At 46.8% G+C, this 72,089-nt stretch overlaps 1 protein-coding gene across 1 annotated transcript; it reads right to left on the bottom strand.

The window, feature by feature from the left end:
- Positions 1–18,713: 18,713 nt before the first annotated feature.
- On the bottom strand, positions 18,714–42,942 carry LOC8023694 (glucoside xylosyltransferase 1-like). Its single transcript, XM_029981333.3, has 6 exons — positions 42,770–42,942; positions 40,725–40,872; positions 25,871–26,002; positions 22,655–22,847; positions 19,603–19,919; positions 18,714–18,899 (listed from the first exon to the last, which is right to left on the bottom strand). The coding sequence occupies exons 1-6, from the start codon at positions 42,940–42,942 to the stop codon at positions 18,714–18,716; spliced, it is 1,149 nt and encodes a 382-aa protein (XP_029837193.3).
- Between the last annotated feature and the right edge of the window lie 29,147 nt (positions 42,943–72,089).

The following is a 72,089-nucleotide window of genomic DNA, read 5'->3' as shown; positions in this document are numbered from 1 at the left end:
CTGACAACTTCCTTCCGCCATCTTGTGGCTCTGACTCATAGGAACTCTACGTGATTTCTTAGGTATAAACAATACAAAGAAGTAACGCCATTTTGTGTTATCGCGAAATCCGCTGGTTCTAGCGGACAGAAAGCTCCCCCATTGGCCAAACTCTCATTAAAAACGGCTCTGAGGAGCAGTACACTGCAGCGCCACAGCAAAGTGTCGATATGCGCGACCTCACGGGCTCCCATTGCAGAATCACTCCAGTCCCAACACTGCCCCCCATTTCTAGGAAATTGTATTTAAGAAATCTGCCCGCTCGTTGACTCACTGTTTGCCACATGAGAGTGCTGTGGAATATACCACTCCTGTACACTGAACAAGGAGAGTTTGGTGTCTTTTTTTTGGCAAATTTGTCTTAGACGGACTGCGTTGTTTGCCTCTTTTTTCTATTTTTTTTGTTACATCAAATACTCACTTTATTTGATGCAAAAAAAAAAAATAACGAAACATTTACGCCACGCCCTTTTACTTGCGTTGACCCCTTCCGTTTTGTTATCTGCAAAATAACTGTACTATTTGTCAATGTGACGAGAGAAGATTCTCAATGTATTTTTTCGTTTTCTTTATAGCCTGACCCTGCTCCATGCATTCAAAGACATAAGTACAAACGTGGGTTGATTGTCAGCGCTGTGCTTGTCTTTCTGTGTCATCTCCTTTTGTCCTAGTTTATTATGCGCTGTAGCTACTAATAAGAATTCTAACCAGCTCGCCCAAGCTTCCACTTTAACAAAAAATAGTCGTTCTGGGAGTGCAGGAGAACCTGTAAATTTTATCCATTTCTCCGCTAAATTTAGAGGGGAAGCTTATGGTGCGTGGCTCATGCGAAGTAAATTTTCCCGCTAAATTTTGCAGGGAAACAAACCTGGTGTATACGTTACGCGACGTCGGGTAACGTGACCTCAATTTTTCCGCTAAATTTAGAAATAAATAAACCAACAGACCGACGGACAAAATTTTGAGATTGGGTTTTTTTTTGTTAAAAAAGAGTTTTATGCTTTGAAATAACGACAATCATGTGCATGACCCCTTTAACAGATGAGGGGCGCTTTTGGGCTCTAAGTTATGTGCGAGGGCGGTGCAAAATGATTCAAGCTTTTAATGAGTTTGTGCTCATGCATATTCAAAAAAAAAGTTGAAAGAAAGTTCGGATATACCGTCATTATGCAAGCTTATGTCGCAAGACATTCGGAATCGTTTTACATTGACGGAGGATAATAAAATAGTTTCCTGCTAGATTACGCTGAACTTTTAAAGAAGGGTATATCGTTTCGGTATTTCAGGATATGACATTTTTGCTCCAAAATAACAAAGCATACGCGCGGGTTTTCGTATTTTCTACCGAAGAAATCGAAGTGTACAGATAATTTAAATAAGTACTGTGCAGTTTAGTGTTTGCGCATCATGAGGGATTCTTCAATAAACTAGGTAAAGACTAAAATTATGTCCAAAGTATGTCTACGACGAATATGAGCTGTTCACCAGGTTACGAAACTGCCCTCGTAAAAAAAAAACAAAATTTAAAATCGACCGTCCATTTTTTCTTAAAGAATTTTTATCGGCGTTTGGTGTCAGGAGAACGGAGACCTGACACCGCCAGAAAAAAATTCTGTAAATTTTTTTTTTGCGTTGGTTATTTTTGTATGTTTGAACGTTGTACGGACTCAGCCCAAGGACGACACCAACTTACGAAACTAATTTTCCACTCAACCGCACCCTCGGTCTCATCGCAGTATGTCTCCTTTGGCTCAAAGCGCTCCTGCTGTAGACATCTAAGCAAGGAAAAAGAAAAAGAAAAAGAACATCAAAATATAAGTTGACGAGCGAAGAGTTTAAGTTCCGTCGCGTATATCTTTATCGCTGAGGGCGTCATCACCTCTAAATCTTGAGACACCGCTCAAGGGTTGCGTTTGACGGTCTCGTTATCCTGGTTTATATCCCTGTACCTTTTTAGGTAGCGCTGTAAAAGTTCGGGCTGTGGGTATCGGACAGGGGCCGTGGAGGTGGGCGTTGAATTGTCGTCAACGGTTCCGCTAAGAATAATAAAAAAAAGTGTCACATAAAAAAGGTCGAATGTATCTGCATGTCGCAAGTTGTCTGATGCATGGTCGCTTTTTGTAAAGGGTTCCTCTGGTCGCGGCGGATACATAAATTTTTGAGCGATAACAATCCCTTTTGCGTTTTGAGGGTCACCCTTTGCGGTTTCACGTCGAGGCTTGTGAAATCTCAAGCCGTGTTTCTAACCATAACAATAGAATTTCCATGGATGAATATTTTGATTCAGCCTCTCCCCCTCCCCCTCTTCCCCTCCCCTTCCCCGAATTGATCGCGCCGACTTTCAAAACAATGGCAACATCGACCTACATTTCAAGCTAAGTTCTCCCAAAACTCTCTTTTGTCTGTTTTTTCGCAGATGACTGATCCACAAAGAGGGCTGTAAAAGGAGGCCGGACAAACATTTTCATGAGAGAATGAAGACTGCACCTGTCTGTCTGTCTATAGTACAAAAAGCGACAGACACAGAGACAGACACAAACAACAAAACGAAAGGGACAGCAAAACGTCGGGTCAAACAAATATCAAAATGACGTGTCGTCTTGATATTTGTTTATCTCATAAATAAAGTACTTTTCGCAATATTTTAATAGTTCTGTTTTTGCGCTGAGCTCTAAACTAAGGGAAGGGTGTTCACTCCAAACATGAAAAATGTTTTCCGGGACATCGTTTTTTTGTTTTTGTTTTTCGCTGGGCCTTTTTATATATATATATATCTGTATCTGTATCCTTCGGCTCTTTTTCTGGAGTCGAATCCAGTGATATTTCAGACAAGACAAAACGCAGAGTAATCACATATGCTTCGGTTGCGGAGCAGATTGACTTGCACAATTATGTCCTTTTTCAAGTTAAAGTATTGTGGGAGGCGATCGTCGCTCTCGGAGGAGTCGCGGTTGTGCTTGCGGGCAGTACTGTATGGAACGACGTTCCCAAAAACAACGTTTATAATTTTTTTTTTTTAAGGAGGAACGGAGGAACGTTGTTATTCCATCTTGCAATGGTGGAACTGGCACGTTACGTATCGGAGGGAACGGCAAAAGAAACGGTGCTCATTCTTTTTATACAGTTGCTATTTTACCCAAATTTAGTAGGAATTTAGGCCTTTAATTATCGACCATTTCAAGCCGAATTCAAGATATGTGAAAGTGCCCGAGAGATAGAGGAAAACAAAAGGCTGCAGCAAATGTGAACGTAATAAGACGGCACGTAGTCCGATGTGAATAGTTTCCTTCGCTTTCTTTTATCGACGGAATCTCCAGCACAATATTATATAAAAAATACTCAAATAAATGTCACGTAACGACACGTTCAACCGTAAAAAAATAGAAAACAAAAAAACGTAACGGGAAGCGTTTTTTTAATTTTTTTATTTTTTTAATTCCTGGGATTTTTAACTGGAGCTCGTTCCAACGTTGTGAGGAACGAAAAGGGAGCTTGTGTTCTTGTTTAGATGGAACCTGTACGCAACGCTGCTTCAGTAGTACCGATCTTGGTCAACGCTGAGCAGTGTGCACCGGTGGCTACGTTCTCTCCCGGATGCGCGCGCGAGTGCTCTTCGCAGTCGTCGTCTCCTTCTTGAGGACAGCTTTGAAATATCACCCGCTTTATTAAAAACAATAAAATGTAAGCTTGCTTCGATTATTCCCATAAATCCTGGGAGCACAAAAGGGTCGTGCCTGTGTTATGCGTGCGTTACGATTTTCTATGTTTGGTTGGGTGAGGCTTTAGGTTGCTTCGGATGAGCTGCACACGTACACAACACACTCCCGTGATCTCCGGGTTCTTCAAAACAATAAAAACACGTCTTTTTTTGTTTTGTTTTCATGGTTAGAGCGTGTTACGAGTATGTTTTAATGAGAAACCTTTCATGGCTTCTGATTCTTTTGTAGGTGCGTGTAGACGTCTTATGGCGAATTCAGGTCATTTCTTGACGAAATATTTTTCCATGTGTTCAGCAAGGACGTGCTCATGGTCAAAAGCTCACCAGTGGCAGCGATTCGGGAGTCGCTTTTCAGGAGCAAGGCGGCCATTTGCGTGCACAATTTTTTTTTCCCGAGCTCCCAGAACCCGAGCAGCTTGTCTGCCAGACTGCGTCCGGTGTCGTCATATTCGAATCGGAAAAGGGAACCAAACGAAACAATGCTCGCCGACAGCGGCAGAGAGCGAGCTCGAGTCCCAAACAAAGCCATCGAGACAGTCTTCATTTTGTGCTCCAAGAAAAGATAGCGAAAACAACGAAGATCAAGTTAAATTTTGTTTTAAAGAAAGCTAACATTTTTGAAAGATTTGTTCAGTTTGGGGGGGGGGGGGGGGGGGGGGGGCTACAGTCAATGAGAAGACTGAGGATTCCAAAAAGGAGAGGTAATTACAAGAACAGTATGCGAAAAACGACGCCGGCAGGCCTTCTTGGAATCCTTGAATAATAACAACAGCTCTTCGGGGAAAACAAATTAATTTATCTATTAAAATGCTAAATTTCAGGCTTGGACGACTTCGTACATTCTTCGGAATTAAGAACAGCGCGAAAAGACGAGGACGAGACGAAGAAGTAACACGGACGCAGCACTGACGTGGAGAGGGTCACGCGTGTTGATGATGGTGATGTATCACGTGGGCTGAATTCTTCATTTAGTTTCTTCTTTTTGTTCTCGACAACGCAAGTATATATTGCAATTTTGCGATCAATAAAGTCAGTGGCAAGTCAGCGCTGCGTCTGTGTTACTTCTCCGTCTGGTCCTCGTCTTTTCAGGCTGTTTTTATTCCGAAATATATTAAAATTTGAGGCTTGTGCAGGCAGCACCACCCACGATGTATTGATCTTCCTTTCCTTTTAGTTCTGCGAAAAACCCAAGGAAAACATGGGACCTCGTGAATGAGTTGATGGGTAGGAAAAGAAAAACTAACACTGACGATACAATTAGAAAGAATTTTCCAGCATTAGATAACTACACGGAATTAGCCGAATCTTTCAACAACAGTTTCATTAGTACCGTACAAGCCCTAAGGCAAAAGATAGCGGTGCATGTAAATGATGAACCGGCTGACCAAATTGACTGTGTAAATTCAGAACATCGACCAGAAATAAATGAGTACGATCTGATGAACATTATTAATTCAATGTCAATAACGAAAGTGCCTGGGATAGACCAAATTCGCATTAGGGATTTGCGCTACAATTTTTCAAGTGTAAAACTGGTCCTCCTCGCTATAATTAACGGATGCCTGACAACAGGAAAAATACCGGAAGGACTAAAATTGTCAGTAGTGAGACCGCTATACAAAAAGGGTAGTAAGAAAGAATTAGGAAACTATAGGCCGATATCGATATTACCAACAATTGCTCACATTCTCGAAAAATGGGTACAAATATGTATGAATGACTTCTGTGAGAGATTTTCGTTATTGAACGACGGGCAATACGGTTTCAGGCAACAAAGGAGCACTATTTCATTACTTGAAGTTTTCTCGGACTGTGTTAATGAAACGCTTGAAAATAATAAAGTAGCCCTTGCCTTGTTTTTGGACTTATCCAAGGCATTTGACACAATTGATCACGCACTCCTCCTATCAAAACTCAATAAGCATGGTTTCAGGGGCCCGTTTCAGAAATTCTTCACTGACTACTTTACAAACAGGTTTCAGATGGTTAAAACTGGAAGCAGCACTAGTACAAAACTCAGAGTCGATTGCGGCGTGCCACAGGGTAGCACACTAGGTCCGTTATTGTTTAATATATATGTGAATGATCTAGGGTTATTACAACTACGATCTAGAATGTTTCAGTACGCGGATGATACCATTCAATTCCTACCGCATGACAACTATAACCAGGCGGTTCCGCTGCTTCAAAGCGATATAGATGTATTAGTTAACTGGTTCTCAAGTAATCTCATTTCTGTGAACGTCAATAAAACTAAATTAGTTTGTTTTCGTAATCCCCATAAACAAATTACTCTAGTACCAAACATATATCTTCACCTTCATGATCATGCTCAACACATTTGTACGTGTAGACCATTACCTTATGACTCCTCGGTTAAATATTTGGGGTTAATATTTGACCAACATCTTCTTTGGAACCAACAAATCGAATATATTATTAAGAGAATGCGGGTGGTATCGGCGTACCTTTACAAGCTAAAAAGTGTATGTTCTGTAAACTTGCTGAGAACTATTTTCAGATCGCTAGGAGAATCTGTTATACGGTATGGGATTACGATATATGGGAATTGTTCAGAGTACAAAAAAGAGGGAATTGATAGAATCATAAAATATAGTGTAAACAATATTTCTTACGGGTCAGTGTTCGATAAACTAGACATTGAAGAAAAAATGCGCGCGTTAGAAGTATTGTCATTTAATCAGTTTCATAAATATGTGATAATAACAAGTAATTATTATAGTAGAACATTTAAACAAGAGGTAAAAAAAAGAAACTTGCGGCGTACAGATAGGTTCAAGGTTCCTAACATACAAACAAACTATGGAAAAAAGTTAAAACGACACTATGTCCCTTCGATGTTCAACTGTTTGCCAGAATCTTTACTGAACTTGTCATCCTTTCGTGCGGCAAAACGAAATGTAAGAGAATGGTGCCTCACGCTCGCGCAATAATAATTAAATAATTACTTAGCGCGTATTCGTTGCCCAAATGCCTACATTGCTGTTGTTTGTTTGTTTTGTTTCTCCAGTGTTCAATGTGTCACGGTATTTTGTTGGCTGCCTGGTCCCACATACAAGCATCTTTGCTTTCGTGGGACAGCACGCTTACACCTGTATTTTTTCAAAGCTAATAAAGATATTATTATTATTATTATTATTATTATTATATTAATTTTGCAATTTGAGATCCTGTAAGCTGTGCGGGACTGTAGTACGGTTATTATTTTGAACACTAGTGTAAAGTTTACGCACGTCTCAGAGAGCCGATATTTATTTCGTTGACGCATTGTACCGGCTTATTGTACCGGAAAAATAGAGGAAGAAGTTAACAAAGCTCACGCGTGACGGGGGCAGACGAAAACGCCAGATGCCGGCGAATTGTGTTCGGGTGGAGAAGGGCCCGTTTTGCGCCGCTGGCGCCTTTTTGGCCGCCGGTGTCACCGGCGAGGGCTCTCCGGCGATTGACTATACTCGGAATTCGTCATCAGTATACCCTTAGATTTTTAGAGAGCCCCTCAGGGAAATCGAAGTCAATCGCAAAGTGAAGAGGTTTATCGCGCCGTTTACTCTATCAATCAAATTTTACCGGCAGTTCTGACGTCCTGCGCAAGCTGCGCTACCACTCGCTACGCTGTGATTCAGCCAATCATTGGGAGTTTTTGTCAAAAAAAAATGCTATTCCTTCCTTGGTTAAAGCTATTCGCAACGAAGATACAGCTATACTGCGCGCCGCTAGCACCTGACTGAAGAAACCTGGATCTCGTAGCGGCTGGCGAAGAGCGTCGCGGGACGGTAGAAACGATCTACGAAAACTCTCCGATGTCGCGAGCCCACGTGGGGACCTATACATATCTCGTGGGGAGCTAAACTTCCCAGATAAGAGCTTCCTACAGGTAGCGACATTCTTTGAAGCGCCGACCGCGTGACGGTGCAGGTTTTGGGAAGCGAATGGCGGCGCCCAGCAGAGGTTTGAACTGGATGCCGCCATTTTGTTCCAGCGGAATGTGCTTTGCCATTTGTAGTGGTTGTCTTTACTTGTAAAAGAAGTATTAAGGGGCTTTATCGAGAACCAGCTGCGAGCGCACCGACGGCCGCCTACGGAGTATAGACTCCGTTTGACTTTAAGCCCGACAACAGCCGAAGCTATACGTTTGATGAAGCCGATCAATCAATCACCGACTAAACCAATCGGGCACAATCGAAGCATCGCGATCACGCGCATTTTTTTTTTTTTGTGATTGATTTAACAAGTGATAGCAAACACAACCTAGAGAAACGACTATACACTTCGTGCAGAGCCTGATTGACTCTATCAGATCGGAGCGTTTGCTGCGATACGATTAAAGTACTATAAGTACGCAGGGCTAAGTATGACTCGCCAGCCACAGCCACCAACGGGCAAAGTACGATGAAGTAAGAATGACTCGCCGCAACTATCGAGAACTCAGTAAAGCTAAAGTCCCTTGATACTTCTTTTACAAGTAACGACGATTAATACAAAAGACAAAGCACATTCCGCTGAAACAAAATGGCGGCATCCAGTTCAAACCTCTGCTGTGCGCCGCCATTCGCTTCCTAAAACCTTCACCGTCACGCAAGAGGCGTTTCAAAGAATGTCGCGACTTGTAGGAAGCTCTCATCTAGAGACTTTACAACAACTGTCGTCTGCGGACTATGAGTAACTCGCCTCAGGTATCTAGGACTAAGTATGACTCGCCGCCGACGGTTTCTCTAGAGGTGGTCGCATTTTCGCTTTGCACCGTGACGGCGTTTTGTATTAGATGATTTGTTTATATTTTGCGGTGTTTTTTGAACCACGCTTTTCCGCCACAAACGGAGATATGTCTATCCCACGGGGTGTCGTTTCCCTCGAACCTGGCCCTTAAACCCGGGGGCGGGGGGCGTCCGAGAACGCGAACCCACGTGGCACTCGCATCAAGAAAGTGCTCCAGCCAAACGACTGGCACGTAAGTATATAAACCAGACCGAGGACCGTGACCGTGTCTCGAGCTCGAGCAACGCCGTCGGAAACCTGGAATCATGTGTTCCGGTAGTTCGAGCCACTAGCTGGAGTAAATTTGAGGGCAATTATGTTTATGCGCCGGCATGCACTCCGCATCACTATAATCCTCGCGAAGCCGCTTTCGGGTTCCCGGAACGCCGAGAGTGAAAAACCTCCGGTACGCTTGCGATCGCGAGCGTAGCAAAACATGTCCTCTATTTACCTTTGTTTTCTTTTTACGTATTTAGTGTTAGGGTTTTCTGCTAAGATACCATTTTCCTCGTTAGGCACGCTTTGAAGATTCTCCCCGAGACAGTTTTGAATCGGTATCATCTTCTTCGGCTCATAAGCGAACCGGAGCTATAGTCGGTTAAAAGACAAAAAGGTAGAAGCTCCTTCCACAAGCGTGACGCGCCTGCTTCAAACGCCTCCGCAGTCGAGAAAGCAGTTCTCTGAAAACGCTCCTTCTGCTCCAATAAATAGATATTGGCCACAGACTTTGTAGCGCGCGGCCCCTTGCACAACCTAGCCCAGGTAAATATGTATTTTAATCTCCTAAATTCCTCGCTCCGGAAGGTTGAAGTAAAAAGAAGGTTTCAATTGCAACGAAAATTGTTTGTTACGAAAATGATAAAAAAACTTCCTGCCTATTACAGACTTGGGATGGAGCAGTAGCACAATTATATGAAATAAGAAGCGAAAAGAAGGCATCCTTTGCTCGGCAAAATTATATATGAATTGTAATTTCTGAAGTAATGCATGTATGGTTGTTGGTTTTAGCTTAATAACCCTCCTACACAAATTAGGTACATTCCATACGTTTGCTGCGTTTGTTAAACAGGAAAAGCGGAGGAAATAAAGAGAACGCCCTGTGTTTCGTGTTTTGACAACTCCAAAGCTGGCCTTTGTTTTCTGTTGTGAATTCCAACGTGAAAACAGCAGAACGCGATTACTCCGGTTCTTCTTTGTCAAGAAAGTCTGGTGAGGCCTCGCCGTCTACGCCAAGGCTCCTCTGCAGGAAACATGGGAGCGGCGATCTCCTCAACCGAGCGCGTACGTTCAGGTGCGACACGCATCGCCCGCCAAGCCCGGCCAGCTTGGCCTCACTGTAGAGGAGTCCTGCATCGAAGTCAGTAAACTGCTTGGCGTTGGTGTACGAACCCGGGACCGTGGTGTACGGACCCGACTGACCCGAATCCCCCCTCCCCCCCCCCCCCCCCCCAAAAAAAAAAATTTCGTGGGGGAAGGGGGGGGGGGGGGGGGAAGAAGGAAGCTGCTGGACAGCTTCCTTCTTCGGTGACGGTGAACAAAGAGGGGCTCCCGCCGCCCCGCTGCACCCAGAAGCATACTAACATGCTCCCCCCGTGCAAGACTGATCAAAACTTTCCATGCTCATGTCCTGCGGTGCTGAAGAAATCAGGCAAAAGGGTGGCTGCATAAACGACTGGCTCCGGGAGTATCCCAAGAAAGTAGAGGATACCGCATCCAACAGTCAGCACCCGAAAGACACTCAGAGTCAGGAATGTTGCGGCTGCTCTTCCGACTTTTCCGCCACTACGACGCTGGGAAATCATCGTGACGGCGTCGGGAAAGGCTATAGAAACCTTACGAATAGTGACGAGTACGCAAATCGTAGGTTCATCCTTTCTTTTGCTCACAAAGACCTTATGGCCCCGGCGGCTCGACTAATGCCCTTTTATTTATAAATCCCCCCTGACTTCTTTCTTTGAATGCTTTGAAGCAGTGCGCCCCCCCCCCCCCCCTTTCCAAACAAAAAAAATATTCCAGGCTCCGGACCTAGTCAGTACTAAGGGCAGGGAACTCTCACTGTCAGTGATCTGTTTCGAAGTATAAGTGGGACGTCTGTGGCAGTTCGCACGACTGAGGCCACTCTAGGAATAACAATAACTTGTGGCAGCACAGTGGAGAGCGAAATCCCAGTGCCAGTGCTCTTTTTCAAAGCATAATAGGAACGCCGAAAGCTCCCTTGAAACCGACAGCCATTATGACTCTTGGGTCCCACTTCGGCACGTTGGCTAACACGTCGTGTTGGATGACGAGTAGGCTTTCCTGTGCGCCGGGGTGCGGTCTGAAGGAATTCGGCATAGATTTCCTGAATTTCAGAGGTGCTATTGTACTTGCTTAAAGTATATTTTAAAAACAGCACCGATTGCTTGACATGAAGGAAAGACTGTTACAAAATTGATGAAGGGTGGAAAAGAGGATTCAGATCTAGATAATGCCGTTGCTGGTAACTGGGCCTAGTGTCAGTCCGACTCGAGCTTGATATCGTCAGTCTTGCAGGAACTTTGTGATGAACTGAAACGGTGTTCCATAAAACCCTCAGTTTTGAGCGCCCCGGACTGCTGCAGTGTATATGTATATTGCTAAGTTTCGTCGACAGCATTATAATTATTTTTTTTTATGGGTGCGTTGGTCTGCCGGTGAGTCAGGTGCCAGGGTACGTGCACGGGCACGGGACCACCTGTTCACGCCACGTCGAGGCATGTACGGGTGGGCCAAATGGGATAACATTTTGTTTAATGAACTCTTGCATACAGTCGCCGCGAAGCGGCGTGAACGGGGTAGGCCGGGTAGTTTAACAGCCGCACGAGTGATACACGCGCGACGAAATGTTCCTACAGCGTGCAATTTGCGTGTCAATGAAACTTTACAACACCTTGAGATAGTGTCGATCAAACGATCAGTCGACGAAACGAGTGTCGATAAAACGAGTATAGATTAAACGAGTGTCGATAAAACGTTGATGTCGGTGAAGCGACAGGGACCCCATTTTCTTATGTTTCTGTGGAAGCTCTAACAATGAGCACTGCGACGTTGCCTCCAAGAATAAGTTAGATATATGTTTTCTACACAAGTCTGGCTTTGCAGGATAGACACGAAAGACGATTGCGAAATCTGAAGAGCTTGTTCGCGGCTTCGGCCTGGTATAATGCAGCGATATAAGCATACGTTAGAAACGTAATTAGGCGGTTCGAGCCATTGCTACATTCGAACATTGACGATTTTATTGTTATAAAGACCGACGATTATTCCGCTTACACTGAGACCAAGATCAGGACAGCTGGGTATTCCATATATTTTTGAATTTCTTATTAAAATATTTCGCGTATAAAAAAGCCGCGATTCACGAATTTAAGGGAAATTCAGTCACGAATTTTCCTGGCAATCAATTGTTATCGAAATATTTTACAGGTGTTATTAAACCATTGCTGCAATCGAATAGTGTGGACAAAACTTTCTAAAGTAAATTGGGAAATTTGGTGCGCATGTGCCGGTAATACCTTAGGGGTTTCATGTCTGTTTGTGAACTACAAGCCGCGACGCGAGCGGGGGTACACGTGTCACGTACCAGAGTTTCGAAGCATAAACATACGAATGGCATGTGCTCTGAGAACAAGCAGAATGTTAGGAAGCATTTGAGAAAACCAAATTTCTTTCCCTCAGATTCTTTGAACTCGTTGAGAAAGAAAAAGCTGATTGTAACGCGGAAACTTGACAAGGACGGTATTTTTCACAAATGAATAGATACTGCTTCAAAGCCGTTATTTAAATAAACACACAAATAATTGGGTTGTGTGGATATTTAGACAGCGTGTAATTGGTCAGCCATTTGAAAGTTGTGACGAGTAACTCGCTGTAGACGAGATATCTAGCCCGTGCAGTACAAACGCTAGCCTGGGGTCTCTAACGTGCATCCCGCAGTAGTGATACACGAACGTTCGCCGGTACGATGATCATCCAGATCGAAACAGGCAGGGGTGGGGTTTGAGCCCAGGATCCTTGGTTCTGCAGCGCGAGCTTTCGCTCCACGTGCTCCAATCTGGTGTGCGCTAGCCTACTCGGCCACCGATCCCCCCCCCCCCCCCCCCAATAAACAGACTACTTATTAACGCCAGCAAAGACACGGTCAAAATGGGGTAAATACACTCACGGTTTTGTCGATTCACTCATGTCCATTCCACACGGCCCACTATACTTATAAAGAAAGGTTTGGTGACCGTTGTATCTTAAAGTCGATCGTCGGAAACCACTGCGAAGAAACGTTGATGTCGTCACGATGTTGAGACGCAACCTGAGGCAGACGAAGGAGCCGACAATGTCCGAAACACGATGCTAAGCCTTACGTCCACATCGAACGTTTCGATGGCAGTGCTATAGCTGCATTCTCACGCTGTCGCACAGAACCTATTGCGAATAAAAGTGGGCGCTGTTACGACTTAGCGAAGTATGCTAGAGTAAATGTAAGGACGCGGTAAAGAGCAGGATAATTGTTGCAAGAAGCTGGAGTCGTAGAAAAGATGCCCGGCAGCCATGTTAAACGTATTCGTTTGCAAGAACAAGATTGGTTCGCGCAGGTCGTGACGTCACAAAAACAATGGGGCACGATAGGTGGCTGAGGCATACAAGATTCATTTTGAGGTGCATTTGCTGCTACCTTCTTGACATATAACCGACTATAGTTTATTTTAATGATTAAGCTGGAGTCAACCTGACTTATTTTTGACCTTGGTAGAAGGGGAAGTTTTCCGTCAGATTAGTAGGCTGTGCGTCGGGATCTGTACCTAACGGGATTCTAACTAGACCCTGATTGGATGGGACGGGCATCGGCGCACTTTCATGACCCCTGATTGCCTTGTTGAAAATAATACTTAGGCCCTCTTGCGTTATGGGTCCTTCTCAGCCCTTCAAACCCCTTCAGCCCATCGTACCCCTCAGCCCTTCAAATCTCTTCAGGTTTTCAAACCCCTTCAGACCCGACCAGCCCTTTAGACACCCAAATGAGTTTGAGCCATAGGCCGAAAACGCAGTTTAAAACGTGACTGGAACTTTATTTCAGGCATGGAATATGACATGCATATTGGATGTCAAAAAGACAATAAGAACCAACGTGTGCTCAAACCCAAGCGCAAGCAGCTGTAAATAAACATGGAGCAAACTCAATAGAAACCATCGATTTATTTGTCGCAAAATATATTTTAGGTATTTGGGACCCGGAAAAAGAACAAAAAGAGCAAAAACAACGACACACCTCATAAGTTTTGATCATGCTTCACACGAATGATCGTGACAGGCATATAAAACTTTGCGGCGTACTTTTGATGAAGTGACAGCGAACTCCAAATCTGGACGTAACACAGTACTGTCACAAGTTAAACCTTTGGAACCACTCAAACGGACTGGACAGCGCTTGAAACAAACAGCGGTTGGTGATACAAATGACACTCCCACTGATCGTGAACCTTGAAGTGGATGTCAGCCCGAATCTCCCGCAAATAAAGGAGAGGGCGCCCAGAAGTTGAGGCACTCGGTGAAGTTCGCCGGCCGTGCGGGATGGCATCGATTCCGCTCGAGACGGAGCTGGTGGCGACTCCGCTGACGTCGGTAGTTATTCTTTCAAGTATCAGACTCCCGAGCAGCTCTTCGCCACCTCCAAAGCACGACGACACGCGACTGCTCACCCGGAGAGCGGCGCCCTTCGCAGCCGGCCGTCGATTTTCATGGGGTCCCCGCACACTGCAGGCTCCCTGTAAAGGAGGACGCTAATAATTTGGCTAAGCAAGTCTACGTGTGGACACCGCCTGCTACCATCGCAAAAACGACGACAGTACGGGGGTTCACTCCTTGAGTACGACGTTGACAACCTCGCAATGCTAGGGCTGCTCGAGCGGGCTCTCAGCAGCTAGGCAGAAATAGGCCTACCTGGCCGGCGGCTCACCGAGTGAAACGTCCTCTTCTCGCTGAACTCATAATCACTGAATTCCTCAAACACACGTAACTCCTGTCCAGACTGTAATCATAAGCCAGTCGACAAAAACTAGAAACTTAAATTTGAACAAGGACTCACTCAAATTCCCGGCGCGTAAATCAACCAACTCAAAAAAAAAGAAATAGCGACGAGCTTTTGCTGAGTTTCCGAGCTCTGCCAGTGGGGCGGTGCAGAGTACGGATGCGCTGTCCGCCACATATGGGGTGCTTCCTTTCGCCACCTGCCCGCGGCGGCGCGGCGCGTTTTGCCAACGTCTTTCGGGCTGTCTGCTGGATGGTGCGATTTATTATGAAGCGAAGTTGAGCTTATGATACGGCGTACTCGCCTCAGAGTCGCAGTAAAAAAACACAGGGGAAGCCAACATATGCCACTGAAGGAAATGTAGAAACAAAGAGTTCTAAAAAAATATTAAAAAATACTGGGACATGTGTATGCAGATTTGTACGTAATCTGTTACAAGTAACGAAATTACTTGTCATCCGTTATATTTATCAGTAATTTTGTAAGGAAAGAAATACATACTTCAGAAAGTAATTTTTAAGTAATTTCCTGGCATTTTTCACGTAAAGGAATGATTGTAATCCGTTACATATTTGTTTTCGTTCGCGGAGAAAAATTCCGGGAACTTTGAATATTGACTAAACAGATAGTAACAAAAATTTTATTTTCTGTAAGGGTAGGCTCTACCGGAATAACACTGTAACCTGCATTTACAAAACGCAAGGATTGGAATTGTCTAGATGCTTTAATGTAAACATTTCGGCGGAACTCCGCCTGGTTAGGTAAGTAATAAAAAAAAGTACTACGTAGACTCTAACCAATTTCTTCAATGTGCCCGACGTTTCGAAGCCAGCTCGGCTCCTTGTTCACGGGTGACTGTATATGGGCCCAAAGCAGACTTGTACGTAACGCGTTACAAGTAATTGATTACTTGTAATCAATTACAGTTAAGTGTAATTTTGTAACGCTTCAATTACATTTGTCAAGCTGTAACGCTCGGAGTAATTCAATTACTTTTTTCTTGTAATCAATTACAAAATCAATTACACAATTACGAATTACATTTTTCATCCCACAATTCTTTTTTCTCACAAAAATCAGCATAGTCACTCAGCCATGGAGGAAAAATGATTGACATTTTTTTAACATCTAAAAAAAAAATAAAACTAGGATTAGTCGGCAAATCCTTTTTTCTTTTACGCCACGCTCTTCTACAAGCGCGCCACCAGCCTTGGCTGGGGACTTCCGGATCTCGTTGCGGATTGCTGATAAAGTCGACGGGAAGCGGGAACTCGCTATTGACTTTTTAGTGGGCTTTGTTCCTTAGGTCGACGCGTCAGCTACACGACAAGGTCCGGGTCTGAAAACAAAAAAGGGAACAATAACCAAACAAAATTGTGTACGCAATATTTTACTGTGTATTTGTGTATTTCTGTCATCGCAATAAGAAGTAACGTGAAAGTAACTTGAAAAGTAATCAATTACTTTGCAGTAATTGTTCAATTACTTCTGGGAGGCAGTAATCAGTAACGGTAATCGGTTACTTTTTTGACTGTAGTAATTGTAATTGTAATCAGTTACTTTTTTTCAGTAACGTGTACAAGTCTGGCCCAAAGGTAGCAACCTGTCGTCGTTTTCTTCTCTTCTCTCTTAGCTTTGTTTTCGTCTTCTGTTTCTGTGTGTGGCGCATTTTAGCCCGTGTATATAGCTGCTTGGAAGCGTTCCGGTGGATCGGTTCAGGTTGTTTCTTGTATTTTGTATGTGCCAAGATTCTATTAAGAGCCGCTTTCTCCAGTTTCTTTCTGTGTTGAGGATGGAGCTGCTGTCAAAGCCAATGACGTGGCCGGTCTTCTGAGCATGTTCCGCCAGCACGCTGCCTTGGATGTCATTCTTCTTTACGTTATACTTATGACTACGCAGACGTTCGGGAAAGTTCTTCGTTTCCCCCACATAAGAGGCATCGCATTCGGCACGAGGAATTTGGTAAATCAGGCCTTGAGCTTTTTTTTTTGGTGGACGATCCTTTGGAAGAGGATCGTCCACCAAAAGATCTCTAGATGCTCGAAGCCTTTTTTCACGTCACATGAAACCCCGACTAAACATTTTGTTTGTTTGTTTGGGTGGTTTGGTTGTTTGGAAATCGCAACTCGTCAGCTCGCTCGCCCCCACCGAATTGGGAAGCACACAAATACAAAGACCCGAACTCTCTGTGCACACAATATTAGGGAAACTACCGAGTTCAAAGTGCTTCCTATTAACAAAATATATTTAAAAAAATGTAAAAGTGCATGCGAGCTGGTGTAGCGAATCTGTGAGCGCCTTTTCTCTTTCTCTCTTCACTCACTGGTTATGGAGGGATTATATATGCGGTGTTCCAAAAACAAATGCACATGGTTGTTTTCGCCGCAAAAATGAACTACTCATCCCCAAGTGCTCATTATCCGTCCAAAGGTAGCACTGGAGGTTCAAACCAGAGGCCAAAGTTTCAGCCCGAACCGATATATTATTAAAAAAATAGAAGTGATTTTCCGAAAATTTCATCATAAAAATGGCGGCCGACTAAGTTCTTTATTGCGCCACAAACCGAAAACTAGGGCTGGGCGTCGATTAAAAGTTTTAACCCGATTAATCGCCACCCTTTAATCGATTAATTTATCGATTAATCGGTCTCGTACATTTCCATGCATAACATATTTAAACAGTCAAAATTAATATTTTTTTCTGTTTTTGCATTTGCTGAAGATGAGGTAAAGGGTAGAATTTTTATTTTTATTCAACCTTGATGTGTGGTTGAGAACAGTGCAAAGGCACTCACACTCACATATTATCACTTCTGCTGCATGAGGTAAAGAGGTTCCTTGATATTCTTCGGCAAGAGCGACCTTTGATTGTTAACACTATAGTCCCTGCTGCGCTAAACGGACACCTAAGCGGCGTTGAAATGGCTGGGGCACGCACGTGTAACCTTCTGCACCCCTTGTGAGGAGTTACAAATATTGCCCCTACAGTTTACTTTAGGTTACATTTTGACTTAGAATTTGCCATTCATACAGGCATTCTCGTCCACATCTGCAGGGTGAAACCGTTTAATTTTTACTTTATGTTGGTTCGTTAGAATGTTACCAAATAACCGGTTAAAAGATTAATCGAGATTAAAACCTTAATCGAATAATTCAAATTCAAATGTGTTTATTTTCCAGCTTGTAAAAATACAGATGGAAGGGCTGTGAAAAAAAAAAAAGCTGCTCTTAGCAGCTTGACGAGCCCACTGGTCCTGTATTAATTGCAACTAAGCAGCACAACGTTGGGAAGAATGAACATGTATAAAAAGGATAATGACAGCGAAAACGCGAAGGTATACTGGTTAAATCGATCAATTGCCCAGCCGTACCGAGAACGGCCGAAAATGGGCCCCATTTTTTCCGTTGCAATTTTCACGAAATCATTTATAACATTTGAAAAAGATATCGGAATTCGGATTGAAATTTTGGCACCTTCCGTTTGGGCGGACAATGAGTGTTCGGCGACGCATGGCTCATTTTAACGCTAAATAAAAAAGTACTTTTTTTTTGGGGGGGGGGGGGGGGGGGGAGGACATTTTGTACATATGCTTTGGACTCACCACACCAATCGTTTCCTAAGTTGTCACCGACTATAAGATGATCAAAGCCCTGCACTGCAAAGTTGACGCAATTTCAGTGCGACGACACTTACCGCTCATTCACATTGGAAGCGGATCTGCGTTCGCAAAGCGGTTGCCGAACGCGGTTGTATAAAGATGCAGTACAATTGCACGCGCACTCGCGGTTGCCGAACGCGGTTGTATAAAGATGCAGTACAATTGCACGCGCACTCGATGTCATCGAGTGCGCATGCAATTGTATTGGATCTGTATACAACCGCGTTCGCAACCGCTTTGCGAACGCGAATCCGCTTCCAGTGTGAATGAGCGGTGAGGGTAAACGGAGTTTCGTGGAGGCCGTTTAAGACCTTTGATAATTCTCGGCGGTGTTGGTCCATAGACCACCAGGTTCTGTGAATATTTTATTTGCCCGAAAAAAGCTGGCGAGAGAAGTGGCCGAGACAGCTTCATGTTGTAGCCACTAGGTGCCGTTGATTCCGCGGAGGTCACCAATTGCACGATGCACGTATGCACGTCGATCAGGATGTCATCTCGTCGCTGGAGTCGTCGTTGTAACCTCGTTCGTCGTCCAACTGTCTCGCTAAAGTGCGCCACTGCTTCGAGTGAAGCAGGAATTGAACGACACACTCGTTTCGCCGAACGCGGTGCAGCTCGCGTTCCAGTGGATCGATGAAGTTCCGCTCCAGGCTTGTGCCGAGCTCGTACTGCGAGGAAAACAAGAGAGCAAATGTGTGCCCGCTGCCCGTGCGGTATTGCCCCATGGTCCCCACCTCCCCCCAAACGACCGCTTCAACGAACTCTTCTCAGACACACGCAATACGCACAATTGTTTGCAACTTTTCCCCTTACTACGTGCGTGTGATAAACACGTTTTGAATGATAGGTGATGCTGCAGCAATTTCTTGATACAGAGAATGTTCTTTTTTGTCGTTCGAATGTCTTCGAATGCCAGGAAAATAAGCATTTGTAGTCATCGAAAGCACGAAGAGCGTGGAAGAACATTATCACGATTTTTACCTCGTCATTCTATCTTCGGTGTTGCTATCGGCTGATTCCGCAAGCTTATCGGGTGCGAAACGGTAATAATATCGAGACTCGGCCCACCCACCCTGCATCTCTAAAGCTGTCACTGACGCATACAGTCGCCCATACAAATTACATAGTTATGTTTGCAGCTTCTTGTGAATGCAATCTCGCTTTGCAGTGGCTGTCGGACAGACTGAGTAATCTTTATGGCAGAGACAGAGTGAAGGACAACAAAGTAGTTTCCCCAAACGTACATTCGGAAGCAAATTCCAATGTCAATAAAGGCTCCCGTATGGAAGCGCACAAATTACGTTAGAGGCAGATCTCCTTAGCTGAGAATAACAATAATATTTCCGTAAGAAAGCAGCATGAATCGCGTACCTTCCGCATAACAGGGTGGAAGGCAGTGTAGGCGGGAGCCCTGTCTGGCACCAAGAAGCACCTCCGGTTGGCATGCAGAAGGGCGGGCGTTTGACCCAAGCACGACGAGTGGAACTGGCAGTTGTCCTGGCGGTAGTTCCACCGGCACGTCATCAGGAACAGCTTGTCCGGGTGGGCGCTGAAGAGAATGTTCACCAGATCCTGGTCGACCCAGGGAATCCGGCCTTCGTACTCCTTGAGCAGAGCCTCCATGTGCGACACCCAGTCAAATTCGCGCATGCGCGTAAGGTTCATGGGCATGACGCCGGCGTTCACTCCTGTAGAAGAAAGTTCTCAGATTCAGCTCGTTGTACTGTGTGCCGGCGTTGGCTTCCGTGGTAAAGAGTTGGAAGGTTCAGAACGTCGTGACGATTATGGCATTCGCCTCCTACAGACGACAAAGACGCTAAAATTGTGAGGAAGGTTCTGACAGCTCAGGCACATAGCGTGCACTTTTAAAAAAAAGGGTCCTTATATATCTCAATAAAGGGTGGAACAATTTTGTCTCCTGTGTTCCTTTAAAAACGGAGCAACGTTCTTCCCTGCAAACGAGAGAGCGAAGTTCCTCCATTGTTTGCGTAGCAATATGGCGGCTCTGAATTGAGTGAATCGAGCTTAGTAAAGCTTCACGAGCACACCAGGACGCTACGCATATCGTCAGTCTTTACGCTGAACGCTGCCGCGATTGAACAGCGGCACCCCCCCCCCCCCCCCACACCCCCCTCGCCCTTCCAATCCCCCCCCCCCCCCCCCCTTCGATCAAGGCCCGACCAGCGGCATCAATGCCCGATAGTTTACGTAATCTCAACTCGCATTTACACCACTGATACACAACACAAGGTCACATCGGCGACAATTCCAGTCTTCGTTCACAACGCGCAACACTGCCATCACGGTGTTGCTTCTATGTTGCTGACACGCCGAAATACAAAACCAGGTTGATCGTCGGTTGGCACTCGCCATCAGAAAACATAGCCGGACGCAGCACAGACGATACGCAGGCAGCAAAACATGCCGGTCTTGGGCGCAGTTTCCGCGATTTCCATAACGTCGAGAACGCCTTCAAGTCGTTCCGCATGGCTCCGCAATTCGGAGACGGGAATCTTAGCTCAGTGTACGTAGCGCTGCTGGCACCGCTCTGGAACAACGCTGTTTCTAACGGCTTCGGTTACTGTTCGACAAAATTAGTGGTAAAAGTGTCAATGCAACCGAGGTGCCCGGCATGTCATAAATGCACACTGGATTACAGACAGCCCTTGTTGTCGCTGACGCTCATTGGACTCTCGCGTTTATTAAAAATAAATAAAAATAATGTGTGTTACGTGTCATAAAAAACAATCCGAAAGAAGATGAGGCGAAAGGAAGGACTTTGAACTTTTCTCCCATCTGCCTGGAGAAGGAGAAAAACATCTCGTTCCTCTCTTCTTCTCGTGTCCGCCTGGAGGCGTGTAAGTAGAAGGGGGGAAATCGCGCAGTTGCTGCATTTTTCTTCCTCTTTTTCTTAGTGTGGTGTATCTCGAGCATTTCATCACCGCTCCCCAAACTATGCCGTAAAGACCAACTTGAGACCCGTGAACATATTTAATGGAGGTGGCGCTCGTTTTGCTCCGACAGATTTGACATCATTTCATTGAAAGTGAGGAGGTGCTGGGTAAAATGTAACCATGACTAATAGCTGAGCCCCTGTCAACGGTTCCGGCGTAAATTGAAGTATTCAATAAATTCGGCCGGGGGACAAACCCAAGGTGAAGCCTTGTATTAAAGCTATATCACTGTTGTTGTTGTTGTTTTTTTTAGGGCATATATAACCTAACGTCACCTAACCAACACCAAATCATTCATTAGTGTTGGTTTCCAATAAATTCACAAGCCCTCCAGTGTTAGTGGCGCAAACACGTAACTGAAACAACACCTTACATTCTAAGTGTAATGTAGAGCTATCATAACTTACTGAACAAAATAGCACGATGATGTGCTTGAAAATCGACAAAATGTTCTCTTTTGGTTGCTGTATTGGAAGTCGACGTGGTAAACATGTAACTCTCTTCTTTCGATACATTATCTTCATCCTCAGTGCATTCGTCTTTAGTGTTCTCCTAATGCGAGGCGACACAAACGATGGGTATGGCACAATTTTAATCCTGTCCCTTCTTGCTCAGTGGCTTTCCTTCTCGTTCTAAGTAGAACAATACAAGTGTTGGCTCTCTCCGTGGCAGTAATAGATTAATAGTTCGCAGGGAAAATTGGTGTGGCGCGCTGTAGAGGTGCACTCAATAGACCATATGCAAAAAAAAAAAAAGCGCCATCTAGCGTACTTATTATCAAATATCAACTTTCAAGCATAGTGGCACTAATAATCGTTTCCGTACCGATAGTTTTGCCCGAGAGACAGTTAGTGGGACTCGTAGGTCTAAAATATGACCACGTGCTTCCTATCCAGTACAAACCCTTCAGACGGCGTCTTGGATAAAGAGCATTCACTAAATTGGATGGCCCAGTTCGCTGCTTGAGTGTCGAGTCTTTGAGAATTCATTTTCTATAATTTCGCGGTAGTCGACTTTATTTTTTATGAACCGAAACTAAACAGTGAAAAGCCCATTGAGTGCCCAAAAATATTATTCCACTATCATAAAAATCGAGTTAAATGCGGATCCGCCTCATGCACAACTGGAAGATGCGAAAAAAAAAATGGCGGCTCCGAATGGTATGATGATGGTAGCTGACAAAAAGTTTGTATATGGTCTATTTACTTTTTTTTAAAGAAAAATATTTAAATCCTGCTAAGGGATGTAGCTTCTTGTACACGATTAATAAGTGACATTAACAACGGTTTTCGAAAGATTCATCTCGGGGGAAAGAGAGCTTCTACTACCGAAGTCCAGTTGCGACGTCTGCTTTTATTTTGCATGCTTAGAAAACTATATGAACTTTTTCCCTGTTTTGAAGCAGAGAGGTAATCTAATGGAGCCAACAAAAGTCTTTAGAAAAAGGGAGAGCCTGTACAAATACGTACCAAAAGGCGGAACGTAAGGGTGCTTGGCGTGCTGCTGGTACCAGTTGGTAGTTGGGTCCTCAGCCTCGTAAGATAGGGCCACCATCTGACTCTTGTTCATCTTGTCGAAGACATCCCAGAGATCCTCGACAGGGCCCAGGAAGAGGGTGTCAGCGTCCACGTATAGAACCGCGTCCTCATTCAGTAGCATGTCCTGGAAATAATGCCGCGCTGAACTTGGCATCGAAAATCATTTGCAACTATGTAAGCAGATATCCTGGCTTATTCATAGGTCTTTTGGCGAAAAACAAGTTCCAAGCTATTGATAAGGTATAGCACTAAGCTTTCTATATAACATGTAACTGTCCTTCGTCTTCACTAATAGTAAAAAAAAAGCGATGTTTTTCACACATTCACTAATATTAATCCGTGTGTTATGATTGAGGTTCCGTGTTAACGGGGTTTATTTTTCTCCGAATTTGGGAATGGTTTGGGTTCTTTATGTTTTCCCAAAGATTCTGTATTTTTCGGTGTAAAGTCTTTGGTGTTGCGTATAAATGTGTGTTTATCTCCGAGGTTTCCTCACTGAAGTGCAGCTACACTTTGATGCCTTTCGGTTTTCTCTGATTTTGAGAAAACGGCTTCAGGGGTTAACTTTCGTGGTTTATGAGTATTTGCCGGAAATACGAAACCCTATAGTTACGATTACTGTGACACTGACAGGGTATTTATGCTCGCCAAGGTTTTGTTTGCACATGACATATGAGAGCTCAACTAGCCAGAACACAATTTGCGGCTCAAAATTTGTTTTCTTTCCGCCCGAAAAACGCCGATCGGGGACTGGCCAGTTTGAGTCGCGCTCACTCTCTTCTTATTGATCACGTGCCATTCTCTATGGTTTATTATACACTACCACCAAGTATAATCGAAGTCATGGGTCATCGAAGCCACACACTCAATATTAAAAATAAAAATGTAATATGATTCCCATTTTGTAGCTTATGTTTAAAAAAAAGTGAAAAACTTTGATCGAAAAAAAGAAAGGTTACACAGCTACAATTAAGGCTTCCGGCAACTCTGTTCTCTGTATTTCTTCCTCCCCAACCCACTTTCGATTTCGGTTTAGAGCAGTTGCGTTTTGTTACTTTATTAAAAATGTACGGGACGTTGTAGCAAAACAGTGACTTGGTAGTCTTCTGACACCATAATAAATCGCCTGGTAAAAAATCAATGTATTGGGGGTGTCAGTGTCTCTTTAAAGGGCTGGTAAGCATCCTCGACACTAAAGTTCCTCAAAGCGTTAAAATTATTTTATGGCCACTTTGATGCCGTTTCTATATGTGCGATAACTTTTAATAAAAATAAAATAAAAAGGAAACATAAATTACAGGTATCTGTGTCAAAGGACTTAGGTTTTTCTGAAACGTTTCGGTCGGCGTTCCCTCCTTACTGTTTGGGTTCAGTTTTTTTTTTTTTTTTTTTTTTGGAACGATCTGGTTTTAAATAGATCGATCTCACGAAGCGCTAGGCGTATGCGTGACGCCGCCATAACCTTAGTTTTCAGGAACTCTAAACTCGTAAAACACAAAGTTGGGGCCGAAGTTGGCGGAACGCCCCGATTGGGCCTATCACGACGATGACTTCTCGCTTTTTTCGCGGACGTCCAATCCGCGTGCTCCGTGAACGTTCGACTCCACCTTTGTGTTTGACGAGTTTAGGGCCCCAGGAAGCAAACTGCAGTGCACGCGGCAGTGTGTGCCATCTCGTGCTCTACATGACCAGAGCTCTAGCGAGGTTGTCACACGTGCAGAAAGACTAAAGTTCCCTCGAATCCTTGCGACAGCGGTGGCATAGTAAAGCTGGCTGGGGAGATCGGTCGTTTAAGTCACTTTGGAAAGAGAGTGTCTGTGTATGTTGTTTTGTTTTCTCGACGTTGTGGACGCCCTTAGGAGAAGGGTATAAAAGCGTCGTACGAATTCAATTTTGTTATCTGAGCTTGAGACGCTTGTCTGTTACCTTCCTTCTGTTTCTTCTAATATATAGGGTGGTTCAGGTCACCAGGCTCGAACTAAAATGGATCGTAAAAATCGACGCCTGCACGTAGCCATCTAAACTTTTCGTCAAAGGTGTATTTCACAGGTCGGTTTTTTCTTGTAAAATTACAAAGCGTAGTTCTATTTTGTAAAAAATAGAGTCAAGAAACTTGCCAGGGTCTACGGCGGGCGGTGACCTAGACGACCAAGTCCAGTAGCGGGGTGTGTTTGGCGTTCGTATTAATAGATGGCGTCGGGAGCAGCGCCTGAAGATGCGGCCAACCAGCGAAAGATAGCATACGACACGCTGTCGAAATCCGTTAGCAGCTATAGCGCCGCCTTTATGCAGACACGTTTTTTTACTTTAAGTTTTACTTTTATTGTTCGCGTTTACTTTTTAACCGAAGGTGCATTTCAGGAAGATTATATTCATTTTAATAAACCACGGTGGCCGCGAGCCGTCGCGATAAGGAGGTAGCGCCATCTATCAATACGAACGCCAAACACACCCCGCTACTGGACCCCTGTCGTCTGCGTTGCTGCCCGTCGTAGACCCTGACAAGTTTTTTGGCCTTATTTTTTACGGAAAGAGAGCTACGCTTTGTAATTTTACAAGAAAAAACCGACCTGGGAATTACACCTTTGATGAAAAGTTTAGATTGCGACGTGCAGGCGTCGATTTTTACGGTCCATTTTAGATCGAGCCTGGTGACTTAAACCACCCTATATATTCAAGTTTCCTTCCCAGTCTCAGGGTTTCGACATCATTTACCACAGGAATGTCGCAAACGATGGTCACCGCCCTTTCTGTGAGGAATAAAAAGGGCGAGCCCATGATGATTATGGTGCCCTGATTCTGAGAGCCTTTAAACGGAGTGCGTAGCGCAAGTACGTCTGCTTCTTTAGCAGAGGTTGTGCTGACGTCAGAACGCCAAGCTCTGATTGGCTCTGATTGAAGGACAGTGTGTAGACCTCAAGGCAGCTTGCTTTGAGGTCTAGCCACTATCCTTCAATCAGAGCCAATCAGTGCTTGGAGTTCTGACGTCACCACAACGCCTGCAAAAGAAGCAGACGAAATTGCGCTCCGGCCGCGGCAGTTAGAGGCGCATCTCCAAGGAAGTTATCTGCCGTAGCCCATCCTCGGTGGTACGCCTCACCGGAAACTCATCGCGAGAGTGCGTTGCGGCACGAAGCAACTGCCCACCGGCAAAAAGAGTCGCTGTGAAGAGCAGGGGGCGAAGAAGTGCTTCCACTTGTCGAAGTCCTTTTTCGGGAACATGACCAAGCGGAGGTCGTAGGTGATCCGGGCTAAGACACTCTCTGGCCACTGCATAATCTGGACAGTCGGATTCAACGAAAGATCACAGCGGATGCAAGCTGTAATAACTGACAGCTTAATAAACGCAGGACGTGGCTCATTATGTTCACGGTTACAGCTGTGATCCGCTCTTTGGCGTCCTTGTTGGGTAATGCCGTAATTTCATTGGCTTAGATGCGATGATGAGGTGCTCGGGACGCACCATGCCCTACGCTTCTTAAGCTGTCATCGACTATGCGGAACGCAAGCTTGTCTGCCTTTCGCGCAGATGTTTCGGTGACGTCAGAACGCCGAGCTCTGATTGGCTGCATCTGGAAGGATAGTGGGTAGACTTCAAGGCAGCTAGAATTGAAGTCTACCCACTCTCCTTTCAATCGGAACCTATCAGAGCCCGGCGTTCTTACGTCAATGCAACCCCTGGGCAAGAAGCAGACCAACTTGCGCTCCGCTTATTCATACAAACATGTAAACAAAACAAAAAACACACAAAAAACAGTCCTTGGTGGCTTTCTACTACTTTAGCCAGCACTGCCGACGATGCACGACTATGCTGGCTGTATAAGTACCCTATTTTCAGGGCAGTAGTCCGCAGACTTTACAGGTTTAAATTTTAAATTTTAGACTGTGTGGACTATCGACGCGAGCGGACTATACGGTAATGTGTTTTTTTTTTTTTAAGATCGTTCATTAGGACGAGGCGTGTCAGAGTTTGTGAATGAAAGAGTGTGTTAAGGATGATTTATGTATAATACAAGCGTTCTTAAGAGCTAAGAAAGCATACATTTCTCATTATGTGCCGTGTATGAGAAGATTCTCGTGTCGGCAGCAGGTCTGGACTATGCACAGAGTGGGGACTTTGCGCCGGGTGCTGACTATCTAAGCAAGAACTTTTATAACCGACCCCGAATTCGCCCCAGCGGGTTATACACCGGGTGCGGACGCAAATACGGTACATGAAACTTTTACTCACACTGAAAAACATATACAACATTTTTTTTTTTAATATTTGTTGTTTACATTTTTCCTACTAGAAGCCATTTTTATGTATTTATTTCAGAATTCTGTTAATCCCCTTGTGAATTACAACAGGCAAAGGTACAATAAAACCATGACTTTGAGGTGTGCGAAAACAATATAATCATCACAAACATTATATGACTATTGTGCTTGGAACGCGTCCTCGACTGATGTGTTCAGCGTTCCGCTCCTCCTCCCGTGCAGCCAAAGTGTCCCGAAATGGCAACAAATCACGTCATGGTGTCGGCGTCTCATGTTAGAGATCCCGTGTTACCAATAATTTCCAACTGCTCGATCGGGTATCACGTGTTTTATGGGCCGCGTTTGCAATAAGCGCTGCGAGGAGGTGACGAACGCGTTGGTCGTCTGCAAACGACTCCGCCTTTTCCTCCTGCTTTCCCCCTTACCACGCGCAAACGCAGCGCATGGTACTCTCGATCAATCTATGCAGGAGGCGTTCGCATAATTAAGTTGCAAGTGTTCCACATGGTTTGAGATGGACCCTCTCTACAGTCTAGGTTCTCTATCTCATGTTGTCGAATATCGCGATCCTGGCGGATGGTGGCACAACTACCGGCAAAAAGCACGAGCGAACGCGAGTGTCGCTGTTGTCGCGGGGTCCTAACACCTGTCTACTGAATCTTCTGTGAACTACTGTCGAGCTGGAGAGCGACCTACAGCAGAAAAGAGACGTCTGCTGGATCTTCCTTCGCTCTTGTGCCGCCGCCAGGGTCGCGGCAAGCAGCGGCCTGACGCGTATGACGTCTTCGGGCGGAAATCGAGGGACCTCCTTTTGAGGATGTGGTAAGCAACCATAAATCACGTGACTATACTGGCACAACTCCATGTTCAGGATACCTAAGAGGTCACGTGATATGCCAAATTCGTGATGTCTTTTATCTTTTTGGCATTCACTCAGAACTAGTCTTGTACGCGTTACTGAAAAAAGTAACCGATTACAATCACTGAATTGCAAAAATGTAGCTAATCACGGCAATCGATTACTTAATCACAAAAGTAATTGAAAAATGACCAGAAAGCAAATGATTACTGTTCACGTTACTTTTTTTAATTGATTACGAAATTTAAAAAAAAATGCATGCATCTATGGTTTCTTTTCTTTGGTTTCTTTCTGTCATTCACACCTTATAGTCAAAACGTCACTGAGCGCGTTGACATTCTAATCCTTCTGGTATCTTGGTATCGTTTTTCAGTTGTTTAGTGGTAAAATAAAGTGTCAATCGTTGACGCAACATAGACGACTGACGTAAAATACTCAACTCAATAGTCTTGAGCTCCTTGGGAAACTTATAATTGATTACTTGCAATTGATTACAAAAATAAGTAATTGAATTACAGCAAACGTCACCGCAGAAAAAAAAACGTAATTGAAGCGTTAAAACGTTAAAATAAAATCTAACTGATTAAAAGTAATCAGTTACTTGTAACCCGTTAAGTACAAGTCTGCTCAGAACTGACACTGAACAGAACAATGGGGCTATAGTTAAGATAATTAAGGGGGGGGGGGGTGAGTTCAAGAGGTTATTAGAAGTCTTTGTTGTGAGTGTGAGATGTAACATATATACGAGACATTCTTTCAGAAGTTTCTGAACTTCGGGGGGCAGCGCTGTACCTCCTCCCCCCCCCCCCCCCCTTACTATACCTCGTTTCAGCTGAAGTCCAGAAGCAGCCTGCACTACGAATTAATGGGAACAATCAGGCAGCGCCAAAAGCGCGAGTCACTAGGCCGTTTCTGTATATAACTGGCTAAGCGATGATAGAAGCCGCCACAAACACGACGAGCACCACGACGGTGCGCATTCGAGACTGCCTGACGGGTCTTATCAGCTCGTGCCGTCGGCTACGTCTGGACTAAAAGTGAAACAAAGTATACCATTCATGCATTAATCACAAAACCAATAAACTCACGTTTTACATCGCTAGACAAAAGTGTAGCTAACCTGAGAAACTAACCTACCAGCGTGTTTACTCACGAACAAACACCTTTCATGTTGAATAATACGAAACCCACGCAGGGGGGGGGGGGGGGCGTAATTCTCTCACCACAAAACGTCAACGCACGCGTCCTGATTCAGGTCCTTTCATTTGGCGACGTCGACCGTCATGATGTGACGACACACTGCTTTTGTTCAGTACAAAGTGACGTCACACGCATTGTCCTGTATTTTGGGCAGTATTTATGACGTCAGGGCATAGAGTGCATGCCTCCTGCTTAAACGAAGTCAATGCAAGCACGGGATCTGCGGAGGACATGGCCCTTCGCACAGGAGGTCCTGCGTCTCCTGCATTGATTTTGTACTTCAGAGAGAGACAAGAGATGAATCTAGTGGTTACGATATTGCCGCGCGCAGGGTCACGGGTTTCTAGAACTTTCTCGTTTATTCTTGCTCCGGACATAACTTCTGTCGTTTATCCCTGCTTATGTTGTTCTAGAAAGTGCGTGTTCATTCTCGCCCCGAGCGCGCTACGCTCGAACCTTCTCCGCCGAATCTTCGAGATAGTGACTCACTCTAGATAAGACGCCGCTCGCGACCTTGTCGAGTCAGTCTCGCATCTGCGCTCGATCCTGCGGTTTCGCCGACATCGACGCCCGCGACGCTCTGCTGTTTTCTTTTGTACCCTTTTATTTTTGGCACAAGTTCGCCACATTAAACGTTTATTTCCTCTTGTTTATTTCCTGTTTTCTTTTGGTCACCACCCGTGACATTTTGGTGGAGGTGCGGGGTAACCGCATGCCCGTGCAGCGCTCCCCTCCGAGTTCCCGCAGTGCAAGTCCGAACACCAGCCCCCAAGAACCCAACGAAGACCAGACCGAGATCCGATTAAGTCGCCGGAACCTTGGCCTACCCCCGGAGTCAGGACCCTTGCCACCCAGGACCAGGCAAACCAGGAGGACGACGATGGCCAACCAGTCGGAGACCCCGGCCGCTCCAGCCGTCGTTTATCTGCCCGTCGCACCACGGACGGCTGCTCCATTTCACGGCGAGGAATACGAAGACGTCGAAGACTGGATTGACCAGTATGAACGCGTGGCCCGCCAAAATTGCTGGACCGACGAGCAGCGCCTGCACAACGTCTATTTTTCGCTTGAGGGTACCGCCAAGCACTGGTACGAGAATCATGAGTCCTCTTTGACATCGTGGGACATTTTCAAGACCGATCTCAAGGCTACGTTCAGCGACCACCACCGCCGAGAGAGAGCCGAGGACCTACTACGAACCAGAACCCAGGGCCCCAACGAGACCGTCACCGGCTTCGTAGAGGACGTTCTGCGCCTGAGTGCCCGCGCCGACCCTCGGGATACCGAAGAGAAGAAACTACGAATTCTCATGCGCGGGGTGAGAGACGACAATTTCGGAGGCCTCGTCCGCAACCCGCCGGCAACCGTCGACGCCTTCGTCACCGAGGCAACAAACATCGAGCGCGCCCTTTAAGCGCGCGCTTCCCACTACCAGCGGCATTCAAGCGTCACTGCAACCGCTCTGCTTAGTGGCGAAAACGCTCCTGGTACGGACATCCGCGAAATCATCCGGGAGGTCGTCCGGGAGGAAATCCGCCGGTTGCTGCCAGCTGCAAACCGACCAGCGACGGTCTTTATCGCCGAGGTTATGCGGGAAGAGGTCCAGAGAGCCATCCAACCAGAGGCTCCCGTCGCCGTGGCAGCCACCGAGGAGCCCACGCTGACTTACGCCGCAGTGGCCCGATGGCCACCGCCTCCTCCTCGAGCCTATGTTGCGCCGCCCCGACGTCACTCTCCTGCGCCGCAGCACGACCGACGCCGTGACGATCAGCTCCAGTACGCCAGTCAGGAGCCCCGTGCACCCCGGAAGACCGATATGTGGCGAACGCCCGACCGACGCCCTCTGTGCTTCCACTGCGGGGAAGCAGACCACACCTACCGCCGATGCCCATACCGTCGACTCGGGCTGCGCGGGTTCCACCCGAACGACCCGCGACCCCGATATGGTGAACGGCCTCGGGAAATCGACGAGTACCTGCGACGACCTCAGTCCCCCGAGCCTGCGTCCCGCCGAGAGTTCCGGTCGCCTTCGCCACGACGTCCAGCTTCGCCGATGCACCGACCCCGACGTGAAAGCCTCTCGCCCCTCGCTCCACGCCGGGGAAACTAGGCGCGGCAACCCCTGGAGGTGGAGTTACCGAAGACGACCGACGCCAAGATCCTCCACGAACGTCGGAGGGCCCCCACTCGAACGCTACCAGAGACCGAAACGACGCCCCTGCAGCGGTGTCCAATAACCTAAACGTCGTCATTGACGGTAACGACGCATCAGCACTCGTTGACACCGGAGCAGACTACTCGGTCTTGAGTGGGAGACTCTCCCGCCGCCTTTGAAAAGTCACCACGCCGTGGGATGGACCACAAATACGAACCGCCGGAGGGCACCTCATCACACCAGTCGGGAGATGTACTGCTCGCGTCGAGATCCATGGTGAGACGTGCCCTGTCAAGTTCGTCGTTCTTCAAGACTGTTCGAGGGACGTAATCCTCGGAATGGACTTTCTCTGCGAGTATGGCGCCGTCATCGACCTCGGGGCAAACCAGTTGACGCTGCGAAAGACTGTTTTGCCGCCGATGGAGGCCAACACTACGTCATCCGCGATCCGAGTTATAGCCGACCATGTGAATCTGCCGCCGCGGTCGAGTGTTTTCGTCACCGTCATAACCGACGCAGCCATGCACGGTGAAGCTCTTCTGGAAGGCAGCGTCCAACTGCTCCTTGAAAAAGGAATTGGCGTCGCACGAGGCGTAACGGATCTTCAAGAAGGACGAACGGCTGTTCTCGTGACAAACTTTCGAGAGGAACCGCAGCAACTAACGAAGGGTACCACCATGGGCTACGTCGAGGAGCTTCAGGCGCCAGCCGTGGTCACCGCAGTCTCCGAGGAAACCTCGTCGCCACAACAGAAGAGCACGACGCCGCCACCTATCGACATCGACCCCGAGCTCCCAGCTTCGAAGCACCGGCAACTGGTTGATCTCCTCGCCGAATACAGTGACTGTTTTGCCACGACGTCAAAAGTTCGCCAAACACCGATGGCGAAACATCGCATTATTACCGACGACGACGCACTCCCTGTCCACCAGTCGCCGTATCGAGTCTCCTTAAAGGAAAGGAAAGTTATTCAAGATCAAGTTCAGGAGATGCTCGACGACGACATCATCAACCCTCAAGAAGTCCATGGGCGTCCCCGGTCGTGCTTGTAAAGAAGAACGACAGAACCCTGCGATTCTGCGTGGACTATCGTCGACTGAACGCTGTGACGAAGAAGGACGTCTATCCGCTCCCTCGCATCGACGATACGTTGGACCGACTGCGCCACTCCCGATATTTTCCGTCCATGGACCTGAAGAGTGGTTACTGGCAGATTGAAGTTGACGAACGTGACCGGGAGAAAACTGCCTTCGTCACTCCCGACGGACTGTACGAATTCAAAGGGATGCCGTTCGGACTTTGTACAGCACCAGCCACCTTCCAGCGCGTCATGGACACCGTGCTGGTAGGTCTGAAATGGCAGAGCTGCCTCGTCTACCTGGACGATGTCGTGGTATTCTCACGAGATTTCGACGAACACCTCAGACGACTTCGAGCCGTGCTTCAAGCCATCAAGACCGCCGGCCTGTCACTAGAGCCAACAAAGTGTCGGTTCGCCTATGGGGAACTAAAGTTCCTCGGCCACGTCGTGAGCAACAAAGGTGTTCTACCTGACCCCGAGAAGACCCGCGCCGTAGCTGCATTTGCGCCGCCGTCCGACAAGAAGGCAGTGAGAAGATTTCTCGGACTCTGTGCCTACTACAGGCGCTTTGTTCGAGACTTCGCCAAACTATCCGCACCGCTGACACACCTCACGAAGGACGCCGTAAAGTTCGAGTGGACAGAAGAGCACCAGAGGTCATTCGACGAGCTCAAACGAAGACTCCAGACGCCCCCGATTCTTGGCCACTTCGACCAGTTCGCTGATACAGAGATCCACACGGACGCCAGTAACACCGGACTTGGCGCGGTGCTAGTTCAAAGGCAGGACGCGACAGAGCGAGTCATCGCATACGCGAGTCGGATGCTTTCTAAGGCGGAGAGGAACTACTCTACAACTGAAAAGGAGTGCCTTGCTATCGTCTGGGCAATAACAAAGTTTCGCCCATATCTGTGTGGTAGTCCTTTTCGCGAGGTCACGGACCACCACTCGCTCTGCTGGCTCGCAAATCTGAAAGACCCCTCCGGACGCCTCGCCCGGTGGAGCCTACGACTGCAGGAGTTCGACATGACCGTTGTGTGCAAGTCCGGCCGGAAGCACGATGACGCCGACTGCCTGTCAAGAGCTCCTGTCGAGGCCGGACCTGCCTGTATCGAAGACGACGACGATGAGTGTTTCCTCGGCGCTTTGGACGTCAGCAACATGGCAGCACTCCAACGAGACGACCCTGAACTGCGAGCGCTCATCGAGCACTTAGAGGGACAAGCGAGTTCGGTTCCCCGTGCTTTCCTAAAAATCCTGCATACATTCTCTATGCGGCAAGGGGTGCTGTACAAGGAGAACTTCGTCAACAACAACACAGCATGGCTGTTGGTTGTTCCTGCCACCCTTCGAGACGAAATATTCCAAAGATGCCATGACGACCCAACGGCTGGACACCTTGGCTACAGCAGGACGCTCGCCAGGATTCGAGAAAAGTACTACTGGCCGAGGCTACCGAAGACCGTTCACCTATACATTCGATCATGCCACGAGTGTCAGCGACGCAAGAAACCACCAACGAAGCCGTCAGGACTTCTGCACCCGATTTCTCCCCCGTCTATGCCGTTCCAGCAGATCGGAATGGATTTACTTGGCCCTTTCCCACCGTCAACGTCGGGAAACCGCTGGATTATCGTCGCCACCGATTATCTCACACGGTACGCCGAGACGAAAGCCCTTCCAGCAGGCATGGCTGTTGAAGTCGCCAAGTTTTTCATCGAGTCCATCGTCCTCCGGCACGGCGCTCCAGAAGTTTTGATTACAGATCGCGGATCATCGTTCATGGCACAGCTGACCCAAGAAATCCTCCGACTCAGTCACACCAGCCACCGTCGTACAACTGCGTACCACCCGTAGACCAACTGCCTGACGGAAAGACTGAACAAGACAATCGACGACATGATCTCTATGTACGTCGACGTTGAGCACAAGACGTGGGACGAGGTGCTGCCCTACGTCACGTTCGCCTACAATACGGCGGTTCAGGAGACCACTGGATTCACCCCTTTCCAGCTGGTACATGGTCGGAAGGTAACGACCATGCTGGACGCAATGCTGCCCCATGAGCCATCTGACAATCAGAGCGACGACGTCCAGGTGGTTGCTCAACGCGCCGAAGAAGTCCGCCAGCTCGCCCGACTCATGATTCAAGACCAGCAACGCGTCGACGCGGGCCGCTACAACCTTCGTCGTAGGGACGTTCACTTTCAGCCCGGAGACAGGGTGTGGGTGTGGACGCCCATCCGTCGCCGCGGTCTCAGCGAGAAGCTTCTGAAACGCTATTTCGGGCCCAACAAGATCATCCGACGGCTCGGCGATCTGAACTACGAAGTCCTTTCCGACGGAACGCGCCCATCTGCAAGACGTCAGCCGCGACCCGAGGTGGTGCACGTCGTTCGGCTGAAGCCGTATTACGAACGATAGAACTTTCTACTCTTGTCGACGAGTGAACTCTGAACTGTGGCTCGCGATTCTGCTGCCGTTTTGTTTTGGATTTTTTTTTTTTCGTTTTGTGCTGCATCGGGACGATGCGCTTTTAAAGGGGGGGATAATGCCGCGCGCAGGGTCACGGGTTTCTAGAACTTTCTCGTTTATTCTTGCTCCGGACATAACTTCTGTCGTTTATCCCTGCTTATGTTGTTCTAGAAAGTGCGTGTTCATTCTCGCCCCGAGCGCGCTACGCTCGAACCTTCTCCGCCGAATCTTTAAGATAGTGACTCACTCTAGATAAGACGCCGCTCGCGACCTTGTCGAGTCAGTCTCGCCTCTGCGCTCGATCCTGCGGTTTCGCCGACATCGACGCCCGCGACGCTCTGCTGTTTTCTTTTGTACCCTTTTACTTTTGGCACAAGTTCGCCACATTAAACGTTTATTTCTTCTTGTTTATTTCCTGTTTTCGTTTGGTCACCACCCGTGACAATATAGATATGAGGCGCTCTGCGCCTTTTTATTAAATTAATAACAGATTGACCAACTACCATCTAAAGAATACAGCAGAAGGGAACGCGACATTTGACTCTCTTTCAAGGGGGTTTACCAGGCATGCGTTAGATGACTTCCAAATCTTCTTTGCTTCTGAGTTCAAATTTCGATCGGCACCATTATAGTCGAGTACGAAATTGCGAGACTTCTTTTACAGTAAACGAACCCCAACTCCGCCCCTCCCCCCCCCCCCCCCCCCGGCCCATCCAACTTAAAGGAAAAGATTAAATGTACCTGAGCGCATGCCCTCTCTCCCTAAGTCTAGCGGAGAAACCTTGCCACTAAATTTAGCAGAGGCATGTTTTCGTTTAATTTAACTTACATTTAGTGCCACGGGAATGCTGTTACCAACCTAACGGTGCCATCTGGCCACGTCACATGATTTCACAATATCACGTTACGTCAACACGTCATGTGATGTCATTGAGTTCTGTGGCGTGACATTGTCGCGCCATTACCGTCCGCTAAGTCTGAAGGAACGGAAACTCGCTAAATTTAAACACACCAGTGTCACTATGTGTAACAGTGTGCGCGGTGTCTCAGCTCACGGAAAGGGACCAACGATTTGTTAGGGTGCGTAGGACCACGCTGAGTCGTGGCGGTTACAACACCTCCTACACTATTTCAAGGCCTCCGTAACGTTTTCTTTCCACAACATGACGTCATCACTGTGAGGTCGGCCCCTGAACCCGAGAACAACGGGCTTGGCTTGGAACGACTTACGGCTTTTGTAAAATCTGTTGCCTGGCGCAAATAGTTAGAAAACGTTTCAAAAAGCTATTCTTTTAAAACGTGAATAGTTGAGCTAGTGACAACAACAAAAAAAATATTTCGGCGCTTTTAGGTACGGAATATTTTACAAGCCTACATTTTTGCCACGCAAGAAACTTAAATGCCTTGATGTGTGGAGCGCAGTATCGCGGAAGAAACAAATTTTGGTGGCTCGTACTACCACATCTGGCTACCATAAACAGCGTTAACGGCGCGATTGATTCTGGCTGCTCGCGTTCATGTGCTGCTTTATGCTTTGTTCTTCTTTGTTCTCGAGTCACGCGACATGCCTGGCTGCTGTTGTGCGCCGAATTGTAACTCAAACTATTTGAGTGGGCCGAAAGTGCGGGTTTACCGCTTTGCTTCTGATCTGATGCGGAACGAAGAGCGGCTCGGACAAAAGCAATACCTCGCGAATACTTTGCGCCAACGAAGTACAGCGTGATAAGTAATTCCTCTTACGCTGTTTAATTTTCGCGGTTGTTGCATGTTCCCTTGCTGTTCGGGGTATCCCAATGATTCTTCTTACCAGCTGGGATGACTTTGTTTTCTTTCTTGAGACGGAAAATAGTTTTCAAGCTATCGCGTATAGTTCCGAACGGGCAACGAGGATGACTCAAAATACTTACAGAAAGTAGTTTTGTGTCAATACGAGTGCGCATTAGAATTATTGCGACGTGTAACTTACCGCTTCCCATTTTATTGTCGTGGTACCGTGCGCGAATCGCTTGTCCTATATTCAGATTTTTGCACTTCCTACAGGTCTGTGAAAAGCACTTTTCTCCGGGTGACTTCGCCACTACTGCGAAGTACACGGACGAAAAAACTGGACGAGTGCTTAAAGTTCCTCTTCAGTTAAGGCGGCTGAAGCCTTGCGCTACTCCTAGCATCTTCCTCAACCGCCCCGCATACCTGTCCCACAACACACCTGCTGCCCGCGAAGGTCCTGAAGAAAAGCGCACTCGCTTTAAAGCGTTTTGAAGCGGAGGCCCTGCAGGAAGCAATGACGCTCTCCACCGAAGCCAATGAAGACGAACAGAGAAAGAATTCCGTTAGCAACTTTGACGAACTCGTGGCTGCTCTCAAGGAATTCCAGGTGGCCGATTTCTGGACAAAGCTGGCCACTGAAAAGCTTTTTTAAACTTTGCTCCTCGAGATGCAACAGTCGTGCGTTATTCAGTGACTGACGGTCTCTGCAGGTCTTTCATTGAAAGCGTTTTGTGGGGACCCGCAGCTTGACAAGGTTGGTCTTCACTTTTTTCAATGAGTGTGTCTGACATTAGGGAGCTAGAGAGAGCTTTAGAGGCTGTGCATGGTTCTGCCAAGAACTCCTCTAACGATCAGCAGCGACTAGAAATTGTCCTAAAGAAGACAGTGGCAATTCTAGAGGAGCTGTCATCAGAAACTTTCCCACATGAGGGGCAAATGGAAATTATGAACTTCTTAATGCAGCAGGTACACATGCTTCTAAACAAATCTCCAAATCACCCTGCAGACCTGCTAGTGTTTTCAAGCCTCGTCTTTACAATATCCCCACACGCTCATAGGTTCATCCGGAGCACGTCAAAGCTCAAACTGCCTTATCCTTACACTATTAAGCGCGTTTGTACGCCACACAGTGTCAACCTTTGTACAGAGCAGCAGAGTACCCTATGTCTGTGCTATGCAAAAAGACTTGCAGCGGCGATCAACGATCATGAGGAGTCTGTAACGCTAGTCATGGACGAAATCCACCTACAGCCATATTTCGACTATAAGTGTGGGACCGTAGTGGGAATAGCCACAAACAGTACAGTTGCTGCAAAGACAGCATATGTGTTCATGTACAGGCAATGGGGCCCGCCCTCCCCCCCCCCCCCCCCCTCTGAAATCTTTCATTTGGCTGCGGCCTCCTCTCCCTCCTCCCCCTCATACAGCATATTGTCATGGGCAGCCCCCCTTCCCCCGAAACAAAATCCTGGCTACGTGCCTGGTTCATGTTCCAGAGCCTTTTGTCACCGAGCAAAGTTGTTGTGCATATTCTGCCAGTTGCACAAATAAATGCAAAACCGTCGCATAATTTTTTTCGTCAGCTGATAAATGAGCTTGAAAAGACTGGATTTCGAATTATCGCAGTAGTTTCAGACAATAACTCCATCAATGGCAAGGCTATGTAGTTTTTTCCCAACCTCCAAAGGTTAACACTGTGTACCAGCATCCTTCGGACCAATCAAGGTCGCCGTTTTTTTTTTTTGTTTTTTTTTTATACTGTTCACGTGTTTAAGTGTGTACGGAATAACTGGCTCAACCAGCGAAACAGCAGCAAGTGCATGTTTTTTTTTTCGATATTAATGCTGCTGGTGATCAACCACCTGTGCTGACAGCTTCGTTTAATGCCTTGGTAGAGCTTCATGAGCGAGTGAGAAATGAGCTGGCGCGACTTGCTCCACCTTTATGCTTGAAAGCACTCAAACCTTCGAGTTTGGAACGACAGAATGTCAAGCTTGTCCTGAAGGTCTTTAACATTCTTACTGTGGCAGCACTTAGGAGCACCAAGGCTGTAACACTGCAGCATGCCAAAGGCACAGCTGAATGTATTAACACTATCGTGATGGTGGTGGTGCATAGCAAATGTGAAAACGCCAAACAAGGGCTGGCGTCTTTGGGACATGCTTCAGGAGCTCATAACGGTAGTGGCTTGCCCCCAAATTGATTTCCTGAACAAAGTAGTCAAGTGGCTAGACTACTGGAGAAGCCTGGAGTATGATGCAGGCCACCTCACAAATGAGACACACAATGCACTTCGTCACACATCGCTTGCTTTAGTTCAGGTGTCGCGTTACTGCATTGAAGAACTCGGCTTCAAGTATGTCCTTGGTAAATTTCAGTCTGACTGCCTTGAGGATAGGTTTGGACGGTACCGACAATTGTGCGGCGCACAGTACCACATCTCGATCCGCCAAATGTACGAGTCAGGACACAAACTAAGATTGCAGAAGGTTCTTGAGCTTCCCGAGTTAGACGGCATCTCGCTGTGTGCCCGCACTGATGTGGTGAATGCTGCCGTGAAGCAGTTTGATGTTGAAGTGACAGCAGCTGACGTTGAAAAACAAAAGAACACATGCTCCCAGCTAGTACATACGTGGCTGGGTATACTGTGCGCATGCTGCACTAAAAAAGCTCATGTGCCCATTCTGAAAAGAGAACCTTGTGGTTGACAACCGCTCTCTTGAAATTGAGGCAGAAGAGTTCATTGCGGTTGTAACAAGATGTGAACTAAAGTTCCTGCAAACCTTGGTTGTAAATTCCGCGCTGACAATGAATATTGTGCTAGAAAAACTGAGCTGTGAAAGGAACGTGTTACAATTCTATTCGTGTGAAAAGCAAAAAGATTTGCTCATGTCCCTGACAACATCCCTTGTTGAGTATAACGAAGATTTGGACGTCTGTGAAAAATGCCATTTACCTCACGTGGTGATGGGTTATGTACCAAGTGCGGCTGCCAACACTTTGTTGAATAACTTGTGCAAACGAGAGAACAACACGCATGCTGAAGCCAAAGCAGCAAAGCGGAAACTGGAGACTCTTCAGATATAAACCTATAACATCTGCTATCATTTCGACTGCTGCCTGGAAGTTATTGTCACAAACACTAATAATAGCAAGCGTGTTTTGTTTTTTTTGTGCGTGTGTTTTGATTTGTTTCCGTTTATTGTTCTCTTCAACTTGTGCAACCAATGTATTTGGAGACATTGCTGCATGTTGTTTAGAACTTTGTGTATATTCGAGGATTTTTTTTTTTTATCTTGTTTTGTTGGAAATGTTGATGTATTGATATTTTTGTTTAAAAATTTGTTTATGAATGTGCTATCAGTTCATTTGTAGAAGCTATTCCTGATAAATTGTATTTTCTTCCACAAACCCAAGTTTTTATGCGTGTTCCAAGCCTATTTCATAAACTTGTCAAGCTTATTCAATCAAAATAAAGAGCGAAAATCTGTACCCCCGAAAACCAGTTGTGATGTTTTAATAATGGATGTGAAAATCGGGGCGCCCGGACTCTTGCTTTTAATTTTGTTATTTAATATGTTCGCAAATCATGCGCGAGTCCTGGACTCATTAAATGTTTGCTGACATAGGCGACGTGGAAGTGAGAATTCGAAGAATAAATACTAAACACTACTATAAACGTGTCCTACGAGTGACAGTCTGTTTTCTGTGGGCGTCTTCTTCGTCCCTGTCTTGTTTGGCGCTTTTAACCTTTTAAATAATCATGAACTAACTAGCTCCCACCAAAGTCTTCACTCCTACGCGCTATTCTGAATTAAAACGTACTGTCACCGCCGAATTCAGAAACCTCACTCAAACTGCACTCAAACTGAAGGGCCCCTCCACTTCCTCGAGGAAGGCGCGAGGGCCGGCGCTGGCCAATCGCGAGGACGGATCTGCCGTCGCGATTGGCCAGCGCCGGCCCTTGAGCCTTTCTCGAGGAAGTCGAGGGGCCCTTCAGTTTGAGTGCAGTTTGAGTGAGGTTTCTGAATTCGGCGGTCAGTGTTCCATTGTCGAAAATTAAGCGCCGAGGACGAAGATGTTAAGAAACGCATTAAAAACCTGAACAAGTGGGTGAAGCCAACTTCCAGGCCGATCTCACTTCGATGACGTCACGGGGGCCTGCGGAGGCCTTGAAATTGTCTAGGTGGTGCTGGGTGGTTACCCTGTCTTGAAGAAGTTTGATGTTCTCCACGTCGGCGTACAGAATCAGCTTCAGGGGAGCTCTCGAGAATGCGGCGGCGGACTTGAGACTCGTCATGGTCAGTTCCAAGCCGTCCGCACAAGTCACCGCCACCATCGTCACAGGTCCCCTGCGTCGATATCAATTCAATTCAATCCAAAGAATTCATTTTCAAAGTGCGTGTCTATTCATTATAGAATAGCTCCAAAAACCCATCGCGATATTATCGCTTTCCGTATGTGGAGCCTTATATTTTTAAAATCTGCACCTTCCCATTTCCATCTAGATCAGCATCGTACTGGAGCGCAATCGTGTAATCACTTCTGCGTGATGCACTTTAAAACCTCAGTCTAGCCAATTGCCCTGGTAACGGAAACAGTGTAGACACAATTTCAAGGTAGACTGAGTTGCAGCTCTCTAAACATCGATACCCCAAATTCGGTTTATTAAAACAAAATTCTGACCATTCCTCTCGTTACATTAACTATAATATTCCCCAAATTAATTAATAGTAGTTAAATGAATACATTTGTTTCGATTTGAAAGCGTCTCGTGGTATCTCTTTGAAAAAATACCAACAACTAAACTCTAGACTTCTCTCAGCACAGTATTTGTTATATACGTGTACACCCAACCGTTCGCTCTGCTAAAGTGGAGAGAGTGGAGATCTCTGTGGGAGAAGGTTCTTCTGTTTTTTCTAACGTGCAACAAATTATAGTTCATCCTTTTCTGGAGGTGTTTCGAACGAATAGACCATATGCGAAATTCTTTGTAGCTATCATCATCATCATACCCGGGAAAGACGCGCCGCCATGTTGGGGGGTTCTTGTCACCTTGTAACATTGTGTCCTGCACTTTGCTGCGTGGTCTCGCCCTCTTCTAGTAAACTCTTCGTAGTTATTAGTCCTTGCTATGGCATCAAACTGAACTCGAGACGTTTCCGAGGTGCTAGATCTCCCGGGATGGGTTTGTGGACTCGTACTACGAGTTGAAGACAACCTCTAGCAAGCACACGCATCGGAGTGGTAGCGGTGGCTCTCTAATCTTTCAATTCTCGATACCCTTCCGGGCACGTGCTGAAAGCCTATCAAAGAGCTAGCGCGAAGCACCAGCCCCTAACGTTGCAGTTGCCAAAACGAGATTTTATGCATGCGCTTCCAATAATAATTGGGTTGTGTGTGTGTTTATACAGCCTAGAACTTGGTCTGCCTCACAGGGGCGACGAGTCTCCCAGCTGTAGATGAGAAATTTAGCCAGTGCGGTACAGCCGCTAGCCTGGGGTCTTTAACGTGCATCACGCAGTAGTGATACACGACCGCAAGCCGGTACGATGCTCATCCAGATAGAAACGGGCAGGGGTGGGGCTCGAACCCAGGATCCTTGGGTTCTGCAGCGCGAGCTTTCGCTCCACGCGCGTCGAGCTGGGTCTGCGCTTCAGCCCACTCGGCCGCCGATCCCCCCTGCATGCGCTTCCGCCTTCGATATTCTTGCTTTCAGCGCGAGCGTACTGACGTTCTTGGTGCAGTGGCTGCGTGCGCACGAGAAACGTACATGTACGAGTGCAGTCATTCTGCTGTGAGAAGCAACTCGCCCGAGAGGCGTTCAACAAACCGCGGAACATCACTAAACGGTTTTAACAAATCGCGATAGCCGGATGGCCGTTCACTATAACAAAATTATGCTCGTATGAAGCTCTCCATGTTTCCGAAGGGATCTTCGTAGCCACTCCGCGTGCATCGCGGAACACAGCAGTACCGGGGCATACTTTTGGAGCCTGTACCTTCCGCGTCAGCAACGTATACGCAGCCAACGTGGCTACCACGCTAGAACGCAAGCTCGGACGCTCGGGCAAGTACGGAGAGTACGGCGGAGCATTCCCCAACATGGTGTACGTACATATGAAGTTCGCGCACGGTAAACCAGATGGCGCTATTCATTTTCGCATATGGCTTATACTGAAGTAAATTAGTGATCTCGAAATTCCGGCGGCGTACCGCTTTAAAAGCCCATATTTTGTCGGCACTTACCTGTACTTTGTCGGTCCATCGGCCCGTGGTGGTATGGTCGTGGATATTCCGTCAGAAACCTGATATCCGGCACTAGGCGTCCGGATGTACCAGAGACTTCCGAGTAGAGCTAGGCATCCAATGACGAGGAGCGCCGATAGTAACCATCGTTGCCAGATTTTTACGGCGTGCATCTCTCTTTCGGTTGCACGGCGGCACTCAAAAACATACCTCGTTGTTTGTCCTTAGCATGATTTCTTTTTCGGTACTTAATCTAATTATCATATTGCGGGAATACGGCATCGCGTTGCATCTTGCCGCATCCATCCCTTTTCTTTCGTCAAAACTGAAATACAAAGAAGGAAAAAAATATGTCCAACGATGTCGGTACAAGGTTTTTGGTAGAGCCACTGACGAATCTACGCTTAGAGTATTGTCACTCCGATCCCATAGTTTCTTGCCGGCGCTGCCATTTTGGCTTTTGTTGTAAAGCGGACGCCATTAGCGATGGCTACAATATAAAAACAACGCGAGTTCCTGAGCTCTCGATAGTGTCTCTTGAAGCTCGTGCGATTTACTTTTGGTCTGTCGCGGTCTTCTTTCGCATTTCATGAGGGCGGATAACAGTTCTCTGCGATTTCAGATAGAGCTTAGGGAGCTGGCAACAGTAGTTTTAATCACCGAAAGGGCAGGAGCGTCATTACTTTGGGCCAGTCTTGTGCACGTTGCTCGAGAAAGAGTAGTCGAGAGTATTCAATTAGATTACTTGATTACTCGAGGAGAGAAGTAATCGGCCCTTACCGATTGCCTCAGTCTTTCAAGACGACATATTTTCTGCCGGTTTGAAAACTGATCTTTCGTCCAAACAATTATTTGATCAAAACCACCGAATTATAGGTTACTTATAATCTGAATTTACCAATTTTGGAAAACCTACACTCCTCTCGAAAACTTCTTGGCTCGAGACTTTCCTGCTAGGAAAATTGTGGAAACAAAAGGTGCAGTTAGAAAACAGAAGGAAAATAATGGCTACAAATATTTTAGCACTTACAAAATATTCGAATTACTCTTGCGATTACTTTCTAATAAATGTGCTTAAATAATTACAACAATTATTCCAAACAGTACTTATTACAAGTAATTTGATTAGTCGTTATGGGCACCATACATGTTTTCTCTGAAGCGTAGCTCATGAGGAGGTTTTAGTTATTAATGATCACGAAGTTCTGGTCGTACCATCACATGGAACAGCACGATGGGCACACGAGAATATGCCCCGAACAGGTTAATTTTTATTGGGTAGCCTCCCTCGGTCACATTCTCATCTCTAACACGAAACGCAAGCGGATCGGCGGGACTGCGATACTCGGATAAACTGAGAAGGAATAACAAAACAATTCAAAAAATTCCCTACGAAGAATCCAAGCCAGGACCCCAAAAGCTCGCAGCCAATCGCATAAACACCGTGTTAAGGAAGAGACTTGTGGAGCGGTAGTTACTTTCTGTCCTTCTTCTCTCCTTATCACATATGTTTCGACCCGCATGCGCGGGTCGAAGAAGGCGACGTTCAGCGGAGGTGCCCAGTCTTTCACAACGCCACGCGAGAGCAAGGAGTGGACTGAAGGAACAACAGCCGGATGAAACTGGCGCTGACTACGACCGTCTGTAGGGAGTGAAAATGTCATGGCGGTCGATGCTTAGTTAATCGCTACAGGCCAACACACCGTTTAAAAACAAGCCCGCGTTTGCCCACGCCCAGATTCGCGCGGGAGGAAGCGTCTGCGCATGCGCAGTACCGACACCAGCGCCACCGTAGCGGCATGACGTCAGGGAAATCAGTTGGTGCATAGCGCTGCTGGGAAGGGGGAAAAGGGGCAGTGTGTTTGTGCACCGCTAACCCCCACCAAACGCACACACTCACACACACACACACAAAAAAAAAAAAAGAAGCTCGCGGTGTTTTGCCATTATTCGCGCTCGCTACGACGTAAAACCGAAGGCTGAGCTCCCTCGCTGATACTCTCTGCCATGACCTTTCTACTGTGGGACCAGAGCGAGCAGTAAGCAAGGTCCATACAAGGTTCGCACTGTTTCCACATTTAAAGCTATCGTTTTAAAATGGAATAAAGTCACAATCGTCAGCCAAGAGACCAAATCGAGAAGATGTTTCAGTTTTCTTTTTCTCTTCGGGTATGATACCATCGAATGCACTAAGTGTAGTCGGTGACAGGTCAAGAGTGGAGTGGAAGCTCCCCCCCCCCCCTCTTTTCACTTTAGCAGAGCGAACTTTGGAGAGGGGGTCGTCTCCCGTCCAGTGTTCGCCCCACTCAAGTAGAAAGAGGTGGGAGGAGCTTCCACTTCACTCTCAACCCTTCCTCGACTCTAGTTCCATCTTGTCTTGTGTGAGCCTCCCCTAAACAAGTTGGCGTCTTCGCGATTTCTATTGCACGATTGATGTTAATAGTCCTCAGGTTGCCATCAGGTAAGTCTTGTGTTTCAGAGTCCCTGAGAGGTCAAGAAACGTAAAGCGTAGCATAGTATGTTCACGGTGCTAGGTTCCTGATTGGCTCTTCGTCGGTCGTATCGGCTGACGCAGCAACATCATTGGCTGCGGCGCGATAATGAGATGCTCGGGCTTGCCACGCTCCACGATTTTTTAAAAGCTGTTTTTTTTTTTTCACACGCATGCGCACGCCTGTTTGTGCGCGCGTGCGTGAACGTGGTTCTGTCATTAATCAAAGCTGGTTACACGCGTGCGCAAAAACTAGACGAAAATGACACGAAATTCTCAACACGAAAAATAAATTGAAGACAACGTACTAGGGCAGGGAAGCTGATTAATGTTAAACATTTCTAAAACCCAAGAGGAGGTTACAAAGTCTAGTGTTTGCCCCCTCTTTGTAGCCTCCGTCTTGAATTTTAGAAATGTTTAACGAAAAAAAAAAATAGTTCCCCGGGCCGTTTTTATGTAAGAAGAGCCACTCGTGGCTACATCGTGGATATACTTATCGTAAAGGGACTGTAACTATGGTCTTAACGTAAGCATGTATTTATAATTTACGTTCAGTAACTTAGCCTTTCTTTTTTCATTATATAGCTTTGAACACACTTTTTATGCTGCGATTTCTTTGCGATATTTGGTTGGCTTTCGTCGCGTGTGTTATGGAAGTCTCAAGTTAATATAAAATTTTGAACAAAAAAAAAAAACAAAAAGAAATATCCCACGGCATTGTTATTTTTTAATGACTCGCGTTACACGTTGGTATTGCACAAAATCGCAATTATGGTTGTGAATAAACTACATTCTTATGTTTACGGGCAGTAAAAACAAGTTTATCGAAAATAGCGTGAGAAACATTTGCACGCTACGAGATTTGCAGCTGCTTTTTCGCAAGTGTGTTCCCTGAAAACTCACCATATCCACGAGCTGAATCTGTGACGCACGAGTGATTTTGTGGCCGCTGCGTGTGGGACCATTGACTGCCTGTCCGGTCTCTTTCGTCGTCTTATTATGCGGGCAGCCACCTGAGCGAAAGCATGTTGTTTTCGCGGTGTCATTTGACGCCCGCATATCTGCCCTGCTGGCAGTGACATATATCCCTTCTCACTGAGCGAACGAACCTCCCGCCATCAGGCATTCACACAGCTGCGGGCCTGTGTTGTGTTACACGGCTTCCACTTGATGTTGGTAAACCCGACCTCGCGATCCAAGTCCCCGTTCCTGTTATGGTGCCTCGAACGCGCTCCGACCGGAGCGTTCACCGCGTCCTCAAATGCTCCCACTTGATTTCCACCTGATGACGTCATAGGAGTGTCATGTTGTGTCACAGCAGCAGAGGTGGATGTGTCAGACGCCTGGCCTACTGCAGGTTGCTCTCAAGCGTGACACGGAAGCTTCTGCAGCCAGGAGCTGGGACGCCGCGAAGACAGCGGCACTCGCGTTTTCTCGTGCTTTTTACCGGAACTTCTATAGTCCCAATCGCGACATCAGTCAACATGACGCGCCAGGTCCCGTGACATCACTCGCTGTCACTTCCGGACAAACTTCGACGCATGCATGGTACACCAAAGTACACCAGTCGAAGACCCGTTCCTTGTTTCAATCAGGGATGTCACGAACCTGCCCAAGTTCAAGGTCGGCTAAGTTCGACTTTTTCGAACTTCCAACGTGATGTTCGACAAAATTTGGACCGAAGTTCGACTTTTTTGGTTGTGCGAATGTTAAAAATCCAGTTGACTCTACGTGGCGGAGGAAAAGTGCAATATTTGTGGGTGTATTGGCATCACTGGTCACATTACTAACTAACCAAAGCATTAAAAACGCATATTTTAGCGTTTATGTGGTATAAACATTGTAACCATTTTATAAAATATAAAACAAAATCCTTTCAAAATTAATTGTTTCCCAAAATTTGAAATATTCGTGTAGAAGCCAGGACACTCGAACTTCTTCGAACTTCAGTGAAAGGTCGAAGGTTCGGCGAACCAGTCGTACCTTAAGGTTCGACGTCAAATTGAGGTTCGACAAAAGTTCGCGACACCCCTAGTTTCAATTCATAATAAAGTCTTTGCATCCTGGGAAAGTTGCGCCATTTCTCTTAATGCTAGCGGTGCTAGCCGGACACAAACAGGCATTAGCATACAGACGATCAAACCTCGCAATGTTTGATCGTCTGTAGGTCTGTATGTAGGTTTGATCGACTGGTTGATGTGTCTCAGTTGCCAGAGTAGTCGAATTTCGGTACATTCGAAGCTTCGAAAGGAATCAATGTAGCGATGCAGGCGAGTTGGTTCATGATGACAAACTGGTTGCAGCGCGCAAAAATGCACAGACAAAGGGAGGAATGAACAGGACGAGCGCTCGTCCTGTCCATTCCTTTCCTGAATGTTGTTCGCGCTGCTACCAGCTTGCAGCCTTGAAAGAGTCATTCTGAACCATGCAGTCGCGCCAAGATCGCTATAGAGCATCACCGTATTAAAAGCGTTCCTCGCTAATATAAGCGTCTTTGACACTGTCCATGCAATCAATTTATCAATCATGACTATCTCCACAGACCTCTGGCAATGGTATTGATTTTTTTTTTTTTTTTTGCGTGCGTTTTAAGACATGGAAAAAATATTTTTCAATGCCGTCAAGCACCAAGGTTGCATGGGGTGGCAGTGCGATAATGTGCGTTTGTTTCGCCAATGTGTGGATAACAAAGAATAAATAAACGCCTTTGTAAAGCAACCTGTCACCGCGGGATTTCGGATCGGTTCATTCAGAAAGGAGAGATGAAGTAGAAACCTTCCTTTCAATGAACCGAGATGTCGGCCATACGAGGAGCGTGGCGCTGCTTTCCTAGGATCCAATGACTTTAGTACAGAATGGACCTTTTTTCTGTATCCTCGGCGCATGTGTACAGCTTTTCCCCTGTCCCTTGCTTACTGCTGTCGCCATTTTCGGAGGGCATCGTCCCGCACGGACAACATTATCAGTACCTATCTTTTAGCACGTTTCTTCTACTTTGACGATTTTTTTTTCTAGCATCGGTAGTATGGGGCATAAAAGAGCGATGCAAACCGAAACAACGGCACGATTGCAATGTATTATGAAGGGTGCATAAACGTTGGGCTGTCTTTCATTTGTAGTTTGCAGATAACCCCCCAGACGGCTCTGATTGCTCGAAAAAAGTAGAGTTCCTATATAGTCAATTGCAAGCAAGGTCACTGGCCGCCGCCATGTCTCTGCTCGTGCGGACGAGCCCTTGCAATTATAAGCTTGCCAGAGCTATGTTCACGCGCATGCTGCACGTCCTTCCACTCATGAGGCATCAGCCGGAGCGCCATGCTTGCAATTGTCTATAGGCTCCCTACGGGAGCCAGAGTTGCGCTTTCACCCCCGGAGCGCCGGCTTCCTGCACGGCATGCGGAGTCAGCTCTTCACGTGACTGAATTCGGCGAATATCGGTGCCGCGCGTTCGAGCCGCGCGGCGCGCTCAAAAGCAGGGGAACGTACGCCGGGGCGCGCGCGACGTCGTCTTTCCTGCACGACACTTGATCCGTCTCCTCACGTGATCGGATCTCGGCGAATAGCGGCGCGGTGGCAAGTGGAAAACAGACGCGCAACTCTGGCTCCCGTAGGAACTCTAGAAAAAATTAAAGCACTTAATGTGTTTGCGTTTGTCTTGCAAGCAGCGTCAAATGCGCTGGTGCACAAGGCCTATGTCTCGAGCGGCGGCTCTTGGAAACGAATGGCAGTGGTGCACCCGCTCGTGGCACGTGTCTTGCGCGTTTCCACAACAATGGTTCCCGGTACCTGTAAAAACTCCTTTATTGAGGGGCTTTAGAAAACGGTCCATTGAACTCTGATCGGAGTTAAAGCAGATTTGGCGAGCGTCTTCTACTGCTGAAACTCGTCAAAACCACTTTGAAGAAAAATCATAATATTTATGAAGCCCAAGGAGATACGAAAAAGGAAGGTAGACAGAGGTACAGTGCCAATTTACAACTGAAATTTATTTCCGTAATCACCTGGTATATATAACCGGTGTGAACAAAAAAACAAGCCATTGAAGAAAGACAGAACACACCGTTAAAAGGCTAACATATTCTTATATCACTTTTCGAAAGCAACACAAACCGCCCGCAGTTCTTCATCTGTCAAGGACACAGAGGGAGTGCTGACACCCTGCAGTCCCAAACTAGCAGTTTCGCGGGGCTGAAGTGCCTCCCGCGTAATCTTTTCTCTGTTTTCGTTTAGTACGTTAGAGTCAGTGAAGATTGGAGGGGGGCGGGCGGGGGCGGCGGCGCAACCACAATCCCTGCAGTGCACATCTACTTAGATGCTCTGATATGCCCGTGTCTACGTTTTATCGACGTTCTCCTGGCTATCTTCGTACTGCCGTTTTGTCTATCTCCGTCTTCTTTCTATCTTCTTTTACTGTGTCTCGTCGCGCTTTTTAAATGTTATGAATCTCCCATTGTCCCAACTTTGCAACTTTGCTACAGAAAAGGCCTGCACCCGTGTACCACAACCCTCCTTTGCAGATGTCATCACTATTAAAGTCCCTAGATAAGAGCTTCCTACAAGTAGCGACATCCTTTGAAGCGCCGACTGCGTGACGGTGGAGGTTCTAGGAAGCGAATGTCGCCGCACAGCAGAAATTCGAACTGGATGCCGCCATTTTGTTCCAGCGGAATGTGCTTTGTCGATTGTGTAGGTTGTCGTTACTTGTAAAAGAAATGTCAAGTGTCTTTAATCACTGCTGGATGCACGCAGCGCGGCCTAGCTTGCGTCAGCATTGTCGACAGCGCTTCTTGCAGCGTCTCCCTACGAGCACGACGTTGTGAGACGTCGCGCAGGCCTTGTCTTCTAGGTGCTATGTGGAATGCACGCTCGTGTGCTTCGTTTTCCATGGTTGGTGTGACGTCAGAACGCCAAGCTGCGATTGGCTGTGATTGAAGGATAGTGGATAGACCTAAAAGCAAGTTGCCTTGAGTTCTACCTACTGTCCTTCGATCAGAGCCAGACAAAGCGTGGCGTCTTTTCGACGTTCCCACAACCCCCGCCAATGAAGCAGACGATTTCGCAGCGCTAAGCATTAAACCAGGGCAGATGTCCGTCCATGACGATGAAGTTATTCGATCATTGGCGGAGTGTGTGCGCACTTTCGCTGACGACATGGGAAGGGAGGCGCGTGTCAAAATCAAAAGAATCTTGGTGGATTTTGGTGGAGTCCTGTCTACCCCAGACTTATTCGCCAGGGCACGTTTTGTACACCGGTGAGAGCTAACGACGTCAGAATTGCACGGGGAGGAACTTCGTTTGTTCTTTCATTTTTTTTTTCTTTTCGTATTGGGGCTGTCATTCGAAATTGTCCGACCGGCGCGTCCAAATTATAGGACGACGTGTCAGACTGGTCGATCGTTTAGAGAAAGTATAAATAAAATATAAAGAAAGAAAACTGTCGGGCTCTGTGTGCCTTTTATTCTTCACACAGAGTGACCTCTTGCGTCTTTCTTTCTTTCTTAAGTAGTACTGTCAATCCTTTTCAAACATCTTACAGGAAAAGACAAAAACGAACAAAAAAAAACAACACGCAGGCTGCGTTTGCCGCAATTACATTGTACAAAAGTTTAAAAACAAATGAGCGGTATACACCACATCAGGTGCTGATTTATTCGAATCAATCATGGCCCAAGAAGTGTTTTGTTTTTACCCTTGAGCTTAAAGAGAAAAAAGGCGAATCTGGTTACTTAGCTGGCGAAATAATTACAGAGTGTGACTAGTTCCTAATATTTTGTGTTTTGTTTTTTGACCATGCCGCCAAATATTGATTCAGAAATTCGTAGTGGGCGCTACGGAAAAAGAAATGTCATTCATGTACTCGCTGCGGCTTCAAACTGAGCCGCCAAGGAACGTCTGTAACGTCGATTCCTCCTCTTTGCGCCTGCGTCGCACTGATCACGTGGCCCACGGTGGGATTACGTGGGTCACGGAGCCGGCGCAGAGCGGAAGAATTGACGTCACGGACGCTCTTTGGCCGTTCAGTTTCGGCTCGGAGCCGTGTACAGCCTCCCAGAATATGAAACGCCCATTCGCCTAGGTAGTTGATCCGGCGGTGCTAAGCACACTTTGGTCAGAGGACATTGTTTAAAGAGAAAATGGAACAAACGTTCGTTCGTTGCTTCACCACGATCAGTGTAGACATGGCCAAAGCGAATTCAGCATGGCCGCCTAAAACTGCTTTGTCAAATCGGACTTTTTTCGTGTTGGAGACTGTGCAAGGATGACCTTTGTCCGGTTGGTCCCACTACGAGTTGTTTAATAACATTTTCACGTAAGGGCTAGATTAAAATGAAGCAGAGCGTTAATTCACCAACCACATTATGCAGCCAAAACTTAAAATTTTAAAAAAAGTTAGTCAGCTTCTGAGTTAGTTATAATTTCGCCTCTTTTCTACTGCCCCCCTAGGGGGGCTTAGACATGCGGCTATTCCTCCTGTAGGGTAAGAGGGATTTTTATGACACGCGGACGGTTCCATTGAGGGAAAAGTAACTAACGCTACTGTTGTATTCTCACTTCTTCTTTCATTGCCACATCTTTGCCACATCTATAATTCTCGGCCACTAGATGCCACTTCGTCTTTCTCTCCTTCTCGAGCTGGGTCCTTGCGCCCTGAATGAATATCATTGGCCTGATGACGGTTGTTCAGTCACGACGTCCCTGCCGTTGTCCCTCGCTGGGACACAACATCCTTTTGGCGACGAGGATGCTTGACGTTCCCTGCTAGCCTCCAAGTTCGTCGGGGGACTGCGCGTCCTCGCCTACCTTGGTCCGCCGATCTGCGATCCCGCTGCAGCTCAATTCTGGGGTGCTATGTTGCGCTTTTTGCACTCCCAGGAGACTTGGAAGAGGGAAGTGACGTCAACGACTAGAGCAAATGCAGATTGGATGTTGACAGAAGAAAACAAAATCAACATCCAATCTGCATTTGCTGCGTTGTTGACGTCACTTCCCTCTCCCTAGTCTCCTGGGAGTGCAAAAAGCGCAACATAGCCCCCCAGGACTCAGCGCAGTTAGGCCTTACCGCAGCGTTCGGACATAGGCCTCGCTCCGAGAACGTTGACGCAGCCTCCTGCTAGATCGGACCAGGACGTCAGATTGCCGCAAGCTGATCCGCTCTTACCCGAATATGGCTTTTTCAAACATCGCGCCACCAAAGCCATTTCTGGATGCGCCTGGACGACCTCCGGTACCTTGGGACAAATGGTACAAGCGGTTCGAGCGCTACATGGATGCAGCTGGTGCTGTCGAGTTTTCTGCCGTTCGCCGTCAATCCATCCTCATCCACAACTTGGGTGATGAAGGTCAACGTATCTATGATGCCGTCATAGTGAGTCGTCTTCCACCACCCGCTACCGCTACGCTTCCGCCAGCAACGGGGCCAGCTGTAAACGCGGCTGGAGGAGCTACGACGTCAAGTCAGTCTCTCCATGTGGAATGTCCGTCTCATGACTGCTACGTACAAACGGTCGCAACCTTAGCCAACCATTTCTCTGCAAACACGAGCGCCATTGTAGAGCGATATCGGTTTCGCCGCCGCTATCAACATGCCAACGAGTCGCTCGCAGAGTATATCGCGGCTTTACGCCAATTGGCGACCACATGCGATTTTGGAACCCGCGTTGACGAAGACCTTCGCGAGCAGCTCATAGCGGGAATATCCTCGACTTCTCTTCGCGAACGACTGCTCTACGACAAAACCTTAACTTTCGAGCGCGCCGTGGACGTCGCTCTTCACCTAGAGAAGGCCGCACAAGAAGCAAGCGCGATGCGATCACAGCCATATGCCGACGAACCTTCAATAGCATGTGAGGTAAATGCAGAACGTCGTCGGCCCTCCCATCGACAGCAGCGAGGTAACAAAGGATGTTCTTCCTCGCGCCAGGTGTCATGGCGTTCGCCTTCGTCGGAACGACTGACTACCTCCCATGCACCACAACATGACCAGCCTCTGTCTCGTCGAGCCTCAAATCGAAGTCTCTCCCGGACGTCCACTCATGACCAATCAGGGTCATTACCACGTAATAACCGGGAGTTGGTCCAGTACAAGAGGCTCATATCCGGGCCTTGGGCACCTAGATCGCACCTGGAGACCTTGCCAGAATGCCGAAACTGTGGTTTGCACAAATGTCTAACCGCCGCAGCCTGCACAGCGAAAAATGCCACGTGCTATGGGTGCGGTAAGCGCGGACATTACGCGCGAGTCTGCAGGAGCTCCAACCGTCGACAGAACTGCGTTCATATCCAAGAGATATTTTCCGACGACGACGAAGACGATTATGGAGTTGTGATGCACGTTACTCCTGGTGGTCGTCGATCGGCCATTTACATAGACGTCATCGTCTTCCATCATGCTGTCACCTTTCTCGTGGACAGCGGATCGTCCGTTTCCATCGTTTCGGACGCGGTTTTCAAGAGCCTCAAAGAGAAAAGGACCATCGAGCTTTTCTCACCACCAACGGCTCTCCTGAACTATTCACATGAGAAAATAACAGTCCTGGGAACATTTTACGCAGATGTCTCCTACCAGGAAAAGACGGCGTTTATATTATTTTATGTTACAAACATTGGCACGTCTCTCTTGGGTCTTGATGCTATCCAAGCCCTAGATCTTCGCATCCTAGGGACAGCGTTGCGCTGTCTTCACACTCAGGTCAAAGGCCTAGATTCCTCATCGGGGCAAGATTTATTGACCAACGAAGTACCAGATGGTGCCGGGGTAGCACACAGCCCTCCAGAAAAATTCCAGCAACGGCCGTCGTCGTGGGAGGATCGTCTACGTGCTGCTGTAGGGGAACCAAGTTCCGCATCACGGCTGTCTCCGAAGAGTGGTCCTCTTCATATCGGAGATCGACAAGTTGCTGCTGGTATAGCGAAACCTGAAACACCTACAGTGGGACGCCTTCCAAAATCACTGAGTGCTGACTACAAGCATCTTTTTGTTTCCGAGCTTGGTCACGCCAAAGGCTATGTACACAAGGTAAAAGTCCGTCTCTCTGTTACACCAGTACAATGCAAATTGCGACGACTTCCGTTTACGGTTCGCAAGCAAGTTTCAGACGAGCTTAAGCGCCTTGAAGCAAATGACGTGCTTGAACGTATTGACGCGTCTGAATGGGTGTCGCCAATCGTCGTAGTCCAGAAGAAGGATGGAAAAATTAGGATGTGTGTAGATCTCAGGGAGCCAAACAAGGTAGTTGTTATTGACAGCTTTCCTCTACCACACACAGAGGAATTGCTTAATTCCCTGGTTGGTGCAACCCACTTCTCAAAACTAGATCTGGCTTTTGCATACCATCAGGTAGAACTGCACCCAGATAGCAGAGACCTGACAGCCTTTGTAACACATGAAGGCCTGTTCCGATTTAAGATAGTATGTTTTGGCCTGGCCTCTGCTCCAGCCACATTCCGACAAATGATGTATAGAATTTTACATGGCTGTCAAGGTGCGCTATTCTACATAGACGACAACATTGTCTTTGGCAGATCTAGCGAGGAGCATCTTGCTAACCTCCGAGCCGTTCTTCAGCGTATCTCCAGTGCGGGGCTACGCTTGAATGACAAGTGCGTCTTTGATATCAGAGAACTCTTTTCTTGGGTCACCAAGTTAGCAGCCAGGGAATCGCTCCTCTCAAACAAAAAGTAGACACCATCAACCAGACACCAGTGCCAACGGACATTAGCCAGCTCTGGTCATTCCTGGGACTGGTGGAATACTATTCCAGATTTATTCCCTGACTTGCGACCGAAGTGGAACCACTTCGCCGGTTCCTGCGCAAAGACGTTCCATTCATTTGGGACCCCGAGGTCAGCGAAAGTTTTAAACGGTTGAAATTTCTCTTGTCGTCCAGTCAAGTGCTTCGGATGTTCGACCCCGCCCTGCCGATAATCGCCGCAACAGATGCCTCCGCATATGGGCTTGGGGCTGTCCTCCAGCAACGAGCGGGGAAACAAGTCCATACTGTTGCTTTTGCCTTTCGTACGCTCACTCCAGCAGAACGAAAGTATTCTGTTGGGGAAAAAGAAGCCCTGGCATGTCTCTGGGCATGTGAGCGATGGCATAACTACCTATGGGGTCGCCACTTTACATTACGTACCGACTACCAGGCACTAATTGCCCTTCTGTCAACACGCGGTACAGGACATCGTCCGCTGCGCATGACGCGATGGTCCTCACGTCTGCTGATGTGTCACTTCACGGTTGAGTATCAGCGAGGCTCTGACAACCGTGTGGCGGATGCTCTGTCACGCTTGCCAGTAGCTGACACGGAAGGTGGGACATCATTTGAAGAGGAGATCGTGTCGTTCGTCACTCCTTGCGTGACAAAAGAACAGCTGCAGCAAGCCACGACGGATGACGTCATCCTAAGTCAAGTGATGGATTATGTAGTTTCATCCTGGCCGTCGCAGAAGTTTTTGTCCAACGACATTGTTCCCTTTTTTCATGTTTGTGACGAACTCTCAGTCGTAGATGACATGCTGAGGAGAGGAGAAAATGTTGTAATTCCTACGACACTGAGAAATACACTGATTGAGATTGCTCACGAAGGCCATCCAGGAATCGTCAGGACCAAGAGCCGGCTCCGAGACCACTACTGGTGGCCTGCCATGGATCGCCAAACCGAAAGTGTGATCAGAAGCTGCCCGGTGTGCCAAGCGACAGACAAGCCTGTCAAAGCTTCACCAACACCCTTGCAGCCAGTTCCACTTCTGGAGCGGCCATGGCCCGAAGTCGCCATCGACATTGTCGGTCCATTTGAACGAGCAGAGCCAGCATGCCGGTATGCCATCACTCTTGTTGATTATTTTTCTAAATGGCCAGAGGTTCAGTTTTGCCACGACGTGACAACCTCTCGAATGATGACATTTCTGTCATCAGTCTTCGATCGGGAAGGTTATCCAGGTTGTCTCGTGTCAGACAACGGGCCACAGTTCAGGTCCTTACAGTTTAAAGACTTCCTAGAAGACCGAGGCATAAACCACGTCTACTCGTCGGTGTACTATCCGCAAGCCAATGGGCTCGTCGAAAGGTTCAATTGAGTACTGAAGAAGTTAATTCAGCTCGCTGCCGCTGAGAAGCGTCGGTTACAAGAAGCAGTCACCGACTACCTAGGGGTGTACCGGTGTACCCCACATGCCACAACAGGCCTGTCGCCAGCGCTCCTCCTCCACGGAAGGAAACCGAAGACGCGTCTCCATATCCTGGGTCTGTCACCTCGGGAATTTCTTCGCAACCCAGTAAAGGAGATGAAACGTCTACGAGAACGAGTGTGCCATCGGCAACAGTCAAGCAAGAAATACACTGACCAGCGACGAGGAGCCAAACGACCGACATTTGTTGTTGGTTAATTCGTTCGCTACCGGCTTCCAAAGAAAACGCGCTACGATAAATCCAAGTTCAGCGAGCCGTTGAAAATAGTGGAACGAGTTGGACGTTGGACATTCCGCCTAGAGGACGGAAGAGTCTGAAACGCATCCAAGTTGACCGCTGCCCTTCCACCCGAGAAACAGTCGACGCCCTTAAACACGTTTCAGCATCGGCCATCAGGAAGCCTGACAGTTCACTGGGTTCCTGAATCGCCACCTGTCGCGGATGACAGTCAGGTTCCTGCCCAGTGTACACCGTCAGGCGTTGTTACACGGGATCCACCGGTTCAGCCTAACGGTGATCAGGACACTTCCAATCGAAGATCCACCGGTAACAGGACTGTGCAGGGGAACATAGGTGCAACGGCTGCATCTAACACCGCCACAACAGCGCCAGCAAACGAGACTGTTAAACGCTCTAGAAGTGAGCGGCGGAAACCTGTGAGGTCTGGAGATGCTGTGTGAATGTTAGGCATGTTAATGTTTTGTATCACTGTGTGCGATTATGTATTGCTATTGGTCACTCGCGTATCCAATAGATTCTTAGAACCGGGCCCGGAATTTATTTTTGATAGTATGATTTACAAATGCCTAATGTTTATAACGTTTCGTATCTTTTGAGTGTGTCAATTTTTGTACAAAGCTTGTAATTACTCCGTGTATATTATTATGTACAAACCGTGCTGATTCCTATTGTAGTTATTGTACATTTATTTATTGTCTATCGTACTTTGTATATTGCATTGAGTCCTATGTAATTTGTGTTGCATTTGTTTTGTGTCTACTTCTTTCTTCTTTCCTCTTTCTCTTTCTCTTCTTTTCTTAACGGGGGGGAAAATGTTGTATTCTCACTTCTTCTTTCATTGCCACATCTATAATTCTCGGCCACTAGATGCCACTTCGTCTTTCTCTCCTTCTCGAGCTGGGTCCATGCGCCCTGAATAAACATCATTGGCCTGATGACGGTTGTTCAGTCACGACGTCCCTGCCGTTGTCCCTCGCTGGGACACGACAGCTCACGGCGACCATTTTGCAAATGGCTTCGGAAAGGTCATAGCCGCTTATCCACGAAATATAGGCATAAACTGACTCCCGTCAGTTGCGATTTCTATACGAACGCACCTTCGACCTTAAGCCACTATGCTGACCCTCTGTTTTTCTACTTCTGTGTTTTATCGTCACAGCGTGAGATTATAACAATCGCCATAAGGAATCACAAGTCAACAAATCCGACGGTAAGTGCGTTTATATCGCAAGAAACGGATCTTTTGCTTGCAGAATAAACGAAGCTATTTTTAAGCGTACATTTATTGAATACGCGCGTCGCACTGAAGAAAAGTCAAAAATAATTTTAAAAAGTCGGTTCAACTCATGCAATTATGGTACTGGAACATGCATCTTTCCGCAGTAGGTAAAATATGTCTCTCTTGATGTGGTACGTCAGGACCATTTCTTTGAGTTTTACAGCACAGGCGCCAATTCAGCGCTGAGCACACACTGCAGACCTTTTCATTTGCAGAAATGAAAAGCTACCACAAACATGTTCGCAATCAGGCTGCTACGATTTACGGTGGTCTTTACGCAAGGAACCGGACTCGGAGAATCTTTGGAAGTTGTAATACTCTAACAAGATGAATAAATATTTGTTTTCTAGTTTAATGAAGTCGTTTCATTTTACTTGCTACAACTTCTCTGTTCATTCGTTTGCTAACACAAACAAACTATCCGTCGTATTTTAGAAAATGTCTTGGTCAAATCAGCGTAGCAGATAATCATCGCTCCTGGAGATCGAACTCGGGGAAGACGTCAAGGGAGGGTGCGGTGACCTTGGAACACGCGTTCTCTTCCCATCATTAGCTTGCCACACTGCCGATATATGCGGTCTCTCCATGCGAGTTTTATCGATGCAGGCGACATGCTAGAGATTAAGGTGTCGTAATCGGTTCGCAAATCAGACGTCAGTCAGCATGTTTGTCGATCAGACGGTATGTCGCTGAAACGGTGTGGCGACCGGGTCAGAAAACAGTCAGAAGAATGTAGGTATTCACAATCACAGCAGTTTACCCACTATAAAATAAACCCACGGAAATCATCGAACACGTGACCGAGGATAGTGTTTCCATAATAATTTTTTTTAAAGTATGGTATATTATGTGAGCAATGTAAAGTGTGTTATCTACAAAATAATTCAGAAGGAACGCAAGTTCTTCACTTAACATTTTTAACTCGTGAAAGCGCCCTCACAGTAGGTATGGGGAAGTGCTTTTAATGTTTCGGGTTTGTTGTTTCCTTTCCAAAGATGGCGGCCATGATAGTATTTTGGTTTGCTTGTGTCTCTGCGTTCACCGGTATTGTGCCTCACTTTCTTATGATGTGCCCATCCCTGGACGACAATCACAGGTGATCAATTTCAACGAAATAAATTCCTTCACGCAGGCAACTGTTCATATTGTTTGTACATGGAATAATTATCGCCAATAGCTATAAAAGCACCTCATGCATCAGTATCCGCAAACATAAACGGTGATTCAAACAGCTTGGATGTGATCCTTTAAAATGTGCGCATGAAATTGGGGATACCGACAATCAATCAATACAGTCTAAGCATGTAAACGTGTTTCAAGGCACTGAGTATTTCATACAACCATTGTTCTTTTTGAACAAGAATAGAAAGCTGCACATAACTACGGAGCTCAGAAAGGACAAGCAAAAAGGCTAATATGGCTAGCAATACAGCCGTGTCCACAGGAAATCTGTCCCGTCAGTTTCCCCAGACGACCATGAGACATACCTAGTGATTTCTAGCAGGTATGCTAGATCTAGCCAGTCAAATTTCTTAGAACTCTCTCTAGATGTTTATTTGTTTGTTCAAAATACCTCAAAAGCATTCTCGTATGTGTCGGTCAATTTCGAATCTGTTCGGTCAGTTTTCCTAGAAGCAGTATGACCTGCAACACTCAATACGTCCCTTGAAACTCCTGTGGTCCCCGGAAGCTTCAATGGGTCCTTCTCGGAGTTCAGGACTTAGACTGAAGCTGCATACTTGAGCCTTGGTCTCATCCAGAGGTTCTTCAAAAGGTGGCCGGTATATGTAAAAAAAGAACAACGTGCTTCATGCTTATACTGTCCGGATAGTATGTCGAAAGTACCTCCTTACTCTGAATAATAATACTAATCTAATGTAACCAAGTGATTCATAACAACCGGTGAAATCAGTGTCTGGCAGTAGCGGCGGCACGGAGTACACATCACGCGAAAATTGACCTCAAAACATGCAGGTTCAGCGTGCAGGCGTCGAAGTTTTCAATCATCCCGCCGACACGATTGCCTGGTTATCGCTACGATATACTGCTTCGTGTTCCTGTAATCTTCAAGCCCGGTCGCATTCATTATTGGCACGCGCACTTTACGTAATCACTCACAGCGAAAAAAATACCCTGCTGAAGACGGTTGCGATCACTGGCAGCAGTTGCGGCACGGAGTGCAAATCACGCTAAAAATGTCTTGAAAACACGCCGGCTGGTTCTTTTTGTACTGAGGTGAATTCTGTACTTTTCGCTCCTTGTTGCCAGTGCTGTTGCTGCCATATTGTTTTTTCACGCTAAGCTTTGGTGACACGATCATGGCGTGTCTTGTCTGTAACGAGGTGTTGCCCGAAAATAAATGTTTTCTGTCACGTGCTGGTTGCAAGTACAAGTATCAGATTGGGGAATGTTCTGGCGTTTCAAAGACAGAGCTTAGGTCAAAAGAGGCAGCCTTCCGTCAAGCCGGGCAGTGTCGAGCGAGCACCACAGCGATGGCACGAGGAAGGCAACGTGAGAGAGAAGTAAATGAAGAAGAGATCGGAGTGCCATGCTTTTTTAGCGCAATGAACAAGAAGTTGGACAGCCTTCTAAGCCTAGGGAACACAGTGGTTGGCATTGAGAACCAAGTTCAAATGACGTGTCAGCAATACGGTGACTTAATGGTGCACTTCAAAAACCAGGATAAAGAATTGAAGGATCTAAAGAAGCGAGATCATAACATTGAACAAGTAGAAACTGCTGCCATCAAGGAAATGAAGACATTCGGGACTGAAGTGAACGAACTGGAATAGCGTAACAGGCAACTAAATCTTGAAGTTCATGACATCCTGTATGCAGAAAAAAATAACCCGCTTGCCAAGATAAATGATGTAGCCCAAACGCTAGACGTACAGTCACTGACGGCGGATGAGGCTGACGGAATACAGACTACCCGCGAAATCAGACGAAGTGCCCGGCATCATTGTAAGATTCACGCATCGAATCACCTGCAATCTGTGGCTGAACAACAAAAAAAAAACTTAAACAAGAAAAGAGGGTTCACCTGCTTGAAAAAAGAAATACAAAGAAGAACAGGGTTCTCTTTTGGACTGGAAGGGAATTGGCAAATGAAGATCTTATCAGTTTGTTTGGTATGCAAATGTCAAACTTCTGTTGAGTCGTAAGATAGGCGACCTAGCGGTTGTGATAAAAGCTTCAGATGAACGAGACCAATTACGCTAGTTGCCACATAAAACAATTGGTCTATTTCTAACAATACTTGCTTGACCATGACGGCGTGCTTCGTCGTGGCCTTGGTCACGAGAATGAGTGTTTTACAGCGAAGCTGTATATGACTCGTTGGTGCCGTTTTTTCGTGTTTGTCGAAAGGACAGTAGTCGATAGAAGAACTTCGCGCGCGCCTTATCATTGTTCGCGCGCACCTTATCATTAATCTTGGGGTATTGACACTTGTTTCACCAAGAAAATCCCGAAGCAAGTGGCGCAACCACTTGTTTCGCAACAAAATAGAGGATTGAGCGGTCGTGGCAGTACGAACGCTTCAAGCAATGTACATACGCACCTTCCGGTAATGAACTTGAAGCACAAGCCTAATCGGTCAAATGAGCCGTCGGCTTGTCGGCTTCAAACTCGAAGAGGTATACCTTTAGAGCGAATTCGTATCATGATTCACAAAGGCACGTCCAATTAAAACACCAAGCGAGGTTGTAACAAAAAACAAAATCCATTTATACTCGAGAAAACTTTGCTCGGCCATGCAGTCAAAGGCACGGGCTCGCGTGCTTTCTGCCATTTTGAGCACTTATCAAAGCTGTGCCGCGCGCTCTCCTCTACCCCTCAGAAATGCCAAGAGAAGTTGTCCCGGAGTACAGGAATATATAATCGTAGGGTGATGACCGACAACGGCGAAGGGCGAAGTTTAAAAACATGGCTTCGGCCGAGCGGGCGGGCGGGGCGCAGGACAGTGAACTGGTGAACTCGCGAAGGCTAACGGTCACTCCTAGATTTTGTCTTACCATACAAATTAATCACATTGGGTGTTTCTTAATGTTTTTTTTTTTTAAATAAAAGTCTGAGTGTGATCAATCTGTACTGTTACGACGAATTAAATAAATAAACAAAGAACGCAAATTCACTTTACTATACTGTTCCGGAGGCGCTGTTAAAAACGCCCGATTACCGGAAGTGTCTTTGAAGGACACAACAGTAGCCCACTCACTGTGATCACGATAAGCATATTAAAAATCAGCGAGAAGAATTTACAAACCGTGTGGCTAGACGAAAAACGAAAATCCACCGCTTTTTGCCAAACTGAACTTAAATATTAATATTTTTGTAATACTTCGACATGACGCAGAAAAGCGTATCAAGCTGGAAAAAAAAAACTTCTAAAATTTCACGAGTACACTTAAGGCCTGTTCACACATGCAGCGGAGCGCTACAAGCCATAGAGTTATTACAATAAACGCTAGAGGCTCAGCTGGCGCTAGTGTCTACGGGACTTCCGGTTGCAAATTGAAGCAGACAGCATGCAGTCTACTTTTCCAGTCTTCCTGTGAATTCCTATGGGAAAACGCGCGTGAATTTTGTTTCGTCGCGGGAAAATAACATTATTAACTTTTGTTATTTCGGTTGTACCGGATAGTATGTACCTTTATTAATATTGTGAAAGTGTAATTGCTTTAGTTACAGCATTTTTCCTGTACCACTGAACGATGTTAAACTTCGCTATTTTTCAGGCCCAAACCTCTGTTTCATGGCAGGTATGTAGAAACGAGCGACGATTCCAAGCAAAATAACCATCGAAAGGAATGTAGAGTGTGTTCAAAGTTCGCAAGCATTCCGCTGGTGCTTATATACTAATACGCCTGTCCTAGCTCTCACTATATGAAAATGCCCCCGTCGTGCATCTTTACGAGTGGTTAAAAAAACGTTCGAAACGTAAAGAATAAAGTACGTGGGCTACGAAAGGCGTATTTTCTTATTTTCTATGCTGGGCAGTTTTTATCGCGCACCTGTTCTCTGGCTTCCCTCTATTTGCAAAGATTTGGAGCGTGCGGGTGATGATTTGAACACAGAACAAGCATCTTCGCACATATTCATGAGCAGAAAGAATAAAGCACTACTTATTTATTGCAAATCTGACTTTATCACGTGACTTTCAATTGATTTTTATCGACTGCATGCACAAGGAGTTACTTATCCAGTGTTACTGCGTAGTTCTTGCCGTCTCTCTTGGTTTTCCACATGTCCTTCGTCCGTTCGGCGCGTATACCCCCATGCTGGAAAGCGCCGGCGCCGTGTTCGTGCTAACAGTGTCCGACAGTGCACATAAATACATGTATGAAGCGGTTTTAGCACCGTTTTTCATGCCACGATTTTAAAATAAAAACGCCGTAACTGACCAATTATTTCATCTGCGTGTCTGGGAAATGTTCCAATGTGCCTAGTAGGTACGAATTATTCATGATATTTGCTATTATAATCGAGCGCAGGGAGGAAATGCACTAGCTTTTTTCCGTAGAAATGCATTACCGGAGGTCAGTTTCGGACTGCTTGCTGTCTGCTTCAATTTGCAACAGCACACTAGTGCCAGTTGAACCTCTAGCGTACATTATAATAACTCTATGCTACAAGCATAGCGCTGACCTCGCGCTAAGCACGTGCCGACGGGAGCGTTCCCCAGCTTTGTATCGCACCGTCAAAACTGTTGCTCATGGCAGACGATAAGTATCTGACGGCACGTGAACCCTCCCCTCCCCCCCCCCCCCCCTCACATCTTTTAAAGTCTAAAGACTTCAGTCGCAAGACTTTTCTTTTTTTCTTACAATAAACGTTTTCCAACCAAGCAGCGCTACATCAGCGCTTCGCTGCATGTGAGAACCGGCCTTTAAGGAATATTTTACAAGATGAATCTTCGAAAATTATTTTCAGATGATAAAGTATTCCCTCTTCGTGCATGGGCGTTTTGTATGCAGCAACCCTGCAAATCTGCGTTCTCCTTGTAAGTTCCCATGGCAACTACATGTCGCACTTGGCAGCACGAGCTGTTACATGAGCTTTCGCGCCGGTAGGTACTTTTTAAGGTACCTCCTTGCTTCCACGCAACCGGTATCTTGTGTAATAAAAATCCCTCATACCCACCGGAAAGAACAGCCGAATCACTAGCAAACCCCCCCCCCCCCCCCAAACCCCCGGAAGGAACAGCCGAATCACTAGTAAACCCCCCCCCCCCCAAACCCCCGGAAAGAACAGCCGAATCACTAGCAACCCCCCCCCCCCCCAAACCCCCGGAAAGAACAGCCGAATCACTAGCAAACCCCCCCCCCCAAACCCCCGGAAAGAACAGCCGAATCACTACCAAACCCCCCCCCCCCCCAAACCCCCGGAAAGAACAGCCGAATCACTAGTAAACCCCCCCCCCCCCCCCAAAAAAAAAAAAAAAAAAAAAAAAACTTCGCTCCCGGCATGAAGGATACTTCTTTTTTTAATTGAAGTTGAAGTCTATTTCTTTCGGATCAACCGAAAGGGGAACAGAGACTAAAGGCAGAAAATGCCTGACGAAGGTCTCTGTCCCCTTTGCAGTACGTACATACGGTACACAGTATAGTATACACGCATGTAGCTGTAGAACAACCAGCAATTCAAATAATGTCATAGCTTTATAATACATCATCATGAGAGGATCGCAACTAGTAATATAGATTATGAAAGAAACTTTTTCACAAGTTCAGAGATAAAAACCATCAAATTGTACATGTATAAAAATGGCTATAAAACAGTGTCACTGCCCACCAAGAGTGTCCTCAGCTCTTTTTTTAAATCTAGAAAAGGAGTTATGAAAATCCACGAAGGTCCCAATTGAATTTAATAATTTGGTTACTTGATAATCTTTAGTTTGCTTTCCGTAATTTGTTCGAATCTGTGGAGGTCGTCTTAAGGAGTGCCGAAAGGTGTATCTGTGCACTACATCACTTGTAGTTTTATCATAAAGTTTCCCAGTTTTGATATGTTGCATTAACTTGAAATCATAAATTTGGTTAGCCTTGAGTATGCCGTGTTTTTTTTAAAAAGTGGCTCAGTTGGAAGGTCCTGCATATTTCCCGTGTAACTTTCAAATGACCGCAAAATTTTCTTCTGTATTTTAATAGTTTGTGAGCGTGATGGTACCCCCCATACTAAAATACAGTAGCATAACTTTGAGTAAAAAAGAGAGTAATAATTTTGTTTTTTTAACCATGTAGGGGATCAGGTTTCTTATTTTATACAAACATCCTACTGCCTGAGAAAGCTCAGCCGTCAACTTATTTACATGTGCATTTCAGCTAAGCTCCTGGTTAAACCAAACGCCTAAAAGTTTTTGTTCGAGGACTTGCTCTAAAATTGTGTTTTAGAAATATAGAGTTATTGGAGTATTATCGTGTTTGTTTATTGGAGCAAAAATTATATACTTAGCTTTCTTAGAATTTAGTTGCAGTTTATTTTTTTGGAGCCACACTGCTAATTTAGCGAGATAGCTATTTGCCGTTGACTCTAGGGATGCTTTAGAGGCAGAGGCGAAAAATGCGTTGGTATCATCTGCGTATATAATCAGTTCTGGAGATCTAGGAATAGCAGTAATGTCTTTTATATAAAGGAGGAACAACAAGGGGCCAAGGATAGAACCTTGGGGGACACCATATTTTACTTCCAACGTGGTTGAGACAGAGTTGTTAACTTTTTGACGAATTGAAGACGATTTGTTAGACAATGTTTTATTAAGGCCAAAGGCTACTCCTCGTATTCCGATTCTGGTATAATATCAGCTGCGAAAACCGTGTTTTTGGTCTGATGCATGAGCAGTGTGAATCCGGCTTCGGGCTAAAGAATCGGATCAGCAGCTACTAAAAGCGAGTCTCCGAAAAAAGTATTAGGAAGTGAGCGATAAAAGATTCACACTGACTGGTTCTAATACGCCACTGGAACAGCGCCTGCGAGGAGATGGCGGGTCATTTCCGCTTCCGGCCTCCGCGAGATTAGAAGGGCGGTACGAAGAACGCTGAAGGACGACCTTAACGCTTTTTCATTACAGATGGACAAAGCGTAGCTCCCGGTGACAGATTACACGAAACATTACCGTTCAGGGTCAATTCTTTTACTTTGAGGAAGAGTCCTAGCCAATAAAACTCAGTGCGACCTCGGTAGAGCCACGGAACAGCATTTCCCGTTTTCCGTCGCCATTGCTGGGTCCTCAAGGATAAAGGATCACCGAGCAGAATTTCAGGCATCATATTTATTTATTTATTTATTTATTTGCATACCTACATCGCCTGAAGAGGCATTATGGTAGGGAGGGGCACATACATAAAATTTGTTCGCTACAAATACAAGGTAAAACACAATTATTCAAAAAGTAATGCACAACGGTAGTTAGAAGTAACATTGAATCTTTTGAAGAAAAAAAACAGCTCTGACAATGCCGTTTCGACAGTATCACTTGGCAGGTTTTTTTCAATCCTCAATGTACCGCGGAAAAAAAGTGCATTTGAAAACATCAGTTCCGCTGTGAAATGGACATTTGTTTCTTGAAGTATTTCTTATTTTTGATACATAGGCGGACTCAAAAATATACTTGGACCTACTAATTGTGCTATTGTTGTAAAACACTTGTCAGTGGAATCGCAATGGGCGTGTCCATCTCCATCACCACGGCGAAGCTGTGCATCGAAACCATTGAGGAAGAGGCCCTGCAGTCATTCGCCACACCTGAAGTGTGTTTGTATTATGTAGATAAATCCTTCTGCATCCTTCAAAAAGCTGAAGTAGACAGATTCATCTCGCACCTCAACTCCATCGAACCGGCCATTCAGTTCACTGTAGAACGCAAAGAGGACGATGCCCTATCCTTTCTTGACGTGCTCGGGAGACGACAACATGAAGAGTTGAAGTTTTCTGTGTACGGAAAACCTACGCGTACTAGAGGGTTTCTCCAGTTTGATTCCAATCAACCGGCCTGTCACATTAGTTTTGGGGGGTCAGGACACCGTTTTCTAGGGAAAAGACAATATACTTGTCTGAAACAGACAGAAGAAAGGAAGCGCAAACCGTCTGTGCTCATCTAAAAAGGAACGCGCACACGAGTGCCTGTAACCACCGCGTTGACCGTTGTCAAGTCCGATATCACCGACACCAACATCCACAAGCAAGTACGCAGCCTCGCTCAACCACTCGAATCTGCGTACCCTACCTCAAAAAAATAAGCTAAGCGCTGGCGCGCGTGCTAGGCAAACATACAGGGTCCCATCGAGAAAAGTAAACCTTACTTTTCAGCCCGCGTAAAAAAACTACGCATCGCAGAACGCTCAAACTCCGCCAGAATGTAACCCTAGCGGTCTAAGCAAGATGCCAAAGTTTCAGAACATGAGCTCACCTGGATCAAAAGATAAAAGAAAAAAACGAGAAATCTCTACGGGGAGGCTCCGACCACGGAGAGACGCAGACGGAGGCCGTCTGCTTTGCGTTACATCGCATAGGTGGCGCCACCACCGGTGTTCGGGTTTGCGAAGAGCAAAGCAGACGACATCTGCTAAAATAATTAGCATGAAGAAATGTTATGCTTGAGCGAATCCAACGAAGTATCACATATTAGAGCGTGTATTCTTTATTTCCGTTGAAGTGAAAAGCAGTGCGTAAGTGAAACTTCAGAAATGATAGAGAACAATTCCGGATTTGCCGCCAAGCCCGGCAGATGCCCATGATAACCCGCATATGTGGTGGCGCCACCTATGCGATGCAACGCAAAGCAGACGGCCTCCGTCTGCGCCTCTCCGTGGTCGGAGCCTACCCCGTAGAAATTTCTCGTTTTTTTTTTTCTTTTATCTTTTGATCCAGGTAAGCTCATGTTCTGAAACTTTGTCATCTTGCTTGGACCGCTAGGGTTACATTCTGGCGGAGTTAGAGCGTTCTGCGATGCGTAGTTTTTTTATGCCGGCCGAAAAGTAGGGTTTACTTTTCTCGATCGGACCCTGTACAATCAACGTTCACCACAAGCCTATGTCCACGCTTAGACGGCTCATGCCCCGTCCATAAAATCGCCCGCCGAAAGAAAAAACTCCCGCCGAAAGAAAAACCTTAAGGCGTGAATTATTAGATCCACGGTGCGGAGTGCCCAGCCACCTACGTCGGCAAGACGAAGAACCTCAATTAAAAAATCCGCCAACAGAAAACTGATGCACGCAAGTATGACCACGAGCGCAGCGCCGTCGTTCACCACTGCAACGGCAGAGACCACCGGATTGATTTCAACAACACCACCATAATCGGCACAGAGACTAACCCCCGGCATAGGCTTTTCATTCCACCTTTTGGCTAGAGTGCCTTCATACACACGCGCGCTTTTGCTTGAGTGGTGACATCTCGGCCATTTTTCCGCCCAATCGTTCTTTCTATGCATTTTGAAGTGCGCGCAATCCGGTGTCACTCAGCACGAGCGCGTAGCTTTGGCTAATGCATAGACGCCATTTTACCGCCCAAGTCACGCACCAAGTGCGCGAGAACGTCACGCGCTGGCGCATTCAGGGCAACAATGGATGTCTTCACCCTGAGACAGACAGACATGTATAGGCACCCTACTTTTGGCGAATATGTGCTGCCACCTAGAGACGCGACTGGGTTTGAGACTAAGCGGCCAGAATACAACGTGCGCGCAAGGCCTCTCCCACCCGTTCCACACCCAAAACGTCAGCCACATCTTGTTCACCAATTGAGCCGCTGTGACCTAGATATGGTTCCCCCAAACCAGCCTTTGTTGGGACGGCTTAGGGCTGAGCTGGTTGGTTTGACATGTTTTCTTTAATGCAGCTGAACGTAGAGGAAAAGCGAAGGAGAGGAGAAAACAGACTCACACTACTGAACTATTCAACAGAAGAAGCTACCTCTACGGATAGTGTGGAGGAAAAGGAAGTTTTTCATTAAAAGGTTGATAGTCCAGCAGTATGAGTCTTGGTTTTCTCCTCCTTCGCTTTTTTTCCGCGTTCAGCTTGCATTGAAGGAGGCTCACCTTTGTCCCCATCGTGTGTTATCTTCTGCCCCGAAGTGGACACAAAGAAACCATCTTCCCTCTCTGCTCGGCCAGAAGGAAGAGGGAAGGGGTACTGGAACCATTTACTCTCGAACAGATATTTCTACAAAAGGCCCATTGAATCCTCGCAAATTTAAGGGACGCCAGAAAACATAAATAGGTGCTTTGGCGCCTTACTAACAGTCGATGTTAACGGGCTTTACCATATTGGTGAACGAAAAAGATCGAAGAAAAATACTGCTCCTCAACGGCCATCGCCATAGTTACCCCTGAAGAAGAGCCAAGCAGGCCTCTTAACGTAGGGTCCGTATTTTAGAATTTGGTGTGTTGTAGCCCCTCATTTATTGTTTTCTCAACCAGAAATATTTCCGTCAAATGTTTACTTTCAAGTGAGTTTTAAGCATTCTCCATTATGCCAAGTAAGGCACTCGTTCAGCACACCTCTCCAAGCACAAAACTGAGGAGGAGGCAGTGGCGGATCCAAGGGGGGGGGGGGGGGGGGGGGGCTGTGGGGGCGATCGCCCCCCCCCCCCCCCAAACGCCTCGCCAGGCAACCCCCCCCCCCCCCCCGGGGTTCTTCGTCAGCTCGAAGAAAAAACGTAGGCAATCAACGCGAGAAACAAAAGATTAAAACAGTGGTGGGTGGACGCGCCTGCTGGGTGCTTCCAAAGTGGGGTTTATCTCCGTCAAGGTCATGGTACGTCTTCCCGACAGGGACGGCGCCAGGAATTTTGAAGTGGAGAGACAGTGGGGGAGGCGCACCAAATATCAGGGTCCTCGACTGCAGGCACACTTCCAAACAAGGCCAGCACGTCGAGCACGGAGGGAAAATACCTTCAACATATTTAGTCCCCTTTCTCTCTCTCTCTCTCTGTGTCTCCCCCTCTCTCTTTGGGGGTCGTCTGCGAAAAATGTGTGCCCTGAAAGCTCCCAAACGCAGACGCCAAGCAGCCTTCCTCAAGGGTAGCGGATTGTCCTTCCTCTCTAGCGGCCGCCTTTTCATCACTTTTCGTTTGATGGTTTCTTCGTGGTTCTGGGCTTGTCGTTTGGCCTGTCTTTTTTGGCTTGCTTTTAGATGCTGTCGCCCACGGGCTCACTAAAGGTATCTTATTGGCACGGTGTGCTCATTGCCAAGGGAAGTGCGGACGGGACGTACCAGGAGGAGACGTTCCAGGGGAAGGGGGGGGGGGGGGGGGGGAGGGATGCAGCTTGTACGATTAGGTGACCAATTGCTTTTCTTCTCAACTGAGAGAGGAAGCAAATGCTCTGGGTACAGTGTAGTCTGGGTCTGAGCTTCTCCTGAAGACGCTCCGGACTTCTCCATGACCTTGCCTTAAACATAAACCCGCTTTCGTCCTCGCCTCCATCCCTCACTGGGGATCAGCGCCGCAGCGCGGAATACAGAAAGAAGCCGACGAGCGCCAGAAGGGGGAGATGGTTCCTCTAACGGGCTTCATACTGCTTGCGGTACGACTTCTCGTGGCGGGAAGCTAATAGAAGAAAGATAAACGGTACGAGTACTCTAAAGGCTGGAGGCTGCTTACACGGGGTCCTCAAGCCGACGCCGTAGGCATTTATTTGTGTACAATGCCGTTTCAACTTAGGGTGGCGCGGCTTCTGTGGATTGACGGCAGAGCTTTCGCGCGGCTTTGCAGAAGCGAATAAGTGTGTGTCGAACGGACTTGGGAAAAACGAGCCCTTTCAAAGATGCGACTATACATAAACTAAATAGACAGTGCCTGTGCCCGTTCGAGTGAACACCGACTCCCAAATATCCATGCTGCAGCCGTGACCGGCCTTTAGCCTAGGTGAGATTCGCCGACCTTACAACCGCTCTGCCCTATCATATCTCTGCACCTGTCCTCTCGACCGTGACGAATGAGCTAACTACCCAGAAACAAGTAAGTGTTCCCTTGATACAGAAATATCCAGACGAAGTGCAATTGAATATAATTTGGAAGGATCTATTGCTGGTTTAAGGTCTTGTCTAAGTTCAAAAGTTATAGTTGTCGAACTATAACTTTTGAACTATAACATTATGCTTCCAGAATTCTGCGCTCTGGACGTTCCAAATATGCGGCGAACAACCGACGAACTTGCATGGCAGCGATCGTTTCGCTCGCTGCGTCAACAGTGTTTTGACGCCGCGAGCAGCGTCGAAGCCGCCGGGCCATTTTTGTCGCGTGTGTGCAACGTACTCGCTCCGCTAATTTAAGCCGCTCTTCCCGTTGCCGCAGCAGTTGAGCACTAGCTCCAACCAGAATGTTTGCCAAGGCAATGTCTTTAAAGGGGCACTGACAACCCAAAGGTCGTACTCTTTTTTATTGTCTAAAACGATGCAAGTTGTAGTCATAGACACGCAAAAAAAACCGCATCGCGAAAAAAAATTTCCCCGCGCGAGCGCGCGCCTTTTTATTTTTGGCGTTTATATTTCCCGCGCTCACCTCCTTGCTTCTTTTGATCGGTGACGTCAAAAATCAGGAAATTTAGAAGCTTTGTAGGCGACATTTCTATAACGTTTAATAACGGCAATCGTAAAACATGTTTTTTAACGCAATGACGAACGCACTACGGCCTTTCTTTTTGAAATACCAAAAACCAGATTTCGGTGTGATGTCGCTTCCTGGATTTGTGTTCTCCCTCGGAAAACTTGGCGGCGCTCGATCAGAGGCTTATCGCCGAGTCGGGGAAGAAACCGTTTTTTTCCCGCGCCGGCGCCCTTCTATCCCGCCTGCTCACCTCCTCCTCTCTTCGGGTCGCGGTAGCAACGGCGCTTTGCTTCACAGCGTGGTGCGGAGGTCCGAAAGAAAGTCGAGTCGCAGGAGACCGCAAAATGTGACTCACTGCACTGGCGCGGATCGCGCGGGAACTTCAAATTCGGTATTTGGAAATTGTTTTTTTAATTCACAAATACTGAATTCCCAAGTTTCGAATTTTGAGGGTAATGTCCCGGCATCATTTTCAATCGTTTCGGATAATAAAATAAATTACGATTTTGATGTGTCAGTGCCCCTTTAAGCTGCGCTAAATCGACTGCTCACGTAGTGTCGGTCTGAAACCCAT

This window comes from Ixodes scapularis, unplaced genomic scaffold, assembly GCF_016920785.2.
Source record: "Ixodes scapularis isolate PalLabHiFi unplaced genomic scaffold, ASM1692078v2 PGA_scaffold12__126_contigs__length_90152505, whole genome shotgun sequence".
NCBI classification, from domain to species: Eukaryota; Metazoa; Arthropoda; class Arachnida; order Ixodida; family Ixodidae; genus Ixodes; species Ixodes scapularis.
Note: the sequence above shows the minus strand (reverse complement) of the source record. Positions and strands in the feature narration are given on the sequence as shown.

Excerpts from the sequence above, each read along its gene's own strand:
- LOC8023694 (XM_029981333.3), bottom strand. The coding sequence starts at position 42,942 with ATGCACGCCGTAAAAATCTGGCAACGATGGTTACTATCGGCGCTCCTC. Across the intron at positions 26,003-40,724 it reads TCAAACTTCTTCAAGACAGG|ATTATGCAGTGGCCAGAGAG; the intron begins GTAACCACCCAG and ends CCGACTGTCCAG. Across the intron at positions 18,900-19,602 it reads TCCACCCTGTTATGCGGAAG|TACGAGCTCGGCACAAGCCT; the intron begins GTACGCGATTCA and ends TTTTCCTCGCAG.